Source organism: Beta vulgaris, chromosome 4 (genome assembly GCF_026745355.1).
Source record: "Beta vulgaris subsp. vulgaris cultivar EL10 chromosome 4, EL10.2, whole genome shotgun sequence".
NCBI classification, from domain to species: domain Eukaryota; kingdom Viridiplantae; phylum Streptophyta; class Magnoliopsida; order Caryophyllales; family Amaranthaceae; genus Beta; species Beta vulgaris.
The window spans coordinates 49,979,473-50,035,905 of record NC_079205.1 but is presented as its reverse complement, the minus strand read 5'-3'; the positions used below and the strand labels follow the sequence as shown (position 1 = coordinate 50,035,905).

At 33.5% G+C, this 56,433-nt stretch overlaps 5 protein-coding genes, 1 long non-coding RNA gene and 1 other non-coding gene across 8 annotated transcripts in view; 3 read left to right on the top strand and 4 right to left on the bottom strand.

Moving 5' to 3' along the window:
• The first annotated feature begins 6,446 nt into the window (after positions 1–6,446).
• On the top strand, positions 6,447–13,580 carry LOC104891014 (protein CANDIDATE G-PROTEIN COUPLED RECEPTOR 2). Its single transcript, XM_010676648.4, has 6 exons — positions 6,447–7,010; positions 10,989–11,180; positions 12,534–12,693; positions 12,776–12,872; positions 12,977–13,058; positions 13,333–13,580. The coding sequence occupies exons 1-6, from the start codon at positions 6,696–6,698 to the stop codon at positions 13,408–13,410; spliced, it is 924 nt and encodes a 307-aa protein (XP_010674950.1). The 5' UTR covers positions 6,447–6,695; the 3' UTR covers positions 13,411–13,580.
• A 1,718-nt stretch (positions 13,581–15,298) lies between these two features.
• LOC104891013 (uncharacterized) lies at positions 15,299–16,838 on the bottom strand. The gene is made up of 3 exons (XR_008969085.1): positions 16,576–16,838; positions 15,652–15,741; positions 15,299–15,389 (listed from the first exon to the last, which is right to left on the bottom strand). It is a non-coding gene; the product is annotated as an uncharacterized LOC104891013 (transcript).
• An 8,812-nt stretch (positions 16,839–25,650) lies between these two features.
• Positions 25,651–27,570, bottom strand: LOC104891012 (hypothetical protein). Its single transcript, XM_010676644.4, has 2 exons — positions 27,184–27,570; positions 25,651–26,546 (listed from the first exon to the last, which is right to left on the bottom strand). The coding sequence occupies exons 1-2, from the start codon at positions 27,393–27,395 to the stop codon at positions 25,850–25,852; spliced, it is 909 nt and encodes a 302-aa protein (XP_010674946.1). The 5' UTR covers positions 27,396–27,570; the 3' UTR covers positions 25,651–25,849.
• A 1,980-nt stretch (positions 27,571–29,550) lies between these two features.
• On the bottom strand, positions 29,551–30,019 carry LOC104891082 (flowering-promoting factor 1-like protein 1). Its single transcript, XM_010676731.2, has 2 exons — positions 29,651–30,019; positions 29,551–29,571 (listed from the first exon to the last, which is right to left on the bottom strand). The coding sequence occupies exons 1-2, from the start codon at positions 30,017–30,019 to the stop codon at positions 29,551–29,553; spliced, it is 390 nt and encodes a 129-aa protein (XP_010675033.2).
• A 1,716-nt stretch (positions 30,020–31,735) lies between these two features.
• LOC104891010 (uncharacterized) lies at positions 31,736–35,198 on the top strand. 2 transcript variants are annotated; one of them, XM_010676642.4, is made up of 3 exons: positions 31,736–31,896; positions 33,564–33,828; positions 34,816–35,198. In XM_010676642.4, the coding sequence occupies exons 2-3, from the start codon at positions 33,643–33,645 to the stop codon at positions 34,996–34,998; spliced, it is 369 nt and encodes a 122-aa protein (XP_010674944.1). In that variant the 5' UTR covers positions 31,736–31,896; positions 33,564–33,642; the 3' UTR covers positions 34,999–35,198. The 2 variants fall into 2 exon arrangements, with proteins under 2 accessions (XP_010674944.1, XP_010674945.1); XM_010676643.4 differs by having other exon boundaries at positions 31,843–31,971.
• A 774-nt stretch (positions 35,199–35,972) lies between these two features.
• LOC130591173 (DNA-directed RNA polymerase subunit beta-like) lies at positions 35,973–36,392 on the bottom strand. The gene has a single exon (XM_057394109.1). The coding sequence runs from the start codon at positions 36,390–36,392 to the stop codon at positions 35,973–35,975; it is 420 nt and encodes a 139-aa protein (XP_057250092.1).
• A 19,686-nt stretch (positions 36,393–56,078) lies between these two features.
• The window catches only part of LOC125497019 (uncharacterized), a 1,150-nt gene continuing 795 nt past the window's right edge, over positions 56,079–56,433 (top strand). The window contains exon 1 of the long non-coding RNA XR_008968876.1: positions 56,079–56,145. This is a non-coding gene — a long non-coding RNA (uncharacterized LOC125497019). The remainder of the gene's footprint in view (positions 56,146–56,433) is intronic.

Here is a 56,433-nt window from a genome sequence, read left to right as displayed (position 1 = left end):
ATCGACGGCGACGTGGACGAAGTTATGGGCAGCGAACATCAACGGCGGCATGGACGAAAATTTAGGGAGGGAAAATCGACGGGTAGGGGAGCAACGAAAATCGACGAGGTGGAAGAAATCTGGGCAGTGAAAAAAGAATGGTAAGGGAACAACGAAAATCGACGAAGCGGCGGTGGCAGGGGAGGGGCTGCGACAGTCGAGCGGCGGTGGAAGGGTAGGGGTGAAGGAGGGGGAGGGTGGGGGAGGCTACAGGGGTGGTGGGAGGGTGGGGGAGGGGTGGTTAGGGTTAGGATTAGGGTTAGATTTAGGGTTTAGAGTTAGGGTTTAGGGTTAGGATTAGATATTAATTAGGGTTAATGACTAACGGCGGTTAACGTCGTTAGTCATTAAGGGTATTTAAGGGTACCCCGTGTATTAGTTTGAAACTTAAGGGTACCTGGTGAATTTTGAAACATGGAGGGTACCAGGTGAATTTTTTGAAAACTCGAGGGTATCTGATGAAAAAACCATTTTTTATAGATTCATATACTTTCACCAATTTTTTTTTGGAATTTCCTCAAGTACCACTGAGTTTTAGCGTAATTTCCAAATTACCCCTCACATATGGGGAATTTTTCAGATACTCTTGAGGTTTGGGTTTAAAATACCCTTACTATAAATAGAACCCTAACGTCGTTAGGTTTTACTCTCTCTTCCCAAATTTCTTTCTCTCCACCCATCATCCTCCATTGATAAACCTCCAAACTTTCTCTTTCCTCTCCATCTCCATCTTCTTCATCTCTCCTCCCATCTTCTTCACCTCTCCTCCCATCTTCTTCACCACTCACCTCCTCTTCGACCCCCCTGACCCCACCTCACCATTACCCACCCAGCCTCAACTCCACCTCACTGCCAATCCAACCCACTGCCCCTTTGAATTCTGCAACCCCTACCCTTCCCCACCTCCTTCGAATTCTGCAACCCCCACCCTACCCCATTTCGATTTTCGGCATCCAACAAGAGGAGATATGAAAACAGCAGTGAAAATCGAAGATCACCCCACCCAGCACCACTGGACGAACACCGCAAATACGAAAAGAGGTGCTGGAAATGGAAGGGGTGGGCTGCGGGTGGGGGGTCTACGTAGGTGGGGGCAGGCCCATCCCTGAGGGGTGGCAAGAAGGGAAATCGCCCAGGGCCCATACTCTATAGGGGCCCAAAATCGAAAATCTAGTATGACTTGGTTCATGAACAGGTGAACCTAATTTTTTGCAGCAGTAAAGTAGAAAAGGGAAGGGAAGTGGACACTTGGCAAACTAGAAGGTAAAGTCCTAAATTTCATGGGGCCCACGAGCTGTTGTTTCATCTTTGTGTTGTCATTCAACTAATGATGTCGTCTAATCTAACTACGACTATGAAGTGTTTCATTTTTGTCCTTGCAAATTAAGCAAAGAAAAATGTGTTAATTAATTAAATTTTTAAAAGACAAAAAATACATGAATGATTATATATATTGTTCTTTATAAATAGACACCAATATTTAGTTACTTCTATGTTTTTTTTTATCTTTGAGTTAATTTGATTTTTTGCTAAATATTATCTAATTATATATAAACTAAATTCCTCTGTATTTTTTTTATCTTTCTCATCTGGAATCTTGACGCTATTCACAATAATCTTCTATATTATTCTCAATATATAAGAAAAAAATAGTAATGAAGACTATATTAATATTCAATCATTATGATTCTTACTAATATGTAGGAAAAGATATTTAAAGTCAAAAATATACATTGACAAACGCGCACGATAAAAGTAGGAAAGATTAAAAAAATACAGAACTTGGCAAAAAAAAATACAGAAGGAGTAATAATTATTTGCATGCAATAGTCATAAATTAATTTTTTAATAATATATGATTATTAAAAATAAGGGATCGGGAGGAAAATGAGGAGAGAATATACGATCCCTAATTGTCAGGATCGGGCTTGAATGTGGGACCAACAGAATGGCCCTTCTGTCTCATCTTTCCCTGGGCCTATAAATTGTCAAGACCGGGCCTGGGTGGGGGTAGGGGAGGGATGGGTGGCTGCGTGGGAGAGAAAAAAAAAACTACCCGAAAATTCAAGAAAAACAATAATGGAGGATGATGGGAGGAGAGAGAGAAAATTTTGAGGTTTAGAATGTTACAAATGGAGGATGGTGGGAGGAGAGATAAAGCTTGAATGTTGATCAATGGAGGATGACGGGTGGAGAGAAAGAAAACTGGGGAGAGAGAGAGGAAAACCTAACAACGTTAGGCATTTGACCATAATAAGGGTATTTTAGACCTAAACACAAACTTCAGGAGTATCTAAGGAATTCCCCAAATGTGAGGGGTGATTTGAATATTACACAAAACCTTAGGGTACCTGAGGAAATTTCCCTTTCTTTACATATTACACTTTTGAAAAACACGGTTACCTAAGCAAAATTTTGATTGAATATTAAGCAAAAGTAAAGGTGAGGATTAAAGGGAGTGGGGACCACCAGTGAGCCACCACCAACACATTGATCACCAGTGAGCCACCGCTGCGACCATCACAACCAATTAACACCACCAATCCGACACCGCACGTCCCCACAGTCGTGCCTCCCCCTCGATCCCCACCACCACCAGCCCGCATCCCCCCATTCCTTCAAATCCCGCAGCCCCACTCCTCCTCACCCCATTCGAATCTCGAGCCCCACCTCTGATTTAGATCGGAAAAGTCGCGAGGTGCACTTGTTGTTGTTGACGATTTAAGAAGAGAGAATTGGCAAGGCGTTTGTCGAGAGTTTAAAGGAGGAGAGCCCCCTCCCCTCCTTCTCCCCTTCGAATCTCGTTGCCCCCCCTCCCCTCACTCCCTTCGAAAAACCCAAAAAAAATACAATTCAATTCAACAGATGGTTTGGAAAAACCCAACAGATCTAGGATTGGTAGTTGGTTCAACTGATGAGGAAGCAACGGTGGTTGGTTGGGAGGGTCATCATTAATTGGATTTGAAGGGGCGGGGGAGAGGGTTGCGGGCCGGGGGAGGGCCTGTGTGGGCGGGGTGGTGTACGGCTGTTGCGGTGGTGGGGAGGGGGCTGCGGGGGTGGGGGGAAAGGGTTGGGCTGTTGGGACTTGGGTGAGTGGGGGAGGGGTGGTGGAAAAGAGAGGAAAGTGGAAGTCGGTGGATGTGGTGGTTAATGGTAGTGATCTGTAGAAGAGAGAGATTAAGGGATTATTTATTAGGTTTATTAATTTCGATTAGTATATAATGAGGTTAAATTAAGTAGGTTCAATTTTGGTTAATTTTTATAAGTAAGAGTAAGTTGGTAATTTCACAGGTAAAACCTTACCAATTTGGGGAAGAAAAAAAGTATAATATATATTTTTGCACCATTCCGTTTAAGGAAAGTGTAACATGTAAAAAAACAGAGGAAGTATTATATTTTATAATTTTTACTTATATATAATTTGAGTTATATATTCAAATTTGTGCATTGAAAAATGTGAAAAAACTTTTGGGTACAACTTAAAAATTTACAAGTAAAAATGGACCAGACTAATCCCAATTATTGACCATCTTGCCAATATAATTTCAACTTTCATTAGTCCCAAAATATTCCCAAGTTCCCAACTATTACCTTAGGGATGTTAGTGGAGCGGGTGAAGTAGGAGACTGCCCAATCGAGGCGAGGATGGGGGATGTTTTGGCGGGGGGTGCAGACTTGCAGCGGGCATGGGGATGAAAATCGTACATGCAATAGGTGGGGACTGGGGAGTGGTGCAGATTTTATGTTACACCCATCCCATCCCTATTTATCTTAAATCACTTTTCTCTTATATTTCTTAATTACCCAAATATTTATTATTCTCGATCATTTTAATATAAAACTTAAATCTGATTAGATATAGTTTTTTCTTTTACTATATTATGTTGTGACAGTTTTTGCATAATGTGTTTGGGAGGATAGTTGGAGCCGGTAAGTAGTAGGTGTGGGTACCCACGTGGGTGGTAAGGTGGGGATGGATATGGATCAATAGGTGGTACGGCGGGGATGCGATGAGATTTTTAAGCGGGTGTGGATATGGAGAGACCATCCTCCACACCCATCCCATCCAATTGACATCCCTATTTACCCCACCCTTCTTAAAAACAGTCTCACTCTTTTTCTAACCTACTAAACTGGTAAAAAATGACATGTATCACAAATTAGCATGGTGAAATTGTTTTATAAAAAATATAAAAAAATCAAAAAAAGGGTTAAAAAAATGACGTTGTGGTACTCATTTCAATTGACTTCTCGCAATTCGCACAACTTATTTAAAGCGCTTGGTGACATCCGTTTTTCAAGAAAAAGTCTTTTTGAAGGTCACAAGTGTTGTTTAATATCAAATCGATACACATGCCCAAACAAATTGACGTATTGTACTCATCTCGGCCGACTTATCAAAATTTGCGCCCCTTAAAGACACTTGGTGGCGTCCGTTTTCCAACAAAGATGTTTTGAAGATTAAAAGTGTCGTTTAAGATCACCTCAAAAGATTTTGACCGACTTCTTGAAATTTGTGCCCTTATAAGGATGCTAGGTGGCGTTCATTTTTTCACAAAAAAAAGTCGTATTGAAGGTCAAAAGCGTCTTTTTAAGATCGTCTCAAATCACATGCCCAAAAATAAAAAATTTTGCATTCATTTTGACGAATTTATCGAAATTTGTGTTCCTTAGTGGTGCTTAGCAATGTCAATTATCTCAAAACGACGTAAAGTAGGTAAAAATGTCATGTAAGATCGCCTCGAAATACGTGCATCAAAAACCATGAAGGGCAAGTCCCATAAACAAGGAAGTAATTTAAATTCCCAACTAAGAAAATATTAAATTAATTTTTAAAATGGAATAAAAATAAAATTGATTTTTGTAATAGAAAAGTAAAAAGGAAGTTAACTTGTTTAACAGGTTATAGATTACCTAGGAATTGAAACCTAAACTTCAATAAGGGAGAATGAAAGCTCACTACTTGAGCCAACTTCAATTCCTAATAGGACGTTGATAGATTAAACCAACTTCAAGAGAATTGCAAATTATATTACTTCCTCCGTCCCAATTTAGTTGCTATAGGCACTATTCACGTCATAATTTTGACTATCTTTTACTCCATATACATAAGAAAAAACATAGTCATGTTGGATCTTGTTTGATTCGTCCCAATTTGTATTTTCCAAATATATAATTTTATAATTTTTTCATATATGTAACTCAAGATATTGGTGTTTGAAGTTGCATCTCGTAAGCTGTAATAATAAAGCAAATGTAGCAACTAAATTGAGACAAAGGGAGTACTTTATTAGTTAGATGATTGTATAAAAAATTAATTGGAGCTTGATGTAAATATCCTTTAAGCCTGAAAAAGTACTTCATGTAACTAAAAAAACTTAGAACCCTTCCTCAATGTAACTCTTACTCAGAAACCAATAATATGAAAAGGAAGTGAGAAGAAAAAATATCATATTTTGTTGTGAAAATGATCATCCCTGCATTTTATGTATACTATCGTTATAGCCTATATTATCATATGAGTATGGCATGTTGAAAAATTAGTGGCTACTAGGTAACTTTTAGTATTATCCACTACTATTGAACATGGCTTTCACCAAATTTGACTGTAAATTAGTAAACTAGATTGATATTGTGCAACATAACTTTTAAAGAAGACGTGTTGTACATCATACAAGATCGAGATGTTTACAGCTTATAAGCCATAAATTCACTCAGTTCTTTGTTGTAGTTTTGTCTATATAAATTGTCTAAAAACTGTATACAAATATCAAGTTACTACTCATCCTTATGACTTCCACAACCATAAACCTAACTTTTCTGTCTTTTAGATCTAGGAAAGAAGTTTGCTCCTAGAACCCCAATCTCATAGGGAGATCAGCCTCTAAACAACCGTAGTTGCATACTCCTCAACGACCCATTACAAGAATCTACCTCCAACTCAACAAGGTAGCATCATCTAAAAATTTGTGCATGTTATCTTCTATTCTTCTTCTTGCTCCTCCAAAAATTTAGAATAACTTTACTAGCTGAATACATTTTAGACTATGTGCATTGGTATCAAGATTTTCCCAAACATTAAGTTTCTCAATAGCTCCCATCGTCAAAATATTTTGTGCACTTTCAAAATTGATAACATACAAGTTACCGATATCTCAACTTAATTCCTTATAGTACTTTCCAACAATTGTGCTTTTATTATTTCTCTAATTTAATAATTTGTTTGAAGTTATATTTATATGGTCAATTATCAATTCGAAAAAGTCGTCGAATACATAATCACCAACTTATATAGCTTCTCTAGATTATAAACTAATTAAACCTCAAACACAAAACACAAAACACTTCTCTCTTTAGCATGGACAAGAAAAATGACAAAAGTACAATTCTGATAATCATTATCCACAATTCCACATGTGCGTAGTGCGTTGTGATGTGTCGTTGAATTCCCCTCCTCCGTCAAAACAAATAAAGTGAGAAAAATTCCACTTTCTCTCTTAATCAAGCAATCAACTACTCATTCAGTTATAACCAAATCTCCAGCACTAGAGAGAAAATTGCCAAACTAATTAGGGTTCGTATCATCTTCCAAAATCCCTAAATTCAACCTTCTCAAATCAATCCTCCATTGAAAAACCTTTAATTGACCTAAATTAATGTCGTCCCTTTCACTATCCCCAGCTCTCGAAATCCCAATTTCATCGGAATCATCAAATTCTTCTGCCCAAATCGCAGAAACTATCAGTGTCAAAGCAAATGATCATCGAAGTTACAGCTGGTTATTGGATTGTCATGGATTTTGGCACAATATTTTCCTAATATTACCTTCTGCTTTGTTCCTTTTTTACTTGGCTTTTCAAGCGAAGAAGAGTTACAGAAAACTTTGGGTTGGAAGGTCGCACATTATTAACTCTTATTATGGGATTGTTTGGCTTGTTAGTCTCCTTAATTTCACTTGGTGTTGTCTTCAGGTACTCAATTTTCTGTCTGATTTGATTTTCTCTCTCCTCTTCTATGCATGTTTTGGGTTGTTTTCATGAATGATTTGTCGAATTAATTTGTTTTATGTTGGACATAAGGTTAGTTTGTGGTTTTAATTGAAATTATTGCTATCTTCTGTTGACTGACTTTTTTTTTTTTTTGGTATGCTATAGTAGAGTAAATGAAATTTGTTAATGTTTATTGATTTGATTTGTGGGTTTCATAAGCATTTTTAGCTCCTGCCCGTAAAGGCCATAAGATTAGCTGCATCAAATGAATGAGGGTGTTATTCTGGGTTGAAATCTAGAGTGATAGTGACACCGATAGGTTATAGAGTATGTTTGGTATGAGATTTTTAAGAGTTAACAAGAAACAAGAAACGATCTATATCACATGTTGTGTGGTATGACAAGTGGGGAATTGTTTAGTACTTTAGTGTGTTACCCTCCTCAACTTAATGGTAACACATTATGTCACCTTCCCAACCCGACACATTAAGTGCTTGTTTTGTTTATGCTAAGGAATGAAAAGAAAATGGAATCAAATAGAGGATATACTTGGTAACAAATTGGGACCTCTATTGGGTGCTTGGTTCTATAGTTGAAAGGTAACCGTTACCACCAAGAAGTGGATTTTGTTACTTAACGAGGAGGGAGAGGTAACAAACCGAAGGGTTGAAGAAAGGGAGTAGTCGAGTAGGTAATTGATTTCGTTTTTCAACTTTAAGTGTTTTGATTCTATAGTGGAAGTGTGGAACCAAACCCCCGATAAAGGTAACAATTATTATTACTATTCGTAATTGATTACATTGCTTTTCCATTCCATGACTTGAACAAAACATTCACTTATAGTCAAGAAAGGGTAATCTCATAGATCGATTCCACACCATGGGAACCGAAAAATGAGCCCTAAGGATGATGAGGATATAAATATTTGTGATTGGAAAAGTGAGCTCTATAGATTATGTAGGATTATAAACCTTTGAGAAGTGATATTAGCCTTGCTTGGATGAGGATTTGAATAGAGAAAACATGTTGGCGTGCTGTAATCTGTTGCACGTTCGATAAACTTGCCAAGGAAACAGTGCTCTTGATGATGTATGTCATTATTCAACCAACATACTATCGGTGGTGAGATCAGTTTTGAAGAAGTGGAACCAAGCATATATTTATATATTGAACGTGGAGAAGGATGATGTGAACAATTGGTATTAGTAATGCTTATGATCTTGCGGTTTGAATACTCTTTTAGTACTATGCTAAGAACATAGGGAGTGTTGCTTGTGTCACACTGCTTATTCATCAACCCAAAACTTTTCATTGTGGAAAAATCTCATTTTAGTTTCAAACCTAATAATGTTTCTTAATCTGGAAACTTTGCTTTCCATAGTTTTTCAGTTATGCATTCTAATTAATTAATAATGTGATTGAGGCAGAATACTTAAACTAGATGCTTACTGGTTAATTAGGTTGACAATTAAACTCACTCCTTCAGTTTCACCCTTCACTATTTGGCTTTCACTATCACGATATATGTTTGTGAATGGGGTTTATATGTTTGTGGTTGGGGTGGGTTTGAAGTGGGACAAACAGAGTTTGGAGTAGCTTTTGGCTAACTTAGCTAGGTGGCAAATAGACGACGTTATGATTTCAGCGGTAAAATTTCCTTTTGTAACAGATTGAAGATTTCGTTTAGGTCTAATTGTCTGACTAATGAATTTTTTGCTAGATTCTCTATCCTTAGGTGTATGTTACTCACTTTTTAAGCATTTTAGAAACTTTTACTCAAGTACATGGCATACGTCAAACAAAAAAAGGATTGTGAATCTTAATGAATATGGTGTTCTATTCTCAGTTCTCCCTACAGAAACTTGTCCAACTTTTTAAAATATTTTCTCTGGATGACACACTTACATTAGTGGCTTATTGGACCTTCAGTTCAGCCATGTTCACTCTCCACTTCTGTTGTCTTCGGTGATGTTGACTGTACATATCTTACCCAACTTCAACAATACTGAAATACTTCTCGTTCAATGAAGCTTTTAGTAACCCTCTGTTTATATTTCTGTTCATAATATGGATGCAAATTTTTCAAGAGGTATGGAATGATTGGAATCATTGTATGAAATTGAATCACCGATTATAACTTCTCCATTGTCTGTTATTTATCACTGAAAGTTGAATGCTTTTAGCTAAGGAGGATTATTGGGGGGTGTCAAATGAGAGCAGAACAACGTATTTTGAGTTTGTGACTGAATGGTAAGTGGACAAGTTTTTTTCCCATCATTGTCTTCACAAAGAAACAATGTGCTCTGGGATAAAAATGTCGTGGAAAGCAGTATGCATGTCAAATGGTTTGGCATGGGAAGATTATGTTGCCCCTTCTTTCAGCTCTGAAGTATATTCAGACGGCTAGCTTCAAAAGGCTAGACCCTGGAAAAAAAAGTCAAAAATCTTTGGCTCGTAGCATCACTTTAGCCATCAATTATCTTTTGTCGTCACCTTCACCTTCCTGTTCTTTCAGATTGCTTTCTGAAATGACTGACAGCTAGGAGTGAAAATTAGATTTTATTTCTAGGGATTACTTTCCTCAATCTCTTCATGCTTAGCCCTTTATTCAGACTTTGGGTATGACTGGCAGGTTCATGGAGACAAGGGTTTAAGTTGGCTGTTCAAGAAGCTTCTTATGTTCTTTTTTATATTTTCGAATGTTCCAACTTTCCATGAATTGATGCTGTGAGCTATTCTGTATTATCTGTATGAATAGAGTATGGTTTAGGTGATCCAGAAGAGGTACGCTTTGAAATGATTTGGGCTAAGAAAAATTACTGAAATTTAATTTGTTCTCTGGGTTTGGAAGAGCATGGGATTGTCAAGAACTGGGATCTTATGATATATTGATATGCTGAGAATCTGGTGTGATAATCCAATTAATTTTCAATGCTCAAAATGCATGCTTGAAAGCTGGATAGCTTGGCCTTATTAGGTTACATACTGTCCCGATTATATGAATACAAGATACTTATCATATGATGAGATCCTCATTACATGTTTTGTGGACCCTGTTTGTCGATGATCACTGATCTTGTACAGCTGCGCTACCAAATTATTTCTAAGTTGAGAAGATTCTGACTAATTTGCTGTCTGGTTCTAATGAATTGCACTTGTGCCACTTTATAGATTATGTATATTTCGAGTCAAACATAGTAGTCTCAGTACAGTTCCTTTTTTTTTTTTTTTTTTTTTTTTCTCCTTCTAAAAAGGTAGTATTTTTGGAATAGGTATGTTCACTCTATATCTCACTTCTCATACAAACTATAGTAGCTTGATGTTGTTTTCAACTTTTCATGTGATCTTTTTTTATTGTTGTATTCTAGATCTGCTTAATACTCTTTTCTTAGTTATTGCTGTTTGACCTGCTGATCTGTAGTTATAATTTCTTATAGTTGAATTTCGTTCTATGTATCTTACTAGTTTGCAGTTTGACGTATGAACAAATCACTTGCAGAATTTGCTAATTGTGATTACCTCCGACTTTATGAAGGTGGAAATTTTATCAAATGTGATTCTTTGATAAACCTTGGCTTTGGAATAAAAAATTATCCCCGATTGTTTCTGCTTGTCAGAGACTGAGTAATAATTTCTCCATTCCATAATGTTTGCAACACTTCCCTTGATTGGGAATGTCACAATATTAGCAACCAAGCCATCTACAGTGACTTATGTGTGGGAAAAATGTTTATGTACCAACCTACTTTCTCTTTCATTACACCTTCTTCCTACTCTTTCTTTATTTACGTGCCAACCTACTTGGTTGCAAGTGAAACAAAACAGAAGAAGTATAAAATTGATGGAACCAGGTCACTGGGATGATATATTGAGTGCCAAAGGATCATATTTCTTTTTGTATTGTGAGACTTGCTAAGACTTCCAGTTATCTATTTCTTAGTTCCTTATTTTTTTTGACAGACTTGGGAGTGTACTCCAGGAAAGACGCTAGCCTGGAACCTTCTATCTCTATTCACTACTTCAGGGTTGCTGTTTCTGGAAGTGAGTTTGATCGCTTTTCTTCTTCAAGGAAACTACACAAGTGGGACAGAAGCTTTAACTCGTACTTTTGCTATATCTGCAATGCTAGTTGGTTTGGACGTCTTTCTTAAGGTATTCCATGTTCCTACTTTTAAAGAATTTTCATTCACAGCTCTTGGGATCTAATACATGTGTTGTTTTTTTCTTCTTTTGACTTATGATTTATTTTGCTTCATTGAATTTTGCTTTGGATCTACTCATAGACTGTCTTTTTTTGGTGATGAATCTGTTGTGAATGTATGAGGATCATGGTGACATTATAATGTCTAAGTTGTAATTTATGGACTATGTTGCTCAGACTCGGGTACCCATGTCCGACACGGGTACGTGTCCAAGTGTCCGACTCGGCTATTTTTTGGAATTTTTTCTATTTTTTAGCCCAAAACAAAATGTCCGAGTGTCCCACCCATGTCCGAGTGTCGAGGATCCGACACGGGTACTTGAGGTGAAATGAAGAGTCCGAGCAACATAGTTTATGGATATGGACGATCAAGGGAGTTGGGGGGAGCAGAGGGATTGATGGGTTCACATAGTTTTGCAACCTTTAGTTGCATAACTTGCATTTTCACAGCATTCCTGAAATTGGCCGAGACTTGCTTCTTTGATGTTATTTTGCCACTCTAATGGTTGTCTTTTGTGGTTTCTCTGAGAGCTGTCTCCTGTTCATTGTCTTCCTCCAAAACATAAAGAAAAAGGCATACTGGAGTCACATGAAGGATTCTAGTCAACTATGTTTGACAGAAAATGGGAGGGCATACAATGTAATGGCATTAATGACTTGTGTTTTGGATGAAAGTTTATCTTTGAGATATGTGGTGCTCTTGTGACTCTGTATTAGAGCAGCAAGAAAATCACCTCTTGCCAGGCCAGGTAGCAGTAAGGCTAGTTTTTGAATATGGAAGTTTGATGATCACCCATCGCAATTATCATTTAAATGGCCGGACTAAAGACCAATGCCTGTTAGATCTGAGAAGATTTTTCCTTTTAATTTTTGGTTCCACAAGGACGGCGGTTATTGTGGCCACGTTTGATAGTAACTGTATTCTTATACTATATTTTCTTTTTCTTTTTGACGTTTCTATGATATCTTCTGATGTCTCCTATTATTCCGATGTGTTAATAGGACTTCCTTTTTATTTGACACATCTTTTTGTTTGATACTTGATATGACTTCCATGTTCTCATGGCATACAGAATTTCAACTATATACCGATGTGTTAATAGGACTTGCTTTTTTTTTGACACATCTTTGTGTTTGATACTTAATATGACTTCCATGTTCTCATGGCATACAGAATTTCAACTATATATGTGCTTGTAAGATGTTGATGCTAACATATAAACATCGTTTCTTGGTTCTTAACCGAAGTGGGAATGCAGATTTTTGCTGTGGAATAAATAATGATCTAAGTTTTTATTTTTCAGGGAATATATGTGTTTGCATTTGGAGTCCCATTATTCATTGAGAATGGTGATGCTCATCGAATGAAGTGGGGCTTGTGGATTGTGCACAAGCTAGTGCTGACTTCAGTGTATGGCCTCATACTTTTCATGTACCATTCCAGCTGGAGAGAGAGGTTGCCAGGTGAGTGCTTAATCGATAAGTTGGTAACTTGGAACAACTACAATTTGCCTCCCTCTTTAACATTTCATTTATTGCTGTGCAGCAAGACCTGCATATCACAAGTACATCACCATCATGTGCGGCGTAAATGCACTGGCGCTTTTAGCTTGTATTCTCAGTGGAAGTGGTTTTGGGTTCTGGTAGTGCTTTTAATATTTCTGTGGATTCTCCTATTATTAGTTGCACTTTAATGGCAGTCCAATTCACTAGTTCTAATTAATCTGACTCTTAATTTTTTGTCCAGGTTGCACGACACCCTAACTATATGCTACCATGGATTTTACCTTCCTCTCATATATGTGACATTTTTAGCAGATTTCTTTCAGGTAATTTACGTCTTCATTTGTATCTTCTCTTTTTTGTTAAGTTTAGTAATGATTCTTTAGTCCAGTCTAGTGCCAGGGCCGGGGGAGGAGGGAAGGACAAGGGGAATCCCCACTCCATAAACCTGCAGGTGGCAGGATTCAACCCCCCCCCCCCAATTTATTTGGTCGTTTTTCTGTAAATATATGTTGGTTTGGTTCAGTACAATTTTTGTAATCCTTCTATCCTGAGGTGAATGTGCAACCCTTCTTATACCCCTGAGATTGACTTATTCAGGAGGAAGACTTGAACTTGGAGAATGTATACTACTCAGAGATGAAAGATGCTGGATTCTTTGATGCTGATTGGGACTAAATATGACTGTAAACATTTCCTATCTGTTTGCTGATTGTAAATATAATTTCTCATGTCTGTAAGTATAAACAAATATTTGAATTGCCATGTAGAACAACTCTTGGTTTTTTGTAATTGTTAAAAGACTTAGTCTAGTGAAAATGATAGGGGCCTCCGCTGTCTTTTAACTCTTTCGAGTTACCATGACCCATGAGAAGTATTACCCCCAAAAACATCTGCTTAGTTTAATCCATTCCAAAAGGGTGAAGTCTCGTACGAGACGATCTCATTACATTCGAACTTTTTCTATTTGGATGGCGATTTTTGTACTTCTTGAAGGGGTAAAACAATTAATGTTTCACAATAAGTTAGCATGAGAATATAAATAAGTAAAGTAATACCAAGATGCCACTTACAAATCATACATGTAAAGATACTCAATAATCAATACAAAACAGACTAAAGGGGATCAAAATCTCAGAAAACTAGAAGGGGGGCTTTCATGGAAACACAATTGGAGAAGATGTGATGGAGACTTTGTGCCAACCATGTTTAATAATGGAATAAAGTACAATAATTCTTTTCTTTCCGAGAAAGTATTTACTCCTATAATGGAACTAATTACTAATTTTTCCGTAGTTGGTTACTTGTGATTTACAACCTCTTGCTATGTTCCATTGGATTATATTGGGGCCAAAACTATCAGTTTAGGCAAAACAAGTCCATTGAAAATCTAGCAAGACGTAGCAAAAAGAAAAGTAAAAAATGTTCGAAAAAATAGACGTTCTCAATTTTATTTCTATTTTTGGAAAATACATGAAATAAAATTCCCTACGCAAATTGCCAAAAGAAATAAATCCCTACTCAGAATCAAACAAATCAGAATGAGAGTCATTGAAGAAGTTAACCATGTTGTCTAGCTTATCTCTCAGCCAATGGCGAAAGCGACCGCCAAAACATGACTCTAGACAAGCTCGCAAAATTGAGAAGCCAACATCAGGTCAATTTGTTGCTTTCAGTATCATAGTTCTACCATCAACTAATAATGATTGAATTTAGGCTAGATAGGCAAATACTTATGTAATTAAAAATCAAGTCACACAAACTATTGAGCTCATACAAGATGACCAATTTCGTATACTGGTCAAAACGTTCAAACAAGATAAGGTCTACTAAATCTAAGATAACACAGATGAGGAAACGGGAAGAAAATTTTTTAATACTCATCCTACAAACCCAAACATTTCCATCCACTTTAACATGGATGATCTACTTCTGAAGTGTCTCGATAAGATCTGCGGCTTCTTGAATAGTTGTGATGCTTTGCGCATTCTCTTCCTCAACACCAACACCAAATTCCTCCTCGAGCTTCATCACAATTTCAACGACCAAAAATTTGTTAGACGATGTAGATGAGGGGGAATGGACGATGAAACGCTATACTTCAGTCTTAGCTACTGGTATCACTTGTGGGTATGTGTACTGGTACACAATAACACAGATAGAGTTAGCTTGTTTCAGATTATACTCCACTCGACAACAACAAAAAAAGCAAAGAGGTATATTGAGTGTGCTCAAGTAGGGTTTTAAGAAATTCCCATGTACGCAACTACATCTAATGGTCAATGCCCTATGCTTTTGCTAGTGATCTAACTCATTGCCAACTCCTCGAACAAAGAATTGGCGCACCAAGCAGATCAAATCAAATAGGTTACAACGAAGTTAGAAATCTGCCATTGTCACCTGTAAGTTCTGATTTCAGATTATACCATGGCTTAGAGTTGCATCAAGTTCACCACTCTCTACAGAGTGCATAAAAGCATGAGTTTTTGTTATGTTAAAACTTCTGTAACAGTAATGGCATTAAAAATGATACTTACTGTGTCCAAAGAATCAGCACCAAGTTCTGAAAATTTGTTTCACCAGTGACTTGAGTTTCATCCGCCAAGCCAATTGCTTCTTCACTATACAACTGACCTTTTCAACTGTCCTGGTTTTGCCTGTTAAGAAAAAAAGCAAATGCAGGTATTTCAATTTACAAGGCTCGAAACAATTAAGTATTCCTCCTCTAATGCCACCCAAATAAACACCAAAGGAAATTCGGCCTATGAAAGTATAATAATGTTAAACAAGTCAATGAGACCTGATCTCCAAATCACTTACAACAGGCAAATAATTCATCATATTATAAAACAAATATTCTTCAAAAATAAAAACACACACTAAAGCAAAGAAAACAAGATGTGAAAGGAGAAACCATACAGCACAAGAGACACTCAAGCGAATCGACTTCATTGGGCTTGTCCTTGAGAATGACACAGATGGCACCAAGGCATAGTTCTTGGATGTAAACTGTCCAAACAAATTGAAAGACAAAGCATGAGTTCATAACAAAAATTCAAAATCATAATCCAGAAAATTTCTGTTGCCAATACACCAAAATAAACCATTTGAAATTCATAACAAATCAATAAAAAAACAGCAAACATGGGAAGAAACATAAGAGATATTTAAGTCATCAAGCAACCAATTAAGTGCAAATGCAGTTACAAAAACTTGATCCTCGTAATTCATTTTGTTAATTGAAGATCCAACACAACTTTCTAATAGGCCAAAGTGGGTATTGCCATGCAGATTACGGGTCGATCGACAGGCCAATAGAATAATACTAACCCTACAAAAATCCAATCTGATTTTGTACTAACATATAAAAAGCTCAGAAATTTCAAAGAATCTTTAACTAGTAATATATAAATAACTAACAGATCTCCCCTTAAGATTTTAATTTTCCCTCAAAATAATCAATGTAAAACCTCGAAATTTTTAGAGAGGTTTAAGCTCCAACATAAAACCCACCTGAAATGAACAAAAACAAAAAACCCAAGAAAAAGGACAAATCTTTTTGTCACCATCATTCAGCATATTAAAACATAGAACAAATTAGAAAAAATTAGTCATACAATAATACAAATTAAATCACACTAAAATTAAAAATCGAGGTGATCAATAAACCAAACAACCAACCTAAAAATACCCAATACTAGAAAAGATCAACCCAATGCAAAAATGAAAACAACAACTTTAACCCAAAAAAATTAGATCAAACAAAAAACTTATAAGATTAGCAGATCCAAACTAAACAGTTGTAGATCATTAAAAAAGAGAGATTTTTTTTGGGTTTTTTACCGAAGAAGGGAAACGGGTTTGTGCGCGACAGTTGATGGAAACGGATGATCCGGTGATGGAAGCCATTGAAGAGAGGAGAGAGAAATGAGAGGAAAAGAGAGTGAGAGAATGTGACTGCGCAGAGGAGGAGGAGAGAGAGGGGAGAAGAAAATGGGGTTAAAATAGGGAGAGAGTGGTAGGGGAAGGACGGAGAATACGAAGAGCGTGAGACTGATGATATAAACTGATACACCAAACTAGCTGCCCCTTCCTACTTGTCGTACTACTGTTGCTTGCATTTGCATTATATAACCTTTTTTTTTTTTGTATTTTGTAACCTTTTTTTTTTCAATGTGGTTGTTTTGACTTCATTTTGGAGTTCATTTGTTCAATGTAGATTGTAGGGTGTGACATTTTAGATTTACATAACATAGGTATATACATATGTAACATGTTTAATAGTTCACCTAAGGGCTAGGGTAGGCCCTAGCTAATGAGATCTTAAAAAAAAAAAAAGGTGTGTTATATTTAGTGGTGAAAATGGGTCGGGTTGATTTGGGTTTTGGTAAAAAATATTATCTGTTTTGGGCTAGAGTATATGATCAGGCTGATTATTATAAAGCCAAACGCATTGTTTAGGGTGACTAAGGGTGCATTCTATTCAACTTATTGGCCCTAAACTTATTGGACCTTATCTGAACTGAACTTATTGAACCTGAACTGAACTTATTGGAACTTATTAAACCCGATTGGACCTGATTCAACTTATTGGACCTGATTGAATCTGATTGGAACTTATTGGACCTTATTGGAACTTATTGACCTTATTGAAACTTATTAGACCTTATTGGCCCTGATTGAAACTTATTAGAACCTTATTGGACCTGATTGAAACTTATTAGACCTTATTGGACCTGATTAATTGAAACTTATTTGACCTTATTAGACAAAAAAATTGATCATTAATAACATAAATATTACCATTAACGTAAATACTACCCCTCAAAATTTTTTATGGAGTAATAATTATTATAATCGTCCTTAAAAATAATAATTATTAATTACTCTCATGATAAAATTTAACAAAAAAATTTACTATTTATATATTTGCCTATACATAACTTTCACCACTAATATATCTAATAGTCTTGTTTTGATTTTATAAAACACTAGTAGAAAAGCAAAAATTTTATATGAATAATAAATAATAGACATAATACAATATAATAAAATAAAGTAATTATAATTATTATTGCAAAATATTGTAATTATAATTATTATTATTGTTAACCTTAATTATTTGACCATGATTATAATATTATTTATTAGCAATATGAATAATCAAATAATAAACAATAATACAAGTATAATAATATACATTGTGGTACTTTAATAAAAAATTCTAATAATAACATACTCCCTCCGTTTCCTAAAGATCTTCCCTCTTTCCGTTTAAGGGTGTTTCCAAAAGATCTTCCCTCTTTTGCTTTATTCCTTATTTGGCAAAACAAATTTCCCTATTTACCCTCTCATGTCACTATCACATGGTCCACCATTACATTATTAATTCAATTTACTCCCTTTCTCTCTCCGACTTTAACCCCTTTTTATTTGTTTATTTATCTTAACCCCTTTCTCTCTCCTACTTTACTCACACCATGCCACCACACAACTTGATTTTCCTTGGTATCTGTAGTAACAGTAAGTGGGAAGATCTTTAGGAAACGGATGGAGTAATCAGCTAATAGTAATATGAATAATAAAATAATAGACATAATATAAATAAATAATAAATAATAGACACTAATACAAGTATAATACTATATAATCATTGTGGTACTTTAATTAAAATTCTAATAATAACATAATCAGCTAATAGTGATATGAAATTATGAATAACAAAATAATGGACAATAATACAAATGTTTATTAAACATTGACTATTTGGACCTTATTGGACCTTATTAGACCTGATTGGAACTTATTGGACCTTATTGCACCTGATTGGAACTTATTGCACCTGATTGGAACTTATTGGACCTTATTGGAACTTATTGCCCTTATTAGACCTTATTGCAAATTATCTGAACTTATCTGAACTTATTGGACCTGAAACTTAATTTTTTAAGTTGAACAGAACTTATTGCCCTTCTAAGGGTGCGTTCTGTTCAACTTAAAAAATTAAGTTTCAGGTCCAATAAGTTCAGATAAGTTCAGATAAGTTGCAATAAGGTCTAATAAGTGCAATAAGTTCCAATAAGGTCTAATAAGGTCCAATAAGTTCCAATCAGGTGCAATAAGTTCCAATCAGGTGCAATAAGTTCCAATCAGGTCTAATAAGGTCCAATAAGTTCCAATCAGGTCTAATAAGGTCCAATAAGGTCCAAATAGTCAATGTTTAATAAACATTTGTATTATTGTCCACTATTTTGTTATTCATAATTTCATATCACTATTAGCGGATTATGTTATTATAGAATTTTAATTAAAGTACCACAATGATTATATAGTATTATACTTGTATTAGTGTCTATTATTTTATTATTTATTTGTATTATGTCTATTATTTTATTATTTATTTGTATTAGTCTATTATTTTATTATTCATATTACTATTAGCTGATTATGTTATTATTAGAATTTTTTATTAAAGTATCACAATGTATAGTATTATACTTGTATTATTGTCTATATTTGATTATTCATATTGCTATTGAATAATATTATAATCATGGTCAAATAATTAAGGTTAACAATAATAATAATAATAATTATAATTACAAATATTTGAGAGGTGTTGAAGCTACTGTGTTGAGAAGAAAGGAGAAGTAATGAGAAGAAATCTGAGAGGTGTTGAAGCTACTGTGACTTTGAACATTTTTTTCTCTTTCTTCTAGTAACATTCAAATAAATGAAAGGTGAAGAAAGCTGAAGAAATGAATGAAGGAGTTGTTGTTAGCAATAAATGTTCAGCTTATTTTCATTGATTAGGAAAAGGAGAATCAGGCCCATAATCAAGCCCTTTACAATGAAAGTTCACTGCAATAAGTTGAATAAGTTCCAATAAGTTCATTGATTAGTAACATCCAATAAGTTGAATCAGGTCCAATCAGGTTTAATAAGTTCCAATAAGTTCAGTTCAGGTTCAATAAGTTTAGTTCAGATAAGTTCCAATAAGTTCAGGTCCAATAAGTTGAATAGAACGCACCCTAAGTGGACCTTTTGGACCATTTTCAGACATATACAAAATTTAGGCTCAAATTACACGTTTGAATTGTTCATGACCCTATTTTTTGTCCAAAGATTTGGTCGAGCCAATATTGCGGTCAAAAAATAATGCCTAAAACCCGCTAATTTTCAAGTTAGAATGTGTTATGTTGATCATCTCAAATTTTAGTTTTATGTTTTGATTCTTTTAGTTCACCTTAAATTTATTTATATATGAGTCTCAATTGTGTTTTTTTTTTTTTTACTTATTTTCTTTTGAATATGGAAAAATGAAAGTCAAGTTTTCCAACTAATAAAAATTAAATAGCTATTATATGAGTTACTACTACTATTGTTTTTGACGATGCAATTTTTGATAATAATAATAAGCTACAATATTAATGTTTATAATAATATGAGTAATAAGCTTTCAAATTATAAGGAAAAATAAGGTGAATTAATCATATCATTACTTTCTATTGCTAATTCCATATTATTTATAAAGGAAGTGGTATATCAAGTCCTTAGGATGACATATAAGAAGTCAAATGTAAAAATATGAAACCTTCTAAAAAAAGAAGTGAAAATATTAAACAATTGCTAAGCATTTATGACTGTATGATTCTAACCGAAGTTTATTATATCACTCAGCTAATACCACAATCCCTGAGGCTACATTGATATGCATCAAAACTCTTTTTCTAATTGCAATATTTTGACTTGTACAATATCCAAATATTAACATTGGTTGTATTTTATCAATTACCATGTACTAGCCGTCCTTCTTCCTACTTTTTTGTTAGCCGTGTAAGATGTTATTTGGTATACCTCAAATGTATATTTCACGGTTTTACAAAATATAATAAAATATATTAATAGTAAAGGTTACTGATAGAAAGCGTAAAAGTCAAAGTATTGTAGTGAAAAAGACATAGTAAGTAAAAATGAAGAACAAATGTTATTATGTAGAATGGAGTATATATCAAACAGCTAATTAGATTTTAAATTTTCTTCTTTATAATATCAACTTTTCATAAATCCTAATAAAATAAATATACTAATGATCAAAAGTTTGATCTCGAAGACCATGGAAAAACTAATGTACCAAGTAAAAGAAAATATAACGGGACTAATATATAAAAGTAAATAAATTAGTATAATATCAAATATTATTTTGACTTTATTTTAAATTATATTTTTAACATATTATTTACTTTTTATTTTAATTTTCCCATGATTATATATATAGTGTCAAATCGTGATTGTGCATTGTCAAACGTAATAGTCAAAGATTATGGAAAAAAGAGGAAGCTAAGATAAGAAGGAGGGAAGGATTTTTATTAAATGATGTGGCAAACACATGATATTGGTAAATGGGGTCCGTTGCGCTCTTTTTAGCGGTTTAACTGGTTGCTTGTCAATCGAGATCATTTCTAAAATAGTCACTTTAAACTTGGAATCATTGAAAAATAAGTAAAACTTGTAATTGATGGTGAAAGGCACTCCAAACTTGTAAGTAATGGTGTCTTTCAAGTTTCAACAATCTTGAATATTGTACAAGTGTGGGAAATAATTGTGTTAACCTGATGTAGGTTAACCCTGGCATTCAATATATATAGTGTTTACAATACAGACCTATGACTTAGTAAATTACCATTCTATCCTTTACATATAATATTATCCAATACACCCCCTCAATCTTTACGGGGTGCAACAACGGATAGATTGGTACGATGTTTAGTAAACAAATCAGTAGATAGGCCCTTAGTAAAGATGTCTGCAACCTGAGACTGTGTAGGAACATGTCGAACAATAAGACCTCCCTTGGCAACCATTTCTCGAACAAAGTGATAGTCAACATCGAGATGTTTGCTACGATCATGATGAACTGGATTAGCAGTGAGATAAGTAGCAGAGACATTGTCGCAATAGACAATCACAGGACGACGGAGAAAATGGCCAATGTCAGCAAGAAGTTGCTTGAGCCAAATAGTTTCTGCAGCTGTGTAGGCAACTGCCCGTATTCAGCTTCAGTGGAGAATTTGGAGACAGTAGGTTGCTTTTTAGAACGCCAGGAAATTAAATTCTTCCCAAGAAAAACAGCATAGCCAGTAGTAGAACGTCGTGTGTCAGGACATCCTGCCCAATCTGCATCAGAATAGGCAATAACAATATTAGGAGATTTGCTGCTATATAAATAAAGTCCATAATCCAGAGTGCCTTGCAGATATCTGAAAATTCTTTTCACAGCATGAAGGTGAGTAGTACGAGGAGCATGCATAAACTGTGATACCATATTAACAGCATAAGCAATATCAGGTTGAGTCATAGTTAAGTACTGCAATGCACCAACCATACTACGATAATTTGTGGGATCAGCAAGAAGTTCTCCATCAAGCAGAGACGATATTACTCTAGAGACAACAGGAGTGGTAACTGGTTTAACAGTATGCAGATGGAATGTACGTAGTAAATCAGAAACATACTTATGTTGAGACAAAAATAAACCAGAGGAAGTACGCACAACCTGGACACCTAAGAAATAATGAAGATCCCCTAAATCCTTCATAGCAAATTGAGAAGAAAGAACAGAGATGAATTTGACAACAAGAGGAGGACTACTACCAGTAAGGACAATGTCATCAACATATAAGAGAAGAATAATGAGATGACCACGATATTTGAGAGTGAACATAGAAGTGTCACAACTGCTGCACTTGAAACCAATAGATAAAAGAAAGTTGCTAAACCGGGAGAACCAAGCTCTAGGAGCTTGTTTCAAACCATAAATGGACTTTCTGAGACGACAAATATGAGTAGGTTTAGATGGATTAATAAAACCCGGAGGTTGACGCATATAAACCTCTTCATTAAGAAAACCATGAAGAAAAGCATTTTTGACATCTAACTGACGAATAGACCATTTAAGAGAAACTGCAATAGTAAGAACCAAGCGAACAGTGGTAGGTTTAACAACAGGACTAAAGGTTTCAAAGTAAACAATACGTACCTGTTGATGATTGCCAAAAACAACAAGTTTGGCTTTGAACCGCTCCACAGAACCGTCAGTATGATATTTAATCCTGTAAACCCACTTACAACCAAGTAAATTCTTATCATAGTTGCGAGGTACCAACTCCCATGTGTCATTTTTAATCAAAGCATTATATTCATCTAACATAGCTTGACACCAACGTGAGTCTTTGGACGCTTGTTTAAAATTAGTAGGTTCAAACTCAATTATATGAGTTTTTAAATTCATTAGAATTTTAGGCTTAGACACACCTACTTGAAGGCGAGTCACCATAGGGTGGCGAGGTGGGACAGCCATGGGGGACGAGGACACACTAGGAGGGGGACTCGGGTTAGCGGAGAGTGACGGGGAGCAGGGAGAAGACACGGACGCGACTGGGCCAGCGAGGGCTGGGGAGCCAGCCAGCTGGGCAGCAGGGCCTGCTGGGCCAGCGTGCGCTGGGGATCCAGCAAGCTGGGCAGCAGAGGCTGCTGGGCCAGCGGGTGCTAGGGATCCAGCGTGCTGGGCAACAGCTACTGCTAGGCCAGCGAGCGTTGGGGAGCCAGCGTGTTGGGCAGCAGGTACTGCTGGGGAGCGCGGCAGCCCAGGCGACGAGGGAGGAGACGCTAGACTCGAAAGATGAGAAGCGCTGGGCGTGCCAGGCGACGAAACAGCAGCAAGCTCAGTAGCTTGCGGTACAGGAAGGGCAACATTTGTGGGGGACCAGTCCCAAGCTAGGACCAAGGGTGAGGTGTGAGGCACGTTAGACACGGGACCAACCAAAGCACGATACGGGAATTTATGTTCATGAAAGAGGACATGACGACTAGTATAGACTTTCTTGGTAGTAGGATCACAACATCGATACCCTTTATATTCCAATGCATATCCAATAAAAACGCAAGTTTTAGATTTAGATTGCAGTTTGTGATTTTTAGAGTTCAGAAACAAAGGAAAGCATTCACATCCATAGGTTTTCACATAGTTTTGCAACCTTTAGTATGGAATTGAAAGATCAAAGCAAAGAGTTTCCTACATTGGAGACTTTATATGAGCTCATTAATGGGGATGATAATAATGGGGTAAGGAGTAACATTACAGGTAACCTTTGCAATGATACCAGGACCACAGAGAATATTGCAACCTTATCCGGGTGTGCTCAAAGCTCAAGTGGGCAGAAGGCCAGAAGCATTCAAGACTTTCGGTTACAACAAGGAGATTGAAGACTTTCCCCTAAACAAAACTGTCAAGAATGGTAGCAGAAGAACAAGTTATAGGATTAGACCACTGGTTCTTCTTTATCAAATTGTATTTCTAGGTATAGGTTAGTCACTCGTCAGCGGCAGAAAGAGAAAGGATTTCATCCATGAATCAAACTTTTACTATGTCCCAAGGAAAAAGCGCCAGTTAAGTAATGGTTGTCATGTTTGTAGTACTGAGGCACATATTGTTTTCTCTAATAGTATTTTGGTTTGTAATAATAGTTGTAGCGCTGGTCTTGTATCCCACGAAATGGTCTTTAGCCATGAGTAGTGAGTTAGTTTTTTTTGGTGTGCTTATTAGAAGAAAAAAAATTGAATCATTTATTAAACAATTAGAATCATGTTTATTGACCCCCTTTATTAATAATAAAAAAATAATATAACATTAAGCTACTTTTTGTCCTCAGTGCATGTGTAAAATTGGTCCAAGCTTTGATGATCTAAACTTGATTTCTGATACACCAAACTAGCCGCCCTTCTTCCTACTTGTCGACTTGTCATGGTACTGTTGTTGCCCGCTTCTTTTTCCCTCTCTCATCCTTCCCTGTTTTTCAATGTGTTTGTTTAAATTTTTAGACATATTTCGTGAGTTCATGTGAGGGCATTAGGGCAGCATATACATGTCCATTTGTCCATTTTCTCTAGCCAAGATCTTGGTTCACGGGTTTAAACTGCTAAATGACATACTATGATATAATCATATAGCATATGAGTATATGACCCGTTAGAGCATCCCAATTCCCCATTCATATATTTTAGAGTTATAAAAGTTGTTCATCGGCTATGAAAATGAAATTGTCTCGAGCCCATGATAAAAAGACGCCAGTAAATTTTGTCATTCCATACTAAATCATGAAATAATTAAATTATAGGATCACTTTTAACTTATTCAAACTTAATTTAAGATTTAAAAAAAAAATATAATTAAGTCCAAAATAATTTGAAGAACACATCTTAATCATGAGCTAGCAAACCAATGACAATCTGACATGTGTTGCTGATGGTTACTACTTTATCAAACTTAATTATAGGATCACTTTTAACTTATTCAAACTTAATTTAAGATTTTAAAAAAATGTATAATTAAGTCCAAAATAATTTGAAGAACACATCTTAATCACGAGCTAGCAAACCAATGACAACCTGACATGTGTTGCTGATGGTTACTACTTTATCAAACACTAATCCAATTAATAGATTACTATAATGATATTAGAGCGGCGAACAACAATGAAGTGTGAGAATACTAACTCCAATTATAAAAGTGTAAAAAGTTTAAAAAGATCGGAGTCGACTATATCTATGCTCACAATCACAAATCATGGGTTTCAATTTTGATATTCATTATAGAGTTGTGGCTTTGCAATAATCATGTTTATATAATATGTTATCGGGCCATCATTACTATTAATTCATACACATATTGTACTCCATCCATGCTTCCTGTTCTGTTTGTTTCTTCTTGCTATGGTTTGACAACTTTTCCAAATTTGAAATATTGAATGATATATGTAATCGTCAATTTATAAATTATTGATAGATCAAAATAAAAACAACACGATATCGATACACCTATATAAAATATAACAATTCCAACAATAAACACATTCGCACTTTTAGTTATAAATTACTATAATAAGTCATAACTCATAGTGATCATCAAACTTAACAATCCCAAGTACCATCCCATCTCATCAGAGAATCAATTATTACAAACATACTCTACTAATTACGCTACAAATATGACATGCTTAATTAGCGAATACAAGTTCTAAATAAACAACAAGACGTTTAAGCTAAGCAATTGCAACCTTCAATTAGAGCACATCTTCTCCAAGTCTATTATCTCTAACACCGCATCTTTGTCCACATTTTGAGCTGCGGCATTCAAGTAACTATTAGTAAAGCTCTTGACAAACCAAGTTTTGGACATGTTAAGAAGCGCAACGACGTTCATGTCGAGCATAGTAGGCCTAAACATTGCAGAAGCATTGCTGGTAACAATACCACGAGGATCATCTGCATCAGCTGATATCCAACCATCATTATTTCCCATCCTCCAGAATTTCCCAGAGTAACTGGATTTTATGAAAAGTGTACCATCAGGATTTGTATACATTTCATGGGCAGCCATCGGATCAGTAAGATTGTCACTTGAAAATCTTAAATATGGAATCCCATTACTCATTGATGCACTTAAATATTTGCCATTCTGGCTTTTAAATGTTACAGTACGTTTGGGAAATTTGAACACAGATTCCCAATATATTAAGGTGAAAACGTCGCTTGAACTAGCATCAGTTTCCTTTGATCCTGCAAATAAGCAAGAATCGAAGGGGGATTGCATTGACATTAATTTTGCATAATGACCGAGTTGGACATGCACAAGTCTCATTTTTTGGGTCTCACGATCAATGTAAATGGGCTTGAACAATGTACATGTCCAGCTGTCTTGGTTCTCATCTGATTTATTAGCCGATGCAGTGATCCAATAATGATTAGGAGACCACCTGTATATATCATAGGAGAAATAGTATATACACCAAAATTAGTAAGGGATTGTTTTTTGAATTGTGCATAAGAGGTCGTTAATATTATTAGATGACATTTTTTTTATCCATATGAGCCACGAAGGTATTGCAAATAAAGTTGATCATTTTGGCCCGGCCTGTTTTTGGGCAAAATTTTTCGGCCCGCGGTGGCCCGAATTTTTTTGGCTTTGGGCAAGCCAAAAACGACTTTTTAGTCTATTTTTTGGCTCGGCCCGTTTTTAGCCCGCAAAAGCCTGCTAATTTAGGTCTGAAACAGCGGGCTTTCGGCACAAAAAATCGGCCCAAATTTAGGTCCGGCCCGACCAATGGGTAATTTTTTTTGTCCAGCCTGGCCCGGCCCGACCCATGATTACCTCTAATTGCAAAGTATAAAAAAGGAGTGAGAGGATTCAAACCTATGACATATTATTCACAGCACCCCAATCTTGACCGATAAGCTAAGACATCCTTGGTAGTATATGATATTATTAAATAGTCTTTTTCAGTACTACTTATACTTTGAAAACTAGGGGTAGTATTATATTTAAAACTAGGGGGAGTATTATATAAGTAGTGTGATATACGAAGTGATCATGACGAATCATATGAACATTACCTGACTAAATATTTGTTATTGTATCTGGCTTTGAGGTGAACAAGACCATCATAAGTCTTGGAATTCTGGACCTCAAAATGAGCATATGGATCCACCATTTTATCAGCAGCAAATTGAAGAAGGCCATGAGTTTGAACATCTTCATACCTATAACGCAAGAATTTGTTGTTTTGGGCTGATTTCAGACAAATAATTACTGGTGTCTGTGCCATTTTCACCCCTTTTTTTTCTTTGATTTAAAAGATTTTCAACAGTAATTATATGCTTTGGCTTGTAGAGTTGTAGTAATGTTCTATGGAACATATAAGTGTTATTTATAGCCTTAGCGAGATCTCTCGATTAATCATTGTACTTGGTGAAATAAGTCGTACTTGTAGGCAGTTGTAGCACATGTGATTGTGGAGTGACTACTGACTAGTGAGCTCATGTTTCACGTTATGATCGTTGATCGTCCTTCACTCCCTTATTTCCTCTGTGACGCTTCACTTGATGACTTACATACTGTAAACTTTAAAGTAGTCTTGTGACTATGCAACTATACAAGTATGCATCAATAATGATCAATTGATCATTGTATTCATTGCCCCCCCCCCCCTCTCCTAACGTTTGTAGTTCAATTGAGAAAAACTAATATAAATTGATTTTTATAGATATTAAAATGAAAGACGAGTCTATTATATATTTTTGTAATTTTACTTGAAGTGGAGCTCATTGTTTTTCTATTTTAAATTTAGATATCTAGCCTCACTCTTTTCAAATTTCTCTTTTTAAATTATGTTTTTAATAATTTTAAAAAACTCACTATTTAATTACACATATATATGTATAATATTTACTTTTTTTTTGAGGGGATGTATAATATTTACTTTGTTTTTGTTTGTTGCAACATTTTTCCATCTTTAATGTTTTGATAGAATTTCAACATGTTTTGACAATATGATACTATCTAGCAACATATATTAAAACAACTAGTTTCCAATAGCAAAAAAATCAAAAATATGGTGTTTTTATTCGTTGGAAAATCGGAGTAAGAAAATCATTTTATAATAGGCAATGGAAGATATTATATGTTGCTATCTATCACCAATTTAAAAATCGTTGCCAAAATTTGTTTCTATAATGGTAATTTTTGTTTGTATGGTCAAAAGTTATATATGTGCAAAAATCAAAGTGTTTTATTTATTTAGAAACAAATGAAGTATATACTCCCTTCGTTTCATTTTACGCATGCTAATGCAAAACTTTGACGATATATATCACTAGTTTTGTATTTGTAAAAATTATAAAAAATACATATTGATAAAATACATACTAAGAGGAATCTAACAAGATCCCACATGATTATGTTTTTATTCACGTATAAATCACAAACGAGGGTCAAGTGCAATTTGCGAGTAATGTAAAATGTCAAAGTGTAACAATTAAAATGAAATGGACGGAGTATAAAATAAACAAATAATATAAGATGTTATACTGAATTTATTTCAATATATATTTTTAAAAATATCAAATTTTCATAATTTATACTGAATTTAGAAAAGTGTTTCACTTATTATGGAACGGAGGAAGTACATATTAATATTAATAGTTAAAGTTATGCCTCTACAAAATTAGAGTTAAATATGGAGACCATTATTTTTTTGATCCATATGAGTAGGGATGGCAATCCAGTCCGAATCCGACCCTAGTCCGCTCCGATCCGAAGGAAAAAATCCGAGTTGACTCCGACAAAAAAGTAATTACTCCAACTCCGTTTAAAAAACCCGACTCCGAGTCGGAGAAGGGTCGGAGTCGGATCTCATAAAATAATCCGACATCCAAATCCGACTCCGACTTTGAGTCAATCAATCCTTTTTTCTTATTTATGTAATGTATTATTTATGTATAATCTGACTTCGACTTTCAGCCAATTGTATTATATAGGATTTTCCCATAGAAAAAATGATTGTTAAAAATAATAGTAATAATTAAATTATCTGTACTATATAAGATTTCTATATGATGACTAGAATAAATTGTAATGATTAAATTATTGTATTATAGAAGACTATTCTATTATAAAAAATTGGAAGAAAAATAAGTCGGATCAGGCTCGGATGTTCGGATTTTAAGTCGGATGTCCGGATTTTAAGTCGGACTCAGATTTAAAATCCGACTTTCTGTAGGGTCGGAGTCGGATTATGCATAATCCAGTCCAAGTCCGACCCGTTGCCATTCCTACATATGAGTCACGAAGGCGGTACAAAGTACAATGAAGGGGGAGGGGGGATTCGAACTTGTGACCTATTTTTCACAACACCTCAATCTTAACCACTAGGCCAAGACATCTTTGGTACATGGAGACAATTATTAAAAGGAGTACATAAATCATCCACACATATCTATCAGCTGAGACACAACAAACCATAACTACTTTAAACACAATATGTAGAACCAACTCCTTAAGCAAATTTACACAAACACAAACCAAGTCAAACACTCTGACGAAGTTTAGAAACATATGAAAGTGACTCAAGAAAGCAACATAATTATTCATAACTCTAAACATGTTAGGGTTCTTGACAACAATATCATACATATAAACTGCATTGAATTTGAGGAAGTCCCTAGGCACCGAAATCAAGTCAATACTAGAGCGCTTGTGGAACTGTAAAAAATTAGGATCATCATAATAACGCTGCCAACCTAAGGCCACCAGCTTTTCCTCCAACATCTGGTAAGAAGTTATGGCTTCATCAGTAGGGACATGGACTAGCAACTTTTGCGACAACCCCGCCCCGGCCTGGTTCTCAACGAGTTTAGGGACGCCGTTGTTGAACATCCACACTCCGGTCATTGTTAGTTGTCAAGGTAGAGAAAAGAGAGACTTTACACAAGTAGAATTTTGGTTTAATTTGGAGAAAGAGCACATATGGCCTATTGTTTATATAGGGCCATTCTATACTAATATATTAAAAGGCATCTACATAGTATAGGTTTTGATCCCGTGACCTCAAGTTCATGTACTAAAGTTTTAACTTTTAACCACTAGACCAAATTGTATTTAGTGCTATCATATCAAAGTACAATATTAATAAATGAAATTTTTATAACACAGGCCTAATAAGTAGTTATATAATAGAAAGACCAACTCCTCAGAGTATGTTTTTTATTAGACGTACATAAAGCAAGGGAATTCTTTTAGAATTTTTGGCCGGCTAAACTTGTCTAGTGGAACTTTTATTATGTTTGTTCTTGTAAAATTCAACTAAGTTTGTAATTAACTGGATAACTCCTCATAAGTAATAGGACATATATGCATCATGCTCTCATGCATGCACTAATTTGGGGTGAGTTGTCTTCTTATGCTAGCTAAACCGGAGAGATATATATTTTTATATTTTCTTTTTTTTTTATATTGCTCACTGCATATAATTTGGGCATATATATTTATTAAAGTTATGAGAAATTTAGAGATATGTGGGAGAAAAGTGATGAAGGTCCATTTTTTATTTTATAAGTGTGTGGACCATCTTCTATTTTATAAATTTATTGAGTTCCTTTTAATGAAGATTTTCAAAAACTGAAGTTTTAAGAAAATTTACTAATAAAGAGTCAAAGATGTTAATGGTCAAAATTGTTCGTTATAAGCATAAATGTCAAGCTGTTGCAACTTTTCAGAAATGAAGGAATTAGGTATAACAATCTGACTTGTGTGGACCCGGTTCATGTCAACATTAGTGAGCACCACATGTATCATTTCTGAACGATCCACTATATCATGCATAAACCCACTAAATCATGTAAAAACTCATTATATCATTCATAAATATACTATATCATGCAGAAACTACATCATTTTTAAACAATTCACTATATCAATCATAAACTTATATCATGAATAAACTCACTATGTCGTTCAAGAAAAAACTAGATCATGCATAACTAAATCATTTTTGAACAATGCACTATATCATTTAGACACTCACTATATAATGTAAAAATTCTCTATTTTTCAAACACTTTGTATCATGCGGGAACTATATATTTCTATATGTTAAAGCACATGTCACAATATATATTACGCCACCTACATCTTTTTACATATTAAAACATTAAAATTATATCCTCAATTATATTGCATATAATTTCACTATATCTTTATAAAACTCACTATATGAAGTAAATATCAATTACCAACCCGCACACTAAATTAGTTTACACCAGATCTATTTAAGTTTTCTATTCGATATAAAATATAAATGTACATCTTCCTAGAAGATTAAGAAAGTACATGGAAAAAAGAGATATTTTTCTAAGAAGTTATTTTATCGTAGCACGGGTGCAAACCTCCAACAAGCGACCATCTTCCAACTTTCAAGATTGGCACAACACCAATTATTTGCGCATTCACAAGAGACCGAATGAATGGCAAATCAAAACCTATATGCCGCAAGGCCCGCAACGGCAATGGTTGTCGAGGTATAAAATGAAAAAAAAAAGTCCTAAGGCCGAACTCATGAGAGCTTTATATATTTTATATAAGCTCGAGGTAGGCACGGAACCACCTGTGTGATGCAGGCCAAGACCTACTCGTTCCCACAACGGCCCACAACTCATAAGGCCACAAGACCACAAGGCACAACCGCATAAGCCATAAAGTAACAAAATTTCCCACCATTGGCTCTCCCTCCGCTCTCTCGACCATCGGCTAAGCTAGCTGACCAATATCAGGTGCTGCTTTCTCTCTCCTTTCTTCGCTGTATCTCTCTTTCTTTTCTTCATATTTTCAGAGGACATCATTTTAAGGTAAACATAAGTAGTTATTGCTGTTAATGGTGCGGCTGTCACTGCTTCCGGTGGTCTGAACTCCATTATTGGTGGCCGCCGCTTTCTTCTTCAGTATTCTCTTTAATGTTTCTGTTAATTTATCGTAAACCCTAATTTTAAATTAAGGACTGTTTATTTGATTAAGTAATGTGATTCAATTCTTATTGTTTGTTGAGATTATTATGTTGAATTGCACTTATCTTGCAGTGAAATGACTTTGCATTTCAGCTCTTGTTATTGTTTCAAAAATTGTGGTTTTTTTTTTTTCATATACGCAATTAGAGATATATTAATGTTTAAGAAAGTGTCTCAGTGTACGTGATAAAGCAAATGGTGCGACTAATTTGAAACGGAGGAAGTATATATTAGTGTATTATCCTCCCCTAGTTCCTGAACTATGTAGTTTAATAGAAATGTGACCATCCTCTTGCTTATATTTAATTTTAATCTGATAATTCAACTGATTTTCAAGGCTGTACAGGCTCGGTATATAGAGAGATTTAGCTATAATTTGTAGGAATTATAAGAATGTCGTAAATATAAACCAAGAATATGGAATTAGCCAGTTGCGTAAACGGTTACAAGTTTTCCAAGAATGTTTAGCTATTGTGTGGTGTATTACTGTTACATGGTTCTCTGCAATTTTTGCTGATCCTTTTCATTTGAGGATTTTATTATAATTATTGAGGTACTTAGATGGGTGGAAATGGCTTCACTGTCAGTCAGTTACTAGCTCTTTCTCGAATTTCTGGAAACCTTATTGAAGACCAATTTTATTGGTGTGTTTAGCCAATAAATTCTTGTGAAGAACTGGGTCTTTCCAAGCATAAACCAATCAATGTGTACCTGCATGAGTTTGAGCTTGATCAAAAGCGCAGGATATCCTTGCTCTAGCTTTTCTCAGATAATTGCTTGCTCTTTTGCTGCTTCTACCAAGCTGCTGTTACTGCAAATGTGCTTTGCTCTCTCTCCCCCCCCCCCCCCTTTTGTTTTGTTTTGATAAGCTAATTTCTAACGTAAATTTTAGGTTGTAGCTCTATAACTGAGTTAGTTTGCCTTTTAGTGATCACCCTGCAAGCTGGTTTCAGCTCTTCTTTCTGATTCATTAGTAATGGCTTTGTTGTTTTCTAACTTTGCTGGTTCTCCTGTGTTTTTCTACTAGTGCTCCCATATACAGCATGGGGTGCACTACAATCATTCACGCACCGAATCCTGGCTTTCTTTCAAATTTCAGTACATAAACATTTTATGTTTTGTGTCCTTTCACATTGTGATTGTCTAAAACTGCTATGTCTGCTGCTGTTGTGGCTTCTGTTTTGCCATGCTGGTGCTACTGCTTTTGTGTAGAGTGTAGACTTCTGTTTTCTGTCACCAGTGTTGATTTTGTGCTGATATAACTTTCTGTTTTTAGCATCTGGTGCTTCTTTTTTTTTTTCTTTTTTTATTCTTCTGTGACTTCTTTTCTACTTTAAACTTTTTTTTTTGTTGTTGCTTCTGTATCATGCTGTTGCTGTGGTTCTTTCTCCTTGGCAATAATCGCAATTGTGACAAGCTGCTTGTTTTGCAAACAGTGCCAAGTTCTACTCACGTATCATCCTCTGGGACTAATAATCTAATTATCATCACCACTGCTGCCAGAGAGAGACGAAAATGAACAAGAAGAAGATATTTAAACTTGCTAAGGGTTTTCAAGGCAGAGCAAAAAATTGTATAAGGATAGCAAGAGAGAGAGTGGAGAAGGCACTTCAGTACTCTTATAGAGATCGCCGAACCAAGAAGCGTGATATGCGCTCTCTTTGGATTGAACGCATCAATGCCGGTACCCGTCAACATGGCGTAATAATCCCTTCGATCTTTTATTTTGTTTTGATTAGTTTGAATCTTCATAGAAAATATAAATCATGAGAGTTCTTTTAGATTACATTATATAAAGGGTTGGGGAAATGATAATATTGTTTGGCTCCAAAATCAATAGCTTAAGTGGGAAAGTGACATTCTTTTGCGGATAATGTTCTTTATCGAACTTATGTTGATTGTTGAGTTTCAACTTAAATATGTCACAGATTGAGGTTAGAAATTTAAATGGTCTGGGTTTTGATCTTGTTTGAGAGTTGTATACTTTTTTGGGCACTTAAATTAATAGCATAGGAGGAAAAGTGATAAATTCTTTTGTTCGAATCACTGTTCTCATTAAATAAAACTTCACAGATTTTGTTCTCTGTAGAGAAAGATGATAATTAGGTTCTGATATATTTGTATTGGTTGCTGCATGATTTGGCTGCTAAACGGTGTGTTGTAGCTGTTTGCTAGATCTTTCCGTTCTGTGTTTGTATTCTAGCTGTTCAATATGTTGTGCCTTCTCCCCCGTAACATGTTTTAGTTAAAATCCTGTTATATACTGGTGGAAATGAAACTCACTGCTCAACAGAGGTTAGTCAGAGAATAGGAAACAAATATAATTGGAGAAGGAAAGATTTTAACTTTGTATTTATAGACCTACTTAGATATTTTTCTCTCACCCCTTCTGACATTTTCTGCTAATACCTGCTGCTATCTGACCCCTAACATATTCCTCGACGTAATCCTCTGGGTTTTTTTATTCCTCTGGGTTTTTTGATTCATTGAAGTAGCAGATAATCTGGAAAAAGGATGTATCAGAAACCACCTTTCGTTTATTGTACGTTTAACCAGGATTATCTATAGAACATTAAGATAATATTGCTGTATCAGTTTTGGGGTGTTGACTAAAGTGTGAGACTGAATCTTAAAGAAATTTAGTCCAAGTTATCTTATAAGCAATCTGCATGTATATTTTGGCCTCAGGTAAATTATGGTAACTTCATGTGTGGGCTGATGAAGGAGAATATTCAGTTAAACAGAAAGGTATTGTCTGAACTTGCGATGCACGAGCCTTATAGTTTCAAAGCACTAGTGGATGTATCGGGCAATGCTTTCCCAGGAAACAAAATAGAACCCAAAAAGGTAGGCCTTGCTACAGTTCTATGATGGGCGTGGTCTGCTCACTGCTGGTATCTGAGATCTCTCCACTCTCTGTTTCGACCTGCTTTATTGATCTTAAATTATTTGAACTCGACATCTTTGCTCTTGTTTTGTTTATCTTAGAATAGAACTATGTAGGATTTGGGTTTCTGCAATAAATCAGAGCTCTTTTTTTATTCTTCTGATAATTTTTTGTTTGGTTTATAGATCTTTGCCTTTGGACTGTTCTTAAATGATTGGTCCTTTTTAGGTCTTTACCGGATGTTTTTGGAAGTTGGAACTCTAATGACACTTAGATGACTGGAGAAACAACAATGAAATTAACCAATTATCATTAAGATATGTGAATAATGCATATTACGATATCCCTATGATATGCTATTTATTAGTCACATTCACATATCTTAATGATAATTTGGGACAACCTCGAGCAAACTACCTAAAAACTTACTATTGTAGACTTGTAGAAAAATGTAAGTCATGTGTAATTTTACTCTTTAGATATTCCCTCAGTAACGAGGGTATTTCATATTCCTTATCTTAGTAAACACAAACAAGATCAAGATAAATTTTCCTTTACAAACCCCTAATAACTATATTAAGTGAAAGTATTGGGTCAGACCGTCTTACCAATGCTTACTGTCAGACGGGCTGAGCCCAAAACTCAAACTTTTTCTGAAATAGAATAAGTTCATACAATGTACAGAGACGATCAAAAAGTTGTAAGTCCTGCAGCGAGTAAAAATGATGCACACAACATATTTCATGTATCACTATTGGGAATTGAGAGGTCGCTTTCAAGCATGAACGATAAATTGTGCATCTCGGAAATCAAAGTCTCTACATCAGCAGACTTAAGACCCAATGTTTCCTTCGAGTTCATTCCGCTTGGGTTCAATCTATCAACATAACCATCAGCTTTAACATCGCCATGTTCCATCCTTCGAGTTCATTTTGTTACAAGAACAATTTTTTTCCAGTTAATGCTTATAATGTTTCAGTTGATGACTAATGAGTACCGCATCTTCAAAATTGTAACCTTCCCACGGCATATAAGCTACTAATACGTTTTTTCCCAAAGCTAGTTCACCACCAACTGTAGCAGCACCATCTGCTAAAATTTGTCCCTTTTTAACGCATTTATCCCGTGAAATCTGGGGTTTTTGATGCATACAAGTATTTTTGTTGGAACGTTGATACATAACTAATGGAATGCTTAGAGTATTCCCATTGCCTGATAAAACGATCTTGTCAGTATTGGTATAAATGATCTTTCCCTCATGTTCGGCTATAGCGAGAACCCCTGAATCTAGGGCCACTTGTCGTTCCAACCCAGTTCCAACAATGCACTTCTCGGACTGAGAAAGCGGAACTGCTTGACGTTGCATATTAGAACTCATTAAAGCTCGATTTGCATCATTGTGCTCGATAAAAGGAATGAGGGAAGCTCCAATAGAAAAATATTGAAAGGAAAAGATACTTCGAAAATACACCTGTATTTCAGTTAATGTTTTTCACTTGTTTTTTACAATTTCAGTTAATTGATTTATTATTTCAGTTCATTGGTCTATTCTTTCAATTGGTTGGTTTATCCTTTCATTTGATGTTGTTTTTCTTTCATTTAGACATTTCTACCTTTCATTTGATATTTTTTATTTTGTTTTTCTTTGATTTTTTCATGTTTTCAGTTGATTATTGTATTCTTTCAGCTTGTATTGTTTTTCTTTCATTTGGTCTTCTGTGTGTGACGTCCGACGACAAAAATTGAAACCAACTGAAAAAAATTGAAACCAACTGAACAAAAATTGAAACTGACTGAATTTTTTTTTGAAACCAACTGAAAAAAATTGAAACCAACTGAAAGTCATCTAACCAAATATTATGATCAGACGCATCTGACCCAATACCTTCTCCTATATTAATTGTTGTTTAGTGAATTCTGGGTTACATTTATATATATATATATATATATAATATATATATATATATATATATATATATATATATATATATATATATATATACTGATTTAAGGATTCCTAGTTATATGATGACACGAGGAATGATAAAACTATATCAGATATAGGCAACTTTGCCTATATCACCAATATAAAATTGAAAAAGTAATGTTGTGAAAATGTTGAAGTACAAAAAATAATGTATTAAATTCGAAAACATATTTTATTCAACTTTTTGAATGTGAAAAGGAATAGAAGGGGAATGGAAGGAATGGGAAAAAGTGACACCCCCTCTCTCTCTCCTCTCCTACAATTGATCTGACCAAACAGAAAGCCATTCTCCAAAACTCCAAAATTCTTACAGCTAACTTTTTTTTTAATATGGAGAGAAATAAAAACTAAATTAAGTGGGAAATTAAATGTTGTTGAATTGTGGAAAAAAGGCCTCGTCAATTTAGTTGTTTTGAAGATTTGTGGAAAATTTGGAGAAGAAAATTGGGCTTTCATGGAGGTCGAGAGCTGGGAGAAGAATCAAAAATCAGATAATTCAGAGATGAACAATGCAATACAAAAATCAGATAATTCAAAGATGAACAAAGCATGCGTAGAAACACAATATGTATCTGCATTGTACAAAAAAGACATGCCATCACATATGTTGTTCAGAATATAGCCTAACTGATAAACACAATACCATGTTTATTTTCATTAGTTAATAAATTGATAATAATAACATTAAGCTATAAAACATTTATATTAAAAAAAATTGTTTTTATTTTTTATACAAAACCATCATATTTTCAAGAAAACAATACTAGTGTATAATCTAAATTTGTGTGAGTTATCATCCAATAAAATCATTTATATACAAATAAACCTTATAACATGTATAAATTAACCAAAACGAATATTACATTGAACGTTAATGGAAAAAAAGTTGTTGCATATTAGTTCGTTTTTCACATCTGAATGATTGACTACTAATACACTATTTTAATGTGACGTTAATAATTTACGATGGGATTTATAAGAAAAAAGGCATGCGTGGAAAATGTTCACATGAACACCATATCTATCATATTTGACAATATATGGCAACGCAGAAACACAATACATTGCAATTATAACACCATTTCTATGTATTAGTGTATAATCTTAATTTTTGTGACTTATCATATATATATACTAATAAACCTTTTAACAATAAATTACCAAAAACAATATTATATTGAACGTTAATGAAAAAAAGTTTACGCATTTCATTTTTCAATATGAGGGATTAACTAATAACACTAGTTTAATGTCACAAACATAAGTAATTTACGATGTGGTTTATTAAGAAAAAAAGGCATGCGTGGAAAAATGTTCACAAGAACACCATATCTATATTTTGACAATATATGCAACGCAGAAACACAATACGTTGCAATTATAACACATTTCTATCTATTAGTGTATAATCTTAATTTTTGTGACTTATCATATATATACTAATAAACCTTTTAACAATAAATTACCCAAAACCAATATTATATTGAACTTAATGGAAAAAAAGTTTACGCATTTCATTTTTCAATATGAGGGATTGACTACTAATAACACTAGTTTAATGTCACAAACATAAGTAATTTACGATGTGGTTTATTAAGAAAAAAAGGCATGCGTGGAAAATGTTCACAAGAACACCATATCTATCATATTTGACAATATATGGCAACGCAGAAACACAATACGTTGCAATTATAACACCATTTCTATCTATTAGTGTATAATCTTAATTTAGGTGACTTATCATATATATTACTAATAAACCTTTTAACAATAAATTACCCAAAACCAATATTATATTGAACGTTAATGGAAAAAAAGTTTACGCATTTCATTTTTCAATATGAGGGATTGACTACTAATAACACTAGTTTAATGTCACAACATAAGTAATTTACGATGTGGTTTATTAAGAAAAAAAAGGCATGCGTGGAAAAATGTTCACAAAACACCACATCTATCATATTTGACAATATATGGCAACACAGAAACACAATACGTTGCAATTATAACACCATTTCTATCATTAGTGTATAATCTTAATTTTTGTGACTTATCATATATATATACTAATAAACCTTTTCAATAAATTACCCAAAACCAATATTATATTGAACGTTAATGAAAAAAAGTTTACGCATTTCATTTTTCAATATGAGGGATTGACTACTAATAACACTAGTTTAATGTCACAAACATAAGTAATTTACGATGTGGTTTATTAAGAAAAAAAAGGCATGCGTGGAAAAATGTTCACAAGAACACCATATCTATCATATTTGACAATATATGGCAACGCAGAAACACAATACGTTGCAATTATAACACCATTTCTATCTATTAGTGTATAATCTTAATTTTTGTGACTTATCATATATATATACTAATAAACCTTTTAACAATAAATTACCCAAAACCAATATTATATTGAACGTTAATGGAAAAAAAGTTTAGCATTTCATTTTTCAATATGAGGGATTGACTACTAATAACACTAGTTTAATGTACAAATCATAAGTAATTTACGATGTGGTTTATTAAGAAAAAAAAGGCATGCGTGGAAAAATGTTCACAAGAACACCATATCTATCATATTTGACAATATATGGCAACGCAGAAACACAATACGTTGCAATTATAACACCATTTCTATCTATTAGTGTATAATCTTAATTTAGGTGACTTATCATATATATATATACTAATAAACCTTTTAACAATAAATTACCCAAAACCAATATTATATTGAACGTTAATGGAAAAAAAGTTTACGCATTTCATTTTTCAATATGAGGGATTGACTACTAATAACACTAGTTTAATGTCAAACATAAGTAATTTACGATGTGGTTTATTAAGAAAAAAAGGCATGCGTGGAAAAATGTTCACAAGAACACCATATCTATCATATTTGACAATATATGGCAACGCAGAAACACAATACGTTGCAATTATAACACCATTTCTATCTATTAGTGTATAATCTTAATTTTTGTGACTTATCATATATATATATACTAATAAACCTTTTAACAATAAATTACCCAAAACCAATATTATATTGAACGTTAATGATAAAAAAAGTTTACGCATTTCATTTTTCAATCTGAGGGATTGACTACTAATAACACTATTTTAATGTCACATATGTAAGTAATTTATGATGTGGTTTATTAAGAAAAAAAAGGCATGCGTGGAAAATGTTCACATGAACACCATATCTATCATATTTGACAATATATGGCAACGCAGAAACACAATACATTGCAATTATAACACTATTTCTCTCTATTATTATATCAATTTCGATAGTACATAACAATGGAGAAACAAAATATGTTGCAATTTTAACACCATATCTATATATTTGACAATATATGGCAACGCAGAAACACAATACATTGCAATTATAACACTATTTCTCTCTATTATTATATCAATTTCGACAGTACCTAACAGTGGACAAACAAAATATGTTGCAATTTTGACACCATTAGATATGTTGTTGACAATATAGCGGAAATGATAAACACAATATGATGCTTCATTTTAAATACAAAATGATAAGTTCAATATTCATAAAACCATAATCATACAAAGTACTTAACATTATCCATACAACCATTAGAATGCTAAGTGAGGTAATTAAAATTACACTTGCATTAGATCGTTGCAAAAGAAAGCAATCCGACGCGCAAAATACAACGAACATGTCATTGTTATCTATCCATTTCGCTGTGAAATCTTCCTCACCACCCCTGACTTGCATTAAACTATCGGCTACAATTATGAACAAAAATTGTTAGAATTAAAATGTAACTCATAAACTTAAAAGTAAAGACCCAATAACCAAATAACCATATACTCACACCCATCGAAGTATAACATATGCTATTGGGTGTATTATCTCCATCGATTTATTTATGAAATATGTTCAGATTGACTATGTCATGCCACATTTTCTTAAATCAAACACTTTGAAGAAGCTCATGTCATAGGTTCATGAGTTCATGTCATAGGTTCATGAGATGTTGCTTCCAACTATCAAAGGCATGTGCAGAACGAATGTAGATTAGTCACAAGGACCTAGAAATTTAGAATAATTTACGAAGTTCTATAACATTTTGTAATGTTTTTAGGTGAACTGCTAAAAGTTCTATAATACAAAGTAATAAAATTACCGGAAAATAAGCAATTTTAAGAAGTAAAAGGTCAAATTTCAGAACAAAAATCACCATCAAATAACTCGTATCAAATTTCAGAGCATAAAACGCACTCAATTTGCTCTAGCACCACCATAAACAAACCCACGAATGGAAAAAACATGAAATTTGCTACTTATAATACACGAAATTAAGACATGTTTAGAACTTTAACATGCAATTTTCATGAATTAAACCCACGAAATTTGAAAAACCCAAGAAATTTCATGATGTAAACCACACAAATTTCAAGTAATTAAACATACCTTCAATTCACGAAAAAACACAGTTACGCCTCTTTCCGGCGAATTTTCCGGCGAATTCCGGCTTCAAACCTTCCGGTTCCGGTGGGTGGATCTCCGGTGGGTGGGATGATGACTGAGGTTGAGGAGTGAGGTTGAGGAGAGAGATTGAACTAACTTATGGAATGAGGGGGAATACCCCAAGAGGTATGATAAAACTATATCAGATATAGGCAATTTTGCCTATATCACCAATATAAAATTGAAAAAGTAATGTTGTGAAAAGGTTGAAGTACAAAAATAATGTATTAAATTCAGAAAACATATTTTATTCAAGTTTTTGAATGTGAGAAAGGGAATAGAAGGGGAATGGAAGGGAATGGGAAAAAGTGACATCCCCTCTCTCTCTCCTCTCCTACAATTGATCTGACAAACAGAAAGCATTCTCCAAAATCCAAATTCTTACAGCTTAACTTTATTATTTAGATATGGAGAGAAATAAAAACTAAATTAAGTGGGAAATTAAATGTTTGTTGAATTGTGGAAAAAAAGGCCTCGTCAATTTAGTTGTTTTGAAAGATATTGTGGAAAATTTGGAGAAGAAAATTGGGCTTTCATAGGTCTGAGAGCTGGGAGAAGAAATCAAAAAATTAGATAATTCAGAGATGAACAATATGCAATACAAAAATCAGATAATTCAAAGATGAACAAAGCATGCGTAGAAACACAATATGTATCTGCATTGTACAAAAAAGACATGACATACCATATGTTGTTCAGAATATATAGCCTAACTGATAAACACAATACCATGTCTTTATTTTCATTAGTTAATAAATTGATAATAATAACATTAATCTACTAAACATTTATATTAAAAAAAATTGTTTTTATTTTTTTATACAACAAAACCATCATATTTTCAAGAAACAATACTAGTGTATAATCTTAATTTGTGTGAGTTATCATCCAATAAAATATTTATATACAAATAAACCTTATAAAATGTATAAATTAACCAAAACGAATAAATCATTGAACGTTAATGGAAAAAAAGTTGTTGCATATTAGTTCGTTTTTCACATCTGAATGATTGACTACTAATAACACTATTTTAATGTGACAATAATTTACGATGGGATTTATTAAGAAAAAAGGCATGCATGGAAAATGTTCACATGAACACCATATCTATCATATTTGACAATATATGGCAACGCAGAAACACAATACATTGCAATTATAACACCATTTCTATGTATTAGTGTATAATCTTAATTTTTTGACTTATCATCAATATATATACTAATAAACCTTTTAACAATAAATTACCCAAAACCAATATTATATTGAACGTTAATGAAAAAAAGTTTACGCATTTCATTTTTCAATATGAGGGATTGACTACTAATAACACTATTTAATGTCACATATGTACAATTTACGATGTGGTTTATTAAGAAAAAAAAGGCATGCGTGGAAAATGTTCACAAAACACCATATCTATCATATTTGACAATATATGGCAACGCAGAAACACAATACGTTGCAATTATAACACATTTCTATCTATTAGGTATAATCTTAATTTTGTGACTTATCATATATATATACTAATAAACCTTTTAACAATAAATTACCAAAACCAATATTATATTGAACGTTAATGGAAAAAAAGTTTACGCATTTCATTTTTCAATATGAGGGATTGACTACTAATAACACTAGTTTAATGTCACAAACATAAGTAATTTACGATGTGGTTTATTAAGAAAAAAAAGGCATGCGTGGAAAAATGTTCACAAGAACACCATATCTATCATATTTACAATATATGGCAACGCAGAAACACAATACGTTGCAATTATAACACATTTCTATCTATTAGTGTATAATCTTAATTTTTGTGACTTATCATATATATATACTAATAACCTTTTAACAATAAATTACCCAAAACCAATATTATATTGAACGTTAATGGAAAAAAAGTTTACGCATTTCATTTTTCAATATGAGGGATTGACTACTAATAACACTAGTTTAATGTCACAAACATAAGTAATTTACGATGTGGTTTATTAAGAAAAAAAAGGCATGCGTGGAAAAAGTTACAAGAACACCATATCTATCATATTTGACAATATATGGCAACGCAGAAAACAATACGTTGCAATTATAACACCATTTCTATCTATTAGTGATAATCTTAATTTTTTGACTTATCATATATATATACTAATAAACCTTTTAACAATAAATTACCCAAAACCAATATTATATTGAACGTTAATGGAAAAAAAGTTTACGCATTTCATTTTTCAATATGAGGGATTGACTACTAATAACACTAGTTTAATGTCACAAACATAAGTAATTTACGATGTGGTTTATTAAGAAAAAAAGGCATGCGTGGAAAAATGTTCACAAGAACACCATATCTATCATATTTGACAATATATGGCAACGCAGAAACACAATACGTTGCAATTATAACACCATTTCTATCTATTAGTGTATAATCTTAATTTATTTGACTTATCATATATATATATATATTAATAAACCTTTTAACAATAAATTACCCAAAACCAATATTATATTGAACGTTAATGGAAAAAAAGTTTACGCATTTCATTTTTCAATATGAGGGATTGACTACTAATAACACTAGTTTAATGTCACAAACATAAGTAATTTACGATGTGGTTTATTAAGAAAAAAAAGGCATGCGTGGAAAAATGTTCACAAGAACACCATATCTATCATATTTGACAATATATGGAACGCAGAAACACAATACGTTGCAATTATAACACCATTTCTATCTATTAGTGTATAATCTTAATTTTATTGACTTATCATATATATATACTAATAAACCTTTTAACAATAAATTACCAAAACCAATATTATATTGAACGTTAATGATAAAAAAGTTTACGCATTTCATTTTTCAATTGAGGGATTGACTACTAATAACACTATTTTAATGTCACATATGTAAGTAATTTACGATGTGGTTTATTAAGAAAAAAAAGGCATGCGTGGAAAATGTTCACATGAACACCATATCTATCATATTTGACAATATATGGCAACGCAGAAACACAAGTTCATATTCTCTCTATTATTATATCAATTTCGACAGTACATAACAATGGAGAAACAAAATATGTTGCAATTTTAACACCATACTATCATATTTGACATATATGGCAACGCAGAAACACAATACATTGCAATTATAACACTATTTCTCTCTATTATTATATCAATTTCGATAGTATAACAATGGAGAAACAAAATATGTTGCAATTTTGACACCATTAGATATGTTGTTGACAATATAGCGGAAATGATAAACACAATATGATGCTTCATTTTAAATACAAAATGATAAGTTCACATATTCATAAAACCATAATCATACAAAGTACTTAACATTATCCATACAACCATTAGAATGCTAAGTGAGGTACTTAAAATTACACTTGCATTAGATCGTTACAAAAGAAAGCAATCCGAGCGCAAAATACAACGAACATGTCATTGTTATCTATCCATTTCGCTGTGAAATCTTCCTCCACCACCCTGACTTGCATAAAATATCGGCTATAATTATGAACAAAAATTGTTAGAATTAAAATGTAACTCATAAACTTAAAAGTAAAGACCCAATAACCAAATAACCATATACTCACACCCATCGAAGTATAACATATGCTATTGGGTGTATCATCTCCTTATTTGATTTATTTATGAAATATGTTCAGATTGACTATGCCATGCCACATTTTCTTAAATCAAACACTTTGAAGAAGCTTCGCATTATAAAGTAAAACAACTAAGCAGTACCAACCGAAAACTTTTATTCCTGGCACTATTAAAACAACTGATGCACTGCACATCTTAAATCAGTTAAGAGGCACTCAAGAATTTTTTACCAAAAATTATTAAGGGACTTCATACAAGACTTAATATCTCTGCTCAACACACTCAACACCTGAAATAATTTTTTTAAAAAATTTCACACTTACCGCTAAACACACTCAACAGCAAAGTTCTATAACTTTTATTCCTATATACTTCATGAGTTCATGTCATAGGTTCATGAGATGTTGCTTCCAACTATCAAAGGCATGGGTAGAACGAATGTAGATTAGTCACAAGGACCTAGAAATTTAGAATAATTTACGAAGTTCTATAACGTTTTGTAATGTTTTTAGGTGAACTGCTAAAAGTTCTATAATATAAAGTGATATAAATTACCGGAAAATAAGCAATTTCAAGAAGTAAAAAGTCAAATTTCACAACAAAAATCACCATCAAATAACTCGTATCAAATTTCAAAGCATAAAACCCACTCAATTTGCTCTAACACCACCATAAAACAAACCCACGAATGGAAAAAACATGAAATTTGCTACTTATAATACACGAAATTAAGACATGTTTAGAACTTTAACATGCAATTTTCATGAATTAAACCCATGAAATTTAAAAAACCCAAGAAATTTCATGATGTAAACCACACAATTTTCAAGTAATTAAACATACCTTCAATTCACGAAAAAACACAGTTACGCTTCTTTCCGGCGAATTCCGGCTTCAAACCTTCCGGTTCCGGTGGGTGGGTCTCCGGTGGGTGGGATGATGACTGAGGTTGAGGAGAGAGATTGAACTAACTTATGGAATGAGGGGGAATACCCCATTCCCTTGCTTTTGCATTCCATCTTACTAAATTATTTGAAATGACAAAATTGCCCATGATATAGGCAAAGCTGCCTATATCTGATATAGTTTCATCATTCCTCAATACCCCATTCCCTTGCTTTTGCATTCCATCTTACTAAATTATTTGAAATGACAAAATTGCCCATGATATAGGCAAAGCTGCCTATATCTGATATAGTTTTATCAGGCCTCATGATGATGACGAGGAATGATAAAACTATATCAGATATAGGCAGCTTTGCGTATATCATGGGCAATTTTTTCATTTCAAATAATTTAGTAAGATGGAATGCAAAAGCAAGGGAATGGGGTATTCCCCCTCATTCCATAAGTTAGTTCAATCTCTCTCCTCAACCTCACTCCGCAACCTCACTCCTCAACCTCAGTCATCATCCCACCCACTGGAGACCCACCCACCGGAACCGGAAGGTTTGAAGCCGGAATTCGCCGAAAAATTCGTCGGAAAGAGGCGTAACTGTGTTTTTTCGTGAATTGAAGGTATGTTTAATTACTTGAAAATTGTGTGATTTACATCATGAAATTTCTTGGGTTTTTTAAATTTCGTGGGTTTAATTCATGAAAATTGCATGTTAAAGTTCTTTATGTCTTAATTTCGTGTATTATAAGTAGCAAATTTCATGTTTTTCCCATTTGTGGGTTTGTTTTATGGTGGTGTTAGAGCAAATTGAGTGGGTTTTATGCTCTGAAATTTGATACGAGTTATTTGATGGTGATTTTTGTTCTGAAATTTGACTTTTTACTTCTTGAAATTGCTTATTTTCCGGTAATTTATATTACTTTGTATTATAGAACTTTTAGCAGTTCACCTAAAAACATTACAAAACATTATAGAACTTCGTAACTTATTCTAAATTTCTAGGTCCTTGTGACTAATCTACATTCGTTCTGCACATGCCTTTGATAGTTGGAAGCAACATCTCATGAACCTATGACATAAACTCATGAAGTATATAGGAATAAAAGTTATAGAACTTTGCTGTTGAGTGTGTTGAGCGGTAAGTGTGAAATTTCTTTAAAAATTTATTTCAGGGGTTGAGTGTGTTGAGTGTGTTGAGCAGAGATATTAAGTCTTGTATGAAGTCCCTTAATAGTTTTTGGTAAAAAATTCTTGAGTGCCTCATAACTGATTTAAGATGTGCAGTGCATCAGTTGTTTTAATAGTGCCAGGAATAAAAGTTTTCGGTTGGTACTGCTTAGTTGTTTTACTTTATGATGCGAAGTTTCTTCAAAGTGTTTGATTTAAGAAAATGTGGCATGGCATAGTCAATCTGAACATATTTCATAAATAAATCGATGGAGATGATACACCCAATAGCATATGTTATACTTCGATGGGTGTGAGTATATGGTAATTTGGTTATTGGGTCTTTACTTTTAAGTTTATGAGTTACATTTTAATTCTAACAATTTTTGTTCATAATTGTAGCCGATAGTTTAATGCAAGTCAGGGGTGGTGGAGGAAGATTTCACAGCGAAATGGATAGATAACAATGACATGTTCGTTGTATTTTGCGCGTCGGATTGCTTTCTTTTGTAACGATCTAATGCAAGTGTAATTTTAAGTACCTCACTTAGCATTCTAATGGTTGTATGGATAATGTTAAGTACTTTGTATGATTATGGTTTTATGAATATGTGAACTTATCATTTGTATTTAAAATGAAGCATCATATTGTGTTTATCATTTCCGCTATATTGTCAACAACATATCTAATGGTGTCAAAATTGAAAACATATTTTTTTCTCCATTGTTATGTACTGTCGAAATTGATATAATAATAGAGAGAAATAGTGCTATAATTGCAATGTATTGTGTTTCTGCGTTGCCATATATTGTCAAATATGATAGATATGGTGTTAAAATTGCAACATATTTTGTTTCTCCATTGTTATGTACTGTCGAAATTGATATAATAATAGAGAGAAATAGTGTTATAATTCCAATGTATTGTGTTTCTGCGTTGCCATATATTGTCAAATATGATAGATATGGTGTTCATGTGAACATTTTCCACGCATGCCTTTTTTTTCTTAATAAACCACATCGTAAATTACTTACATATGTGACATTAAAATAGTGTTATTAGTAGTCAATCCCTCAGATTGAAAAATGAAATGCGTAAACTTTTTTATCATTAACGTTCAATATAATATTGGTTTTGGGTAATTTATTATTAAAAGGTTTATTAGTATATATATATATATATATATATATATATATATATATATATATATATATATAATATATAAGTCACAAAATTAAGATTATACACTAATAGATAGAAATGGTGTTATAATTGCAACGTATTGTGTTTCTGCGTTGCCATATATTGTCAAATATGATAGATATGGTGTTCTTGTGAACATTTTTCCACCCATGCCTTTTTTTCTTAATAAACCACATCGTAAATTACTTATGTTTGTGACATTAAGCTAGTGTTATTAGTAGTCAATCCCTCATATTGAAAAATCAAAATGCGTAAACTATTTTTCCATTAACGTTCAATATAATATTTGTTTTGGGTAATTTATTGTTAAAAGGTTTATTAGTATATATATATGATAAGTCACAAAAATTAAGATTATACACTAATAGATAGAAATAGTGTTATAATTGCAATGTATTGTGTTTCTGCGTTGCCATATATTGTCAATTATGATAGATATGGTGTTCTTGTGAACATTTTCCACGCATGCCTTTTTTTTCTTAATAAACCACATCGTAAATTACTTACATATGTGACATTAAAATAGTGTTATTAGTAGTCAATCCCTCAGATTGAAAAATGAAATGCGTAAACTTTTTTATTATTAACGTTCAATATAATATTGGTTTTGGGTAATTTATTGTTAAAAGGTTTATTCTAGATATATGATTTTATTGGATGATAAGTCAAATAAATTAAGATTATACACTAATACATAGAAATGGTGTTATAATTGCAATGTATTGTGTTTCTGCGTTGCCATATATTGTCAAATATGATAGATATGGTGTTCATGTGAACATTTTCCACGCATGCCTTTTTTCTTAATAAATCCCATCGTAAATTATTAACGTTACATTAAAATAGTGTTATTAGTAGTCAATCATTCAGATGTGAAAAACGAACTAATATGCAACAACTTTTTTTCCATTAACGTTCAATGTAATATTCGTTTTGGTTAATTTATACATGTTATAAGGTTTATTTGTATATAAATGATTTTATTGGATGATAACTCACACAAATTAAGATTATACACTAGTATTGTTTTCTTGAAAACATGATGGTTTTGTTGTATAAAAAAATAAAAATAATTTTTTTTAATATAAATGTTTAGTAGCTTAATGTTATTATTATCAATTTATTAACTAATGAAAATAAAGACATGGTATTGTGTTTATCAGTTAGGCTATATTCAGAACAACATATGTGATGGTCATGTCTTTTTTGTACAATGCAGATACATATTGTGTTTCTACGCATGCTTTGTTCATCTTTGAATTATCTGGTTTTTGTATTGCATTGTTCATCTCTGAATTATCTGATTTTTGATTCTTCTCCCAGCTCTCGACCTCCATGAAAGCCCAATTTTCCACAATATCTTCAAAACAACTAAATTGACGAGGCCTTTTTTCCACAATTCAACAACATTTAATTTCCCACTTAATTTAGTTTTTATTTCTCTCCATAATAAAAATAAAGTTAGCTATAAGAATTTTGGAGTTTTGGAGAATGACTTTCTGTTTGGTCAGATCAATTGTAGGAGAGGAGAGAGAGAGGGGATGCCACTTTTTCCCATTCCCTTCCATTCCCCTTCTATTCCCTTTCTCACATTCAAAAAGTTGAATAAAATATGTTTTCTGAATTTAATACATTATTTTTGTACTTCAACCTTTTCACAACATTACTTTTTCAATTTTATATTGGTGATATAGGCAAAGTTGCCTATATCTGATATAGTTTTATCATACCTCCATGATGACACTGATGTAACTTCATATACTAATCAGTACACAGTTGCCAATTCTATCACTTTCACTTGTAAAGTTGTAATGAAATATCTTCGTCCACATTTTCGGTTGCATTACCATGCAACTTTCCAACCCAAGTTGTGTGAATCTCTTACAAATAAGTAGGGTAGAGATGTTTCACTCATCCCAACCACCTTTGTTGGTAGTATTAGGACTTAGGAGGCTCATTGATGTCTACTAAAATCCAATTGACCTTTTCCATGGCTCCAAAATTAACCCATGGATTTTTATCATTTTATACCCATTAGGATTTTAGGAAGTACAAATATTTCATGGGCGATATAAGGGGTCATTAACTTTTGTGAAAGTATTGGGTCAGACCGTCTGACCCAATAGGTTCCGTCGGACTGATGCCATACTCTCTTTCCTCCCAACTGATGCCGCTGCTACTACCTCCGTCTTATCTCGTCGTTGGCGAAAACTTTGATGATGGTATTGACCGGCGACCGACGACGAAAACGATCGGAAATTTCGTTTCATTGAGCATTGTCGAATTTCTTCGCGAATTTCAGTACTTCATATTTCTTTTCGTAAGTTTTCTTACAAATTCTCTATCCTTTAAGAAATACAGTGGAATCTCTCATTCAATACTGGAAGAAGGGATGGCATTATGGTAAAGCATTGCACCTGTCTTTGATGATGTTGTTGCTGGAAGAAGGGATGGCATTATGGTAAAGCAAGATGAATATGGCTTGGAGGAAAACCAGGGCTTTGAATTTTTTCAGTTCTAAGAGGAATGAAGAAGAAGGAGAAAGTGAGAGAAAGCAGAGGTTAGTGTTTTGTTTTCTTTTCAGTTGGTCTTTGTTTTCTTTCAGTTGGACTTTCTTTTCTTTCAGTTGGACTTTCTTTTCTTTCAGTTAGACTTTATTTTCTTTCAGTTGGACTTTCTTTTCTTTCAGTTGGACCAACTGAAAGAAATAATGGGCCAACTGAAAGAAATAATGGACTAACTGAAACAAAATGAAGACTACTTGAAGAAAAATGTAGACTACCTGAAAAAGAATAAAGACCAACTGAAACCCAAGTAAGTCTAACTGAAGCACAAAAACCCACTGAAAAACAAAGAAGACTAACTGAAAACAAAATGAAGACTACCTGAAAACAAATTGGAACCACCTGAAAAAAAATGAAGACTACCTGAAAAAAATTGGAACCACCTGAAAGTCGTCCGACCAAGATTATGGTTGGACGAGTCCGACACAATACGTTCTCTTAACTTTTTCATAAGAAAATTGGATTAGTATTGAAGCCCTTTTTTTTTTTTAATGAATGTGCGGTATGTGCCAAATTATTTGCGCCATTATCTCATGAATGCTGCCTTTTTGGAAAATCTAAAGTTTAATAAAAAAATCGTAATACTCCCTCCGTCCCAAAATATAGTTCCCATTTCCCTTTTTTCACGGTAATTTATGCAAGTTGGGATAGTAAAGATTTTTTGTTTATTTAAATAAATGTTGTATGGGAAAAGATGATTTTAGGAGAGAGAATGAAGATAATTGGTGAAAGAGCATTAATTGTAACATTTTGGTTGAATAAAGAAAGGAAAAAACAAAATTCAAGAAGCAAATAAATGATGGGACACGATTTTTCTAGACAAATTACGGAAAAATGTGGAACTAAATATGAAAATGGGAACTATATTTTGAGACACCCTAAATGGAAATGAGAACTATATTTTGGGACGGAGGGAGTATATGACTAATATATATACTTCTTCCGTTTCCTAAAGATCTTCCCTCTTTTCGTTTAAGTGCGTTTCCAAAAGATCTTCCCTCTTTTACTTTATTCCTTATTTGGAATTTTTTTTCCCCTTTTTACCCTCTCATGTCCCTATCATATGGTCCACTATTACATTATTAATTCAATTGTACTATATTTCTCTCTCCTACTTTAACTCCTTTTTATTTGGTTATTTATCTTAACCCCTTTCTCTCTCATACTTTACCCACCCTATACCCCACACAAATGGATCCTCCTTGATATTTGTAGGAATAGTAACAAGGAAGATCTTTATTCTTTAGGAAACGGAGGTAGTACTATTGATAGTCAAAAATCATTTGGGTCATTTTCCTTTCGTTCTTGGTCTGTAAAGGGGACATCATATACCAATAACTTTAAGGACCAAAATAAACATGTAGAAGTCTCAAGCATAGTTGCGTTGCCCGCAGGGTGGACGTGATGGATGGTGGCCTGAGGGTAGGGAGGGGAAAGGGAATGAAAGGGGTATTGTGTACACCTTCCTTCATTGTTCCACTAGAATATTTTGCACGCGATGCGTGCTTGAATCTTTTCGAAACAGAAACTCGATTTTCTTCAGCGTAAGAGTCAAAATTTGAACATTAGACATACAAAGTATAATTGTTTTTAGTTGCAAAATTTCATTGGTTTATTTTCTGTCACTTAAGTCTCTCACCATTCTTTTTGTTTTTTTTTACATTTCAAAGTTAAATTCTATGAACAAAATAGAAATTTTATTGAATTTATTTATGATTTCTAATAATATAATTTTTTAGTTGATTTTTGAATTAAGTACAATAATTCAAAAATTGTAAAGAAAGTGGACACTTTAATTTCAAGTCAATTTTTTCATAGGTTGTAGTTTGTAAGTGAATTTTTAAGTTTTTGTAAAGTTTTCTTATTTTAGTGATTTGCATAGCGTAAATTATGCAATTTTATGATTTTAGTTGACTTGTGAGTGATTGTTATAATTATATTTTTGGTACTTTTGTCTGAAGCCCTCTTTGATTTGTAAGTGAATTTGTAATTTAGAATGACAATGGGGTAACATAGTCTTTTCATTTGGGGACACCATAGTTCCCCCCTTCCCTTATATAATAGAAATATGTTGTACTTTAATTCTTGAATGATATTTTACATAAACCTTTTTACCTTGATAATTAATCGCTATTAATTCTGATTTCACTACAAATACACCTCTATTTTTTTTATCATGACCCACCATTAATTGTGAATGGTTCTTGAGAATAGTGATTTGTAAGTAAATTTTTGTAAATGTTGTTATATGTATTGACGTTTTAGGTTATTAGTTTTAGTTTGTATGTTAATTTTAAGTTTTAATAAAGTTTCCTAATTACTTGAGTGATTTGCGTGATTTTTATAACGTGATTTTCTCAATTGTATGAGTGATTTGTAAAGTCTTCTTTTAAGTGATTTGTGAATGATTTGTGAGTGAGTGTTGTAAATTAATTTTCGGTAGTTTTCTTGAGTATCGATTTTGATCTTAACATTCCTTTTGTAATTTAGAAAGGAAAGGGGGGCAAAATAGGCATTTCAAAAAAGGACACCATTGCTCCCCCCTTCCCTTATATAATAGAGATTTTTTTTCATTTTTAAACAGGTAAGAAGGAATTTGAATTTTTTAAAGTACCTCTGCAAAGAACTCTTGTTATAAATTAGTCACCTCCTTAAATCTTCTTCCTACATTTACTGTTTCTTATTTGGTAAAGGTTGTCACACACACTACTTAACTTGTTTAACCTACACAATCCCTATTAGGGGTGTTAACGAGCCGAACCGAGACCGAACATACCCAGGCTCGGCTCGGCTCGAGAATGAATGAGTTCGAGCTCGGCTCGAGCTCGAAGCTCGTCGAGCCTAAAAAATTTAGGCTCAGTTCGAGCTCGAAACGAACAAAACCAGGCTAGGCTCGGCTCGAAGCTCGGCTCGTGAAATTAAAATTTTAATAATTGAATGAAAATTTAGCTTAACATTGACCAAGACTTTAGATATAGCCCAATGTTTTGCCAAACTTTTTATAAGTATGGATGTCAGGCTAATTTTCATCAAATAATGCAAGCCCAACAACCATACATTCTACTCCTATCTATACCCCATATTTAATACAAGAGGTCCCTTATTACTCTTGCTTTCTCCCCAATGTGGGACTTTTAAAATCCCAACAAAGGAACTCACTTAGGCTCTATAGCGAGCAACGAGAAAAAGAAGAGATGGGTGCTTTAGATTTTTCTATCATGCGCCTTTTATATTTGGAGATGTGAAGTTTTGCTTTTGCCTCACCGATGTGGGACTTATAAACCTTAACTAAATAAGCTCAACATTATGTTTTGTCAAACTCTTTATAAGTATGGATGTTAGGATAATTTTCATTAAATATGACAAGCCCAACAAAAAAATCCCAACAAAGGAACCCACTTAGGCTCTACAAAGGGCACCAAGAAGAGATGGGTGTAGTTGTTTTCCATATCATGCACATTTTATATTTAGAGATGTGAAGTTTTGCTTTTGTCTCAACAATGTGGGACTTATAAACCTTAACTAAATAATTCACAAACACTGTGCATTAATTTTATGCCAATCTAAGTTTCTAGGCTTTGCATATTTAATGATTGTCCAACATTTTAAAATAAGACAAATCAAACAAGAATTATAATGAACTTAAATGGTAATAAGATTATATAGGGAAAACAAGGTTGTAACACCCCGTATTTTTATACCCGTTAAATAATTATCTGTATTAATTTATTTAATGAAAATGATTTCAAATTTCTTTTATTAAAAATATATTTTTTTTTACTAACTTTGACTTTATCTTTGAAGTGGTTAAAAAAAAAAAACTGATTCCTAGATTACTAGGTTACTATCTAATACTTAGCACTATATTGTTAGTATTATAGGAGAGAGGAAATTAGAAAAAAAAAAAGAAAGGAAAATAAAGTAGGAGTTGTACTGCTCCTAGTTTCCAAACACCAAAACCCACGTTTCACTTTACCTTTCTTTTCTTTCTTCTTCAACTTTTGCTCAACAAATACCTCCATTGAAGCTACAATTTTTATCATTTACCACCATCAAACATCAACTCTATCCATCCATATTAATCATATCTTGATTTTGGGGGTATCTTGAAGAGGGAGAATCGAGTTTTGGCTTTGCGGTTTCAGGTCGTGAATCAATTCAAAGAGCGTTTTTTTGGGGTTCCTTGTAGAGAGTAATTCACCCTATTATTCCCTTATCAAGTAAGTTATATCTTAAGTTTTATTTTCGTATTTGGTGATTTATTTTCAGAATTTGGGTTTTATAAATTAGGGTTCATAAGAAATCGAATTGGGGAAATTCCTACTATGCGAAATTGGTATAATTCGGTTGTGTTTCATGTTTAATTCGACTTAGTTAATGTATTTTCGAGTTGGATTTGTGAAATTATTGTTTTAAAGTTTACTCTAAAATTACTTGTTATATGTGGATTGTTGGTTCTGTTTTGCACGCAGCTACTGTTTTGGCCTTTTTTCGATAATTCTTCGGTTTTAGACCTTGGTTTCTTCATGAAAGTTGTAGAGCTTGAAGAGTTAATGAATTTAGCTCAAGAATTGCGTGATTTGGAGTTGTATACTAGGAGTTATGCCTTGCAAGTTCTTGCTGTTTAGCTGTTTTGGGGTTATGGTGGTGGCGTTAAATTGTTATTGGGATTGTTGTGTTGTGTTGGTGTGGTGATGTGGTGTTGTAGAATGTATATAAAAAAAAAAGGGTTTATGGTTTGTGCAACTCACATTTGATTGAAAATCAACTTACAAAATTCAAGATAACATGATGAACCCACTTTCATGATGTAAATCGATCTAGACATGAGTTTTCAGATTTATAAAAGACAAACCTGTTAGTATTAGAGTTAATACCGTCCTTGTTATTTAACCATCCAATTTTAATAAGTTGCTCAAGTTACTTCTATTGACCTTAATCTATGAACTGTAAATCGTGACTTCTTAGATTGAGACAAGTTGAGTTGGTTTCATTTTTAGTGAAAGCTTGTTAACTATGTTGCTATCTATGGATGATTGTGTGAGGTATTACTAGTGACTTATACTATATTATTAAAATATTATAGATTGCGGGTTCGTAGAGGAACCTTTCTGACTTGAGATTGAGTTTTGTTAGCTGTGGTTGCTGATAAGGTAAGATTTCTTACTGTGCTTGTACATATGATTGAGAAACTATTTTATAATGTTTGGAAATTTGTTTTTACAACGAGATTTTTATGAAATTTATACGTTGAGATTTATATTATTCTCAATATTTATATTGAAAGAGTTTATGAGATTATTTTATGAGACTTATATTAAAAGGAGGAAGTTCCTCAATGTACCAAGTTGAGATTTTGAAAGGAGGAAGTTCCTCACCCTTACGAGGGTTTATAGAGTTTTATTGTGGGTTGCCGGTAAACGGTTTTCTCCGAGTTTGGA

Excerpts from the sequence above, each read along its gene's own strand:
- LOC104891014 (XM_010676648.4), top strand. The coding sequence starts at position 6,696 with ATGTCGTCCCTTTCACTATCCCCAGCTCTCGAAATCCCAATTTCATCG. Across the intron at positions 7,011-10,988 it reads TCACTTGGTGTTGTCTTCAG|ACTTGGGAGTGTACTCCAGG; the intron begins GTACTCAATTTT and ends TTTTTTTGACAG. Across the intron at positions 11,181-12,533 it reads GTTTGGACGTCTTTCTTAAG|GGAATATATGTGTTTGCATT; the intron begins GTATTCCATGTT and ends TTTATTTTTCAG.
- LOC104891012 (XM_010676644.4), bottom strand. The coding sequence starts at position 27,395 with ATGGCACAGACACCAGTAATTATTTGTCTGAAATCAGCCCAAAACAAC. Across the intron at positions 26,547-27,183 it reads AATAACAAATATTTAGTCAG|GTGGTCTCCTAATCATTATT; the intron begins GTAATGTTCATA and ends TGATATATACAG.
- LOC104891082 (XM_010676731.2), bottom strand. The coding sequence starts at position 30,019 with ATGACCGGAGTGTGGATGTTCAACAACGGCGTCCCTAAACTCGTTGAG. Across the intron at positions 29,572-29,650 it reads TCGTCAGAGTGTTTGACTTG|CTGATAGATATGTGTGGATG; the intron begins GTTTGTGTTTGT and ends GTTGTGTCTCAG.
- LOC104891010 (XM_010676642.4), top strand. The coding sequence starts at position 33,643 with ATGAACAAGAAGAAGATATTTAAACTTGCTAAGGGTTTTCAAGGCAGA. Across the intron at positions 33,829-34,815 it reads CCGGTACCCGTCAACATGGC|GTAAATTATGGTAACTTCAT; the intron begins GTAATAATCCCT and ends TTTTGGCCTCAG.
- LOC130591173 (XM_057394109.1), bottom strand. The coding sequence starts at position 36,392 with ATGAGTTCTAATATGCAACGTCAAGCAGTTCCGCTTTCTCAGTCCGAG.